The sequence below is a fragment of the Salvelinus namaycush genome, unplaced genomic scaffold, assembly GCF_016432855.1.
Source record: "Salvelinus namaycush isolate Seneca unplaced genomic scaffold, SaNama_1.0 Scaffold1011, whole genome shotgun sequence".
NCBI lineage: Eukaryota > Metazoa > Chordata > Actinopteri > Salmoniformes > Salmonidae > Salvelinus > Salvelinus namaycush.
In genome coordinates this window covers 16,366-88,454 of record NW_024057689.1, presented here as the reverse complement: position 1 = coordinate 88,454, position 72,089 = coordinate 16,366, and the positions used below count along the sequence as shown (strand labels likewise).

The following is a 72,089-nucleotide window of genomic DNA, read 5'->3' as shown; positions in this document are numbered from 1 at the left end:
GGGTGTTGTTCAGGGACATAGAGGTAGTAGAGGAGTATTAATACCTGGGTGTTGTTCAGGGACATAGAGGTAGTAGAGGAGTATTAACCTGGGTGTTGTTCAGGGACATAGAGGTAGTAGAGGAGTATTAACCTGGGTGTTGTTCAGGGACATAGAGGTAGTAGAGGAGTATTAATACCTGGGTGTTGTTCAGGGACATAGAGGTAGTAGAGGAGTATTAATACCTGGGTGTTGTTCAGGGACATAGAGGTAGTAGAGGAGTATTAACCTGGGTGTTGTTCAGGGACATAGAGGTAGTAGAGGAGTATTAACCTGGGTGTTGTTCAGGGACATAGAGGTAGTAGAGGAGTATTATACCTGGGTGTTGTTCAGGGACATAGAGGTAGTAGAGGAGTATTATACCTGGGTGTTGTTCAGGGACATAGAGGTAGTAGAGGAGTATTAACCTGGGTGTTGTTCAGGGACATAGAGGTAGTAGAGGAGTATTAACCTGGGTGTTGTTCAGGGACATAGAGGTAGTAGAGGAGTATTAACCTGGGTGTTGTTCAGGGACATAGAGGTAGTAGAGGAGTATTAATACCTGGGTGTTGTTCAGGGACATAGAGGTAGTAGAGGAGTATTAATACCTGGGTGTTGTTCAGGGACATAGAGGTAGTAGAGGAGTATTAACCTGGGTGTTGTTCAGGGACATAGAGGTAGTAGAGGAGTATTAACCTGGGTGTTGTTCAGGGACATAGAGGTAGTAGAGGAGTATTAACCTGGGTGTTGTTCAGGGACATAGAGGTAGTAGAGGAGTATAGTAGAGGAGTATTAACCTGGGTGTTGTTCAGGGACATAGAGGTAGTAGAGGAGTATTAACCTGGGTGTTGTTCAGGGACATAGAGGTAGTAGAGGAGTATTAACCTGGGTGTTGTTCAGGGACATAGAGGTAGTAGAGGAGTATTAACCTGGGTGTTGTTCAGGGACATAGAGGTAGTAGAGGAGTATTAATACCTGGGTGTTGTTCAGGGACATAGAGGTAGTAGAGGAGTATTAATACCTGGGTGTTGTTCAGGGACATAGAGGTAGTAGAGGAGTATTAACCTGGGTGTTGTTCAGGGACATAGAGGTAGTAGAGGAGTATTAACCTGGGTGTTGTTCAGGGACATAGAGGTAGTAGAGGAGTATTAACCTGGGTGTTGTTCAGGGACATAGAGGTAGTAGAGGAGTATTAACCTGGGTGTTGTTCAGGGACATAGAGGTAGTAGAGGAGTATTAACCTGGGTGTTGTTCAGGGACATAGAGGTAGTAGAGGAGTATTAACCTGGGTGTTGTTCAGGGACATAGAGGTAGTAGAGGAGTATTAACCTGGGTGTTGTTCAGGGACATAGAGGTAGTAGAGGAGTATTAACCTGGGTGTTGTTCAGGGACATAGAGGTAGTAGAGGAGTATTAACCTGGGTGTTGTTCAGGGACATAGAGGTAGTAGAGGAGTATTAATACCTGGGTGTTGTTCAGGGACATAGAGGTAGTAGAGGAGTATTAATACCTGGGTGTTGTTCAGGGACATAGAGGTAGTAGAGGAGTATTAATACCTGGGTGTTGTTCAGGGACATAGAGGTAGTAGAGGAGTATTAACCTGGGTGTTGTTCAGGGACATAGAGGTAGTAGAGGAGTATTAATACCTGGGTGTTGTTCAGGGACATAGAGGTAGTAGAGGAGTATTAACCTGGGTGTTGTTCAGGGACATAGAGGTAGTAGAGGAGTATTAATACCTGGGTGTTGTTCAGGGACATAGAGGTAGTAGAGGAGTATTAACCTGGGTGTTGTTCAGGGACATAGAGGTAGTAGAGGAGTATTAACCTGGGTGTTGTTCAGGGACATAGAGGTAGTAGAGGAGTATTAACCTGGGTGTTGTTCAGGGACATAGAGGTAGTAGAGGAGTATTAATACCTGGGTGTTGAACTTGACCACAAGCTACAGTGGGGAGAAATACACAGAGCACATCTATAAGAAAGGACAGCAGAGACTTTACTGTTTTTCAGAAAATAATCTGATAGGATCATAGGATCATTTTGATCCAGATGCCACAATATCAAGATCACAGAATCTGTATTTTCAGAGCTTTGGCCTCCACTTCTCCATCTACTGGACAGGTTGTGTTACTACTTCTCCACTGGAAACAGATGAGTAAACTACTCCGAGTGTACAAAACACGGTGTTTCCATAACATAGACTATCCAGGTGATATCACCAAATCCACTTTAATCAGTGTAGGTCAAGGAAACTGGTAAAATAAGGATTTTTATGCTTCGAGACAAATGAGACATGGATTGTGTATGTGTGCCATTCAGAGGGTGAATGATCAGGACAAAATATTTAAGTGCCTATGAACGGGGTATGGTAGTAGGTGCCAGGCGCACTGGTTTGAGTGTGTCAAGAACTGCAATGCTGCTGTGTTTTTCACGCTCAACAGTTTCCTGTGTGTATCAAGAATGGTCCACCACCCAAAGGACATCCAGCCAACTGGACAGAACTGTGGGAAGGATTGGAGTCGACATGAATTGAGTCTGAGGGCAAAGTGGGCTGCAACTCAATATTAGGAAGGTGTTCACTCGGTGTGCATGAATAAGATTGATTATAAATAATAGAGCCTACATATGATTCATAAGTAGATGCATTTATCTGACATTTCTCAATATAACAAATACCACATATCTATACATACCTACACATACCTCTACGTACCTGACCATATACCTCTACATACCTGACCACATACCTCTACATACCTGACCACATACCTCTATGTACCTGACCACATATCTAAACATACCTGACCATATATCTATACACACCTGACCATATACCTCTACATACCTGACCACATATCTATACATACCTGATCATATACCTCTACATACCTGACCACATATCTATACATACCTACACATACCTCTACGTAACTGACCACATATCTATATATACCTGACCATATATCTATACATACCTGACCACATATCTCTACATACCTGTCCACATACCTCTACGTACCTGACCACATATCTATACATACCTGACCATATACCTCTACATCCCTGACCACATATCTATACATACCTGACCATATACCTCTACATACCTGACCACATACCTCTACGTACCTGACCACATACCTCTACGTACCTGACCATATATCTATACATACCTGACCACATATCTATACATACCTGATCATATATCTATACATACCTGACCACATACCTCTACATACCTGACCACATACCTCTACGTACCTGACCACATACCTCTACATACCTGACCATATATCTAAACATACCTGATCACATACCTCTACATACCTGACCACATACCTCTACGTACCTGACCACATATCTATACATACCTGACCACATATCTATACATCCCTGACACCATACCTCTACATACCTGACCACATACCTCTACGTACCTGACCACATACCTCTACATACCTCTACATACCTGACCACATACCTCTACATACCTGACCACATACCTCTACATACCTCTACATACCTCTACATACCTGACCACATACCTCTACATACCTGACCACATACCTCTACGTACCTGACCACATACCTCTACATACCTCTACATACCTGACCACATACCTCTACATACCTCTACATACCTGACCACATACCTCTACATACCACTTCATACCTGACCACATACCTCTAAATACCTCTACATACCTGACCACATACCTCTACATACCACTACATACCTGACCACATACCTCTACATACCTGACCACATACCTCTACATACCTCTACATACCTCTACATACCTGACCACATACCTCTACATACCTCTACATACCTCTACATACCTGACCACATACCTCTACATACCTCTACATACCTGACCATATACCTCTACATACCACTACATACCTGACCACATACCTATACATTCCTGACCATATACCTCTACATACCTGACCACATACCTCTACATACCACTACATACCTGACCACATACCTCTACATACCTGACCACATACCTCTACATACCACTACATACCTGACCACATACCTCTGCATACCTGACCACATACCTCTACATACCCGACCACATACCTCTACATACCTCTACATACCTGACCACATACCTCTACATACCACTACATACCTGACCACATACCTCTACATACCTGACCACATACCTCTACATACCTCTACATACCTCTACATACCTGACCACATACCTCTACATACCTGACCACATACCTCTACATACCTCTACATACCTGACCACATACCTCTACATACATCTACATACCTGACCACATACCTCTACATACCACTACATACCTGACCACATACCTCTACATACCTGACCACATACCTCTACATACCTCTACATACCTCTACATACCTCTACATACCTGACCACATACCTCTACATACCTCTACATACCTCTACATACCTGACCACATACCTCTACATACCACTACATACCTGACCACATACCTCTACATACCTGACCACATACCTCTACATACCTGACCACATACCTCTACATACCTCTACATACCTGACCACAAACCTCTACATACCTCTACATACCTGACCACATACCTCTATGTACCTGACCACATACCTCTACATACCTGACCATATACCTCTACATACCTCTACATACCTCTACATACCTGACCACATACCTCTACATACCTCTACATACCTCTACATACCTGACCACATACCTCTATATACCACTACATACCTGACCACATACCTCTACATACCTGACCACATACCACTACATACCTGACCACATACCGCTACATACCTGACCACATACCTCTACATACCTCTACATACCTGACCACAAACCTCTACATACCTCTACATACCTGACCACATACCTCTATGTACCTGACCACATACCTCGAAATACTTGACAACATACCTCTACGTACCTGACCACATACCTCTACGTACCTGACCACATACCTCTACATACCTGACCACATATTTATACATCCCTGACCACATTTCTCTATGTACCTGACCACATACCTCTACATACCTGACCACATACCTCTACATACCTGACCACATATCTATACATACCTACACATATCTCTACGTACCTGACCATTTACCTCTACGTACCTGACCACATACCTCTACATACCTGACCATATACCTCTACGTACCTGACCACATACCTCTACATACTTGACCACATACCCTCTACGTACCTGACCACATACCTCTACGTACCTGACCACATACCTCTACGTACCTGACCACATACCTCTACATACCTGACCACATATTTATACATACCTGACCACATACCTCTACGTACTTGACCACATATCTATACATACCTCTACATACCTGACCACATACCTATACATACCTGACCACATACCTCTACATACCTGACCACATACCCTCTACGTACCTGACCACATATCTATACATACCTGACCACATACCTCTACATACCTGACCACATATTTATACTTACCTGACCACATACCTCTACATACCTGACCACATACCTCTACAAACCTGACCATATACCTCTACATACCTGACCACATACCTCTACATACCTGACCACATACCTCTACGTACCTGACCACATATCTCTACATACCTGACCACATATTTATACATACCTGACCACATACCTCTACGTACCTGACCACATATCTATACATACCTCTACATACCTGACCACATACCTCTACATACCTGACCACATACCTCTACATACCTGACCACATACCCTCTACGTTCCTGACCACATATCTATACATACCTGACCACATACCTCTACATACCTGACCACATATCTATACATACCTGACCACATACCTCTACATACCTGACCACATATCTATACATACCTGACCACATACCTCTACATACCTGACCACATACCTCTACATACCTGACCATATACCTCTACATACCTGACCACATACCTCTAAATACCTGACCATATACCTCTACATACCTGACTATATACCTCTACATACCTGACCACATACCTCTACATACCTGACCACATACCTCTACATACCTGACCACATACCTCTACATACCTGACCATATACCTCTACATACCTGACCATATACCTCTACATACCTGACCATATACATCTACATACCTCTACATACCTGACAACATACCTCTACATACCACTTCATACCTGACCACATATCTATACATACCTGACCACATACCTCTACATACCTGACCACATACCTCTACATACCTCTACATACCTGACCACATACCTCTACATACCCGACCACATATCTATTCATACCTCTACATACCTGACCACATACCTCTACATACCACTACATACCTGACCACATACCTATACATTCCTGACAATATACCTCTACATACCTGACCACATACCTCTACATACCACTACATACCTGACCACATACCTCTACATACCTGACCACATACCTCTACATACCACTACATACCTGACCACATACCTCTGCATACCTGACCACATACCTCTACATACCTCTACATACCTGACCACATACCTCTACATACCTCTACATACCTGACCACATACCTCTACATACCACTACATACCTGACCACATACCTCTACATACCTCTACATACCTCTACATACCTGACCACATACCTCTACATACCTGACCACATACCTCTACATACCACTACATACCTGACCACATATCTATACATACCTCTACATACCTGACCACATACCTCTACATACCTCTACATACCTGACCACATACCTCTACATACCTCTACATACCTGACCACATACCTCTACATACCACTACATACCTGACCACATACCTCTACATACCTGACCACATACCTCTACATACCTCTACATACCTCTACATACCTGACCACATACCTCTACATACCTCTACATACCTCTACATACCTGACCACATACCTCGACATACCACTACATACCTGACCACATACCTCTACATACCTGACCACATACCACTACATACCTGACCACATACCTCTACATACCTGACCACATACCTCTACATACCTCTACATACCTGACCACAAACCTCTACATACCTCTACATACCTGACCACATACCTCTATGTACCTGACCACATACCTCTACATACCTGACCATATACCTCTACATACCTGACCACATACCTCTACATACTTGACAACATACCTCTACGTACCTGACCACATACCTCTACATACCTGACCACATATTTATACATACCTGACCACATACCTCTATGTACCTGACCACATAGCTCTACATACCTGACCACATACCTCTACATACCTGACCACATATCTATACATACCTACACATACCTCTACGTACCTGACCATATACCTCTACGTACCTGACCACATACCTCTACATACCTGACCATATACCTCTACGTACCTGACGACATACCTTTACATACTTGACCACATACCCTCTACGTACCTGACCACATACCTCTACGTACCTGACCACATACCTCTACGTACCTGACCACATACCTCTACATACCTGACCACATATTTATACATACCTGACCACATACCTCTACGTACTTGACCACATATCTATACATACCTCTACATACCTGACCACATACCTATACATACCTGACCACATACCTCTACATACCTGACCACAAACCCTCTACGTACCTGACCACATATCTATACATACCTGACCACATACCTCTACATACCTGACCACATATCTATACATACCTGACCACATACCTCTACATACCTGACCACATATCTATACATACCTGACCACATACCTCTACATACCTGACCATATACCTCTACATACCTGACCACATACCTCTACATACCTGACCATATACTTCTACATACCTGACTATAGACCTCTACATACCTGACCACATACCTCTACATACCTGACCATATACCTCTACATACCTGACCATATACCTCTACATACCTGACCATATACATCTACATACTAGACCACATACCTCTACATAACTGACCACATACCTATACATACCTGACCACATATCTATACATACCTGACCACATACCTCTCCATACCTGACCACATATCTATACATACCTGACCATATACCTCTATGTACCTGACCACATACCTCTACATACCTGACCATAAACATCTACATACCAGACCACATACCTCTACATAACTGACCACATACCTATACATACCTGACCACATACCTCTATGTACCTGACCACATACCTCTACATACCTGACCACATATCTATACGTACCTGACCACATATCTATACATACCTGACCACATATCTATACATACCTGACCACATACCTCTACATACCTGACCACATACCTCTACATACCTGACCACATATCTATACATACCTGACCACATACCTCTACATACCTGACCACATATCTCTACATATCTGACCACATACCTCTACATACCTGACCATATACCTCTACATACCTGACCACATACCTCTACATACCTGACCACATATCTCTACATATCTGACCACATACCTCTACATACCTGACCATATACCTCTACATACCTGACCACATATCTCTACATATCTGACCACATACCTCTACATACCTGACCATATACCTCTACATACCTAACCACATACCTCTACATACCTGACCACATACCTCTACTGGAGTCAATTTAACACAGTGAACCTTTGGTTTTCAGATGTAAGAACGTTTTCTAAACCTCCTCAATTTAGTTACATTGAAATGTACTGGTATCTGACCGTCCGACTGGTCCCATCTGGTTGGCTGGCCGACTGGACCCATCTGACTGGCCGGCTGGACCTACCAGTCTTGCAGTGGGATCAAGATTATCCTAATAAAGTGTCTTTGAGTTTTGTAAAACGCAAAAAAAACAAAAAACATTTAATCCTGATTAAAGGTGAGATTGGATGACCAAATCCTTATCCCTATCCAGAGGACCAGAATCTCATTTTTCAGTTTTGAAAACATTTAATCCTATCTGATAGGGGAAATCCTAGCAGATAACTTTAGAAAAATTAGGCCAGGATATAACAGGAACACAACCAAACAATCCTTTATCCCAGTGGCAATAAGGCTGAATGATAATCACTCGTGGGTCCAGCAGCACAATAAGGCTGAATGATAATCACTAGTGGGTCCAGCAGCACAATAAGGCTGAATGATAATCACTCGTGGGTCCAGCAGCACAATAAGGCTGAATAATAATCACTAGTGGGTCCAGCAGCACAATAAGGCTGAATGATAATCACTAGTGGGTCCAGCAGCACAATAAGGCTGAATGATAATCATTAGTGGGTCCAGCAACACAATAAGGCTGAATGATAATCACTAGTGAGTCCAGCAGCACAATAAGGCTGAATGATAATCACTAGTGGGTCCAGCAGCACAATAAGGCTGAATGATAATCACTAGTGGGTCCAGCAGCACAATAAGGCTGAATGATAATCACTCGTGGGTCCAGCAGCACAATAAGGCTGAATGATAATCACTAGTGGGTCAGCAGCACTATAAGGCTGAATGATAATCACTAGTGGGTCCAGCATCACAATAAGGCTGAATGATAATCACTAGTGGGTCCAGCAGGCTTGTCTACACTGGACAGTCAAATTAAATCAAAGTTTATTTGTCAGGTGCACAGAATACAACAGGTGTAGACCTTACAGCAAAATGCTTACTTACAGGCTCTAACCAACAGTGCAAAATAGGTATTAGGTGAACAATAGGTAAGTATAGAAATAAAAACAACATTAAAAAAGACAGTGAAAAAAACCCAGTAGAGAGGCTCTATACAGTAGAGAGGCTATAACAGTAGAGGCTATATACAGTAGAGAGGCTATATACAGTAGAGAGGCTATATACAGTAGAGAGGCTAGGCTATATACAGTAGAGAGGCTATATACAGTAGCGAGGCTATATACAGTAGAGAGGCTATATACAGTAGAGGCTATATACAGTAGAGAGGCTATATACAGTAGAGAGGCTATATACAGTAGAGAGGCTATAACAGTAGAGAGGCTATATACAGTAGAGAGGCTATATACAGTAGAGAGGCTATATACAGTAGAGAGGCTATATACAGTAGAGAGGCTATAACAGTAGAGAGGCTATATACAGTAGAGAGGCTATAACAGTAGAGAGGCTATATACAGTAGAGAGGCTATATACAGTAGAGAGGCTATAAACAGTAGAGAGGCTATATACAGTAGAAAGGCTATATACAGTAGCGAGGCTATAACAGTAGCGAGGCTATATACAGTAGAGAGGCTATATACAGTAGAAAGGCTATATACAGTAGAGAGGCTATATACAGTAGAAAGGCTATATACAGTAGCGAGGCTATAACAGTAGCGAGGCTATATACAGTAGAGAGGCTATATACAGTAGAAAGGCTATATACAGTAGCGAGGCTATATCAGTAGCGAGGCTATAAACAGGCACCGGTTAGTCGGGCTGACTGAGGTAGTATGTACATGTAGATGTGGTTAAAGTGACTATGCATATATGATGAACAGAGAGTAGCAGTAGCGTAAAAGAGGGGTTGGCGGGTGGTGGGTGGCGGGACACAATGCAGATAGCCCAGTTAGCCACTGGTTGGTCGGGCCAATTGAGGTAGTATGTACATGAATGTATAGTTAAAGTGACTATGCGTATATGATAATATTTATTGTCTGTAGTTGTATTGATGTCATTTGTATGCTTGTTATGTGTTTTATGTACATAGAGCCGCATACAGAATTTCCCAGTGGGCATGATAAAGTCATGATCTTATCTTGTGTAGAGAAAAGTCTTGGCTGTAAGAGGTAAGAGAAAACGTATTTGTTCATTTTTCAAATTATTTGTTATGGTTTTCTTTTCTCCAGAATAAACACTGTAGTGAATAACGGCGTTACCAACTCCAGTCCACAGACTGCGATATAAGAATTTCAGATGACGCTTCTTGTGTGACGTCTAATCTAGTGGACGGAACGCTTCTTCAACAACAACTCCCCTACTGATGCAGCCAGTTCCGTATCTTGCTAGTCGACATAAAACCGACAAATTGAAGCTGCTTTGTCCATATTTGTGTATATTAATCTGTGTTTTTCACGCAATTTGTTTTGCATGTCTCTTAGTTAAGTTGTAAAATAGCTTGTTAGATGTACTAATTCGTTAAGGTTGATGCTGAGCCTAGTACTAGGCTAGTCGCTAATTCTAACTAGCTAGCTAGCTATCATCCCCGACCTAGGAGTGAAGTTTAGTCCGCTATCCTCGCTCGACCATGAGCTCACTAAGCTACTCCCTCCCTGCTAAAGAAGAAGAAGAGGTCTGCTGGACGGAGAAGGAAGATCTGAACATTGTCGTGAAAGAAGACGAGGAAGTGAAAGACGAGAAAGAACCTTTTGGAGTGAAACACGAAGAGGGGATAGAGGCTGTCACAGTGGAAGAGGAGGAGGTAGAAGCTTTCAGAATCAAAAAGGAGGAAGAGGCGGATGTTACAGTAAAATACGAGAAAGAGCTTTTAGGAGTGAAACGCGAAGAAGGGATAGAGGCTGTCACAGTGGAAGATGAGGAGGAAGAAGCTTTCAGAATGATAAAGGAGGAAATCACATTGAAAGAAGAAGATGAGGATTTTATAGTGAAAGAAGAGAAAGGACCTTTTGGAGAGGAAGAGGAGACTGGAGATCTGATTAACACTAGTGAGTACTGTCTTAAAAACAGGACCACAAACTCTGCCATTGTTCAACTAATGTATGATTTTTAAGAGGCATTCTACTGAGGTTTTACACTTGAATATGTTATTCAGGGATGTGTTCAGTACGAGATAACAGTGTTCAGCGTTTAATTAAACAGTGTGATTGGTGGCCCAGAGATTGTGTTTTCAAATGGTCACACCCATATTAAAGGAGAATTGTGCTTTAAAATTATTTATTTTTTTACAACCAAATGTATATTTTTGATGTAAATGCCATGTTATAGAAGGGTCCAGACACTTGTTCTTGAGAAACTTACCCCAACCATTGATTAGGGATGGACACAGTTATTTGAATATTCTTTACATCAGATAACCTTACATTCTCTGTGACATTTCAAGATACAAGGATAGACCACGACAGTTTTATGACAGTTTTTTTTAGTTTTTATGAGTGCACCTGTAAAAAATACATACCGGTAGCCGACACACTTCATACGTGTAGCTTCTTGTTGTCAGCCAATCAAAGCAGCTTTACAGTCAGAGACTCCATGTGTATTACAATTACGGAATGAAGTTGGTTAAATGACAAGGAGTCGGCTACAATTATCAACCAACAGGTGGGCTGTTGTTTAATCCGAATGGAGTTGTTGTAGACATGGACAGGTAATGCAGCAAAATAGCCTCTATTAGCCTTGCTAGCTAGCTAGCTTCTTTACACTGATTTGATGTAGTCAAGACAGGCACTACCAGATGAGATGATAGATAACTTGTTGCGGCAGGTTACCTAGTGGTTAGAGCGTTGGGCCAGTAACCGAAAGGTTGCTGGATCAAATCCCCGCGCTGACAAGGTGAAATCTTTCGTTCTGCCCCTGAACAAGGCAGTTAACCCAATGTTCCCCAGTAGGCCGTCATTGTAAATAAGAATTTGTTCTAAACTGACTTGTCCAGTTAAATAAAGGTTATATGAAAAAACAAGTTTGCTCAAGTTGGTTTGGCTACTCTCTCTCTCCGTGTCAGACAGACTGGTCCTCTGCTCCTCCTCATCCATCTCTACTCTCTCTCTCTCTCTCTCCGTGTCAGACAGACCGGTCCCTCTGCTCCTCCTCATCCATCTCTACTCTCTCTCTCTCCGTGTCAGACAGACCGGTCCTCTGCTCCTCCTCATCCATCTCTACTCTCTCTCTCTCTCTCTCTCCGTGTCAGACAGACTGGTCCTCTGCTCCTCCTCATCCATCTCTACTCTCTCTCTCTCTCTCTCTCCGTGTCAGACAGACTGGTCCTCTGCTCCTCCTCATCCATCTCTACTCTCTCTCTCTCTCCGTGTCAGACAGACTGGTCCCTCTGCTCCTCCTCATCCATCTCTACTCTCTCTCTCTCTCTCTCTGTGTCAGACAGACCGGTCCCTCTGCTCCTCCTCATCCATCTCTACTCTCTCTCTCTCCGTGTCAGACAGACTGGTCCCTCTGCTCCTCCTCATCCATCTCTACTCTCTCTCTCTCTCTCTCCGTGTCAGACAGACCGGTCCCTCTGCTCCTCCTCATCCATCTCTTCTCTCTCTCTCCGTGTCAGACAGACCGGTCCTCTGCTCCTCCTCATCCATCTCTTCTCTCTCTCTCTCCGTGTCAGACAGACCGGTCCTCTGCTCCTCCTCATCCATCTCTACTCTCTCTCTCTCTCCGTGTCAGACAGACCGGTCCTCTGCTCCTCCTCATCCATCTCTACTCTCTCTCTCTCTCTCCGTGTCAGACAGACCGGTCCTCTGCTCCTCCCCATCCTTCTCTGCTGAAACAGCAAGCAGAGTGCAACTACATTGAAGTACAACATAAATAAGTTGCTCTTTAAAACGCATGTATTTCCAATATCCTGATATCCCAGAATAATCTGGATATTAGTCCAATAGTGAAATCATTTCAAATGCCCATCAATTCATTTCCTCCTCCTTGTTGTGCATTATGGGGACTCTGAACAAACATGGACAACGGCTCCAAAAACACCCAAATACGTCTTTTTAGAAACTGAAAAGATCTCAGTATCGTGATGCAAGTCTTTAGATGTTGGACACAAACTTTATCCACAATGTTATTATTCCATTTTGTTGCGACTCGAGCGATACCTCTCCGTCCATTCTACAGGTAACTGCCAAAATATAGGAAACACTTAAGTAAATGAGGAATACAAACTACACTATATATACAAAAGTATGTGGACACCCCTTCAAATTGTGGATTTGGCTATTTCAGCCACACCCGTTGCTGACAGGTTTATACAATCCAGCACACAGCCATGCAATTTCCATAGACAAACATTGGCAGTAGAATGGCCTTACTGAAGAGCTTAGTGACTTTCAACGTGGCACCTTTCTAACAAGTCAGTTCATCAATGTTCTGCCCTGTTAGAGCTGCCCCGGTCCACTGTAAGTTCTGTTATTGTGATGTGGAAACGTCTAGGAGCAACAACGGCTCAGCCGCGAAGTAGCAGGCCACACAAGCTCACAGAACGGGACTACCGAGTGTTGTAGCGTGTAAAAATCAACTGTCCTCGGTTCCAACACTCAATACAGAGTTCCAAACTGCCCCTGGAAGCAACGGCAGCACAAGAACTGTTCGTCGGGAGCTTCATGAAATGGGTTTCCATGGCCGAGCAGCTGCTCACAAGCCTAAGATCACCATGCGCAATGCCAAGCCAAGGCTGGAGTGCTGTAAAGCTTGTCGTCATGGGACTCTGGAGCAGTGGAAACACGTTCTCTGGAGTGATGAATCGCGCTTCACCATCTGGCAGTCCAACGGACAAATCATGGGTTTGGCAGATGCCAGGAGAACGCTACCTGCCCTAATACATAGTGCCAACTGTACATTTTGGTGGAGGAGGAATAATGGTCTAGAGCTGTTTTTCATGGTTTGGGCCCCTTAGTTCCAGTGACGGTAAATCTTAACGCTACAGCATACAATGACATTCTAGATTATTCTGTGCTTCCAACTTTGTGGCAACAGTTTGGGAAGGCCCTTTCCTGTTTTCAGCATGACAATGCCCCTGTGTGAAGTCCATACAGAAATGGTTTGTTGAGATCGGTGTGGAAGATCTTGACTGGCCTGCAGAGAGCCCTGACCTCAACCCCATCGAACACCTTTGGGATGAATTGGAAAGCCGACTGCGAGCCATGCCTAATCGCCCAACATCAGTACCCGACCTCACTAATGTTCTTGTCGCTGAATGGAAGCAAGTCCCTGTAGCAATGTTCCAACATCTTATGGGAAACTCTTCCACTAGATGGAAGGCTTTGCAAGAGGCTGTTATAGCAGCAAAGGGGGGACCAACTCCATATTAATGCCCCTGTTTTTGGAATGATGTTGGATGAGCAGGTGTCCTCATACTTTTGGCCATGTAGTGTATCTATTTAGTTGCTGGTGGTCTGTGTATTTACACATCTGAATGGTGGGACTCAAAAGATACCTCAATTGGTGGGTCACGATGCAAAAAAAAAGGTTTATTTAAGCATTAACAAACACACTCTGTGTGACAGACAGACAGACACTTTGTCTGGATCAGAGTACCCCAAAGGGAAGGTTCCTTCGTGGCTAGATTATTAGAACCATAATCTACAGGTAAAGTTACAAGGTAAGGAAAAATGCTACCTCATATATTCTGACTCCATTCCATCAAACCTCATATATTCTGACTCCATTCCATCAAACCTCATATATTCTGACTCCATTCCATCAAACCTCATATATTCTGACTCCATTCCATCAAACCTCATATATTCTGACTCCATTCCATCAAACCTCATATATTCTGACTCCATTCCATCAAACCTCATATATTCTCACTCCATTCCATTCCATCAAACCTCATATATTCTCACTCCTAAAATCCCCCAGGTGTGCTATTCCATCAAACCTCATATATTCTCACTCCATTCCATCAAACCACATATATTCTCACTCCATTCCATTCCATCAAACCTCATATATTCTCACTCCTAAAGTCCCCCAGGTGTGCTATTCTATCAAACCTCATTATACATATTTGTTAATACGGTCCTCCTGACTACCAAATAAGATTGAGGTCAGAGAAGAGTTGAAATCGCAAATGTTTTTCAATCCAATGAAACTTGATTTTCCCAAAACAGTTTTTTGTAGCAGAAAATGTGTGTAGGTGCTCTCACTTGCCTCGGAATTGATGCACCTGTTAATATATGTTTAGATATACAGTGGGGTCCGAAACGATTGACTCTTGATAGAGATGAGTAAAAAAAGATTGTAACATAAATAATACAGATATTGAGCTATATTTTATGCAAAAAAACAAAATAGGGAAATGATATGTTATACTAATACAATTGTTTGGAGAAAGATACATTACTGAATCCCATGTTTTCAGCACCTTTCATCACCTTGTGAGGAAAACAGCACTGAGACTTTTTCAAAAATGTTTTATGTGATAGTCGAAGATCCTTTCCAATGTGTTCAACAGTCTTTCTAGCTTCAGTTTGAAGGGATCGTGTTGGCTGTGTTGGCTGTGTTGGCTGTGTTGGCTGTGTTGGCTGTGTTGGCCGCGTTGGCCGTGTTGGCCGCGTTGGCCGTGTTAGCCGTGTTGGCCGTGTTGGCTGTGTTATCCGTGTTGGCTGTGTTATCCGTGTTGGCTGTGTTGGCCGTGTTGGCTGTGTTGGCTGTGTTATCCGTGCTGGCTGTGTTGGCTGTGTTGGCTGTGTTATCCGTGCTGGCTGTGTTGGCTGTGTTATCCGTGCTGGCTGTGTTGGCTGTGTTGGCTGTGTTATCCGTGCTGGCTGTGTTGGCTGTGTTATCCGTGCTGGCTGTGTTGGCTGTGTTATCCGTGCTGGCTGTGTTGGCCGTGTTGGCCGTGTTGGCCGTGCTGGCCGTGCTGGCCGTGTTGGCCGTGTTGGCCGTGCTGGCCGTGCTGGCCGTGCTGGCCGTGTTGGCCGTGTTATCCGTGTTGGCCGTGTTGGCCGTGTTATCCGTGTTGGCCGTGTTATCCGTGTTGGCTGTGTTGGCCGTGTTATCCGTGTTGGCCGTGTTATCCGTGTTGGCAGTGTTGGCAGTGTTGGCCGTGTTACCCGTGTTGGCTGTGTTACCCGTGTTGGCCGTGTTGGCAGTGTTGGCTGTGTTGGCAGTGTTGGCAGTGTTGGCAGTGTTGGCTGTGTTGGCAGTGTTGGCTGTGTTGGCTGTGTTGGCTGTGTTGGCAGTGTTGGCTGTTATCCGTGTTACCCGTGTTGGCTGTGTTATCCGTGTTGGCTGTGTTATCCGTGTTGGCTGTGTTATCCGTGTTGGCCGTGTTGGCTGTGTTATCCGTGTTGGCTGTGTTATCCGTGCTGGCTGTGTTGGCCGTGTTGGCCGTGTTGGCTGTGTTATCCGTGTTGGCTGTGTTATCCGTGCTGGCTGTGTTGGCCGTGTTGGCTGTGTTATCCGTGCTGGCTGTGTTATCCGTGTTGGCAGTGTTGGCTGTGTTGGCAGTGTTGGCTGTGTTGGCTGTTACCCGTGTTGGCTGTTATCCGTGTTATCCGTGTTGGCTGTGTTGACTAGCTCCTCTGAACAGTGTCCTGACGAGAGAGCACATTTTCTACGCCAGGCAAAATCACGCATCATTAGCTCATTGTTATGGATGTATCCAAATAAATGTCACTAGAAAACCTCTTAAACAAACGCAAATGCAGCTACTTTGCTGCCATTCTGTTTGACGTGACTGTGTTAGCCATAGTTGGCTAGCTCGCAAGCAAGGGATAAGAACGTTGCCAGGCAGCATGGCAACGGAAACATTTCAAATGAACGACTGGGTTGCATCCATAGATATACAACTAAAAGACTTCAGAAGTGGGTCGCGTCTCCGGCAACTTAACCGATAGAATGAATGACCATTCGGCTTGTCTAGCAGCCATAGATTTGTGTCGGGATTATATCTCATGGAAAGATGAAACAGAATGAATAAATTCATTAAAATAAATATTTTAATGGGTTGGGATGTTAAGAACACTATTCTGATGATAATCCCCTATTAGAATTTGGCCTCCAGGTCGGAGGTCACCATATAGCAGGTCTTAGTGATTGGTACATCAACCCATGGGTGTCCTGAAGTGATTCAAATATAAAGTCTATTCAACCCCCCCAAGGCAGCCTTGATGTAATGTTTTAACCCAGGGAAGGATGAAACAAGGAACTGTTAAGGCCAGAGTCTTTAGGTCTCCTCTCAGGAGGGTGGCACAGTGTTACCACCTTGTAGAAGAGGCATTTCAGTCTCTCTGCAGTCTTCCTGTTTAGGTCTCTCCTCCCCTCAGGAGGGTGGCACAGTGTTACAACCTTGTAGAAGAGGCATTTCAGTCTCTCTGCAGTCTTCCTGTGCACATCTTTGTTTAATAAAAACGATACAGAAGTTGTTCAGCTAATCTCTTGCATCCATCAGAGCCTGAAGGAAGGGAGGGGCAGTTCCCCCTGCTGCTCCGTAACCAAGCACCAGGGTCTCGAACATTATGCATTTTATTGAGGGATCCTGTCTAGATTAAACCTTGTAGAAAGACAGTTGTATCATGTAGAAGTTTCATTTAGATCTCTCTGTTTAAGCAAATACTCTGTTTGTCTTTTTAGCAGGCGAGAGACCAGACTCTCACCCTGACCGTGGGAAGAGTCCAGACCCAGAGACGACCAAACCAGCAAGACCATACCACTGTTCCCAGTGTGGAAAGCCTTTTCATGAAAGAACACACACTGGAGAGAAGCCATATCAATGCTCCCAGTGTAAAAATAAATGTTTCTCATCAGGGGACCTGAAATCACATGAGAGAACACACTTAGTAGAGAGGCCTTTCCAATGCTCTCGGTGTGGAAAGAGATTTACAAATGTAGGGAACCTGAAAACGCATGAGATGACACACACAGGAGAGAAGCCTTTCCACTGCTCCCAGTGTGGGAAAAGGTTTACCCAGTTAGGGAATTTGAAAACACATGAGATGACACACACAGGCGAGAAGCCTTATCACTGCTCCCATTGTGGAAAGAGTTTCAGACACTCAGGGCATCTAAAAGTGCATGAAAGAACACACACTGGAGAGAAGCCATATCAATGCTCCCAGTGTGGAAAGGGTTTTGGACACTCATGGCATCTAAAAGTGCATGAAAGAACACACACTGGAGAGAAGCCGTATCAATGCTCTCAGTGTGGAAAGGGTTTTGGACACTCAGGGCATCTAAAAGTGCATGAAAGAACACACACTGGAGAAAAGCCGTATCAATGCTCTCACTGTGGAAAGAGATTTATTCAGTCATTGCACCTGAAAGAGCATAAGAGAAAACACACAGGAGAGAAGCCTTTCCAATGTTCTCAGTGTGGAAAGAGTTTTATCCAGTCATCGCATCTGAAAGAGCATAAGAGGATACACACAGGAGAGAAGCCATTCCAATGCTCTCAGTGTGGAAAGACTTTTAGCCAGATAGGGCAGCTGAAATATCATGAAAGAAAACATACAGGGGAGAAGCCTTATCACTGTTCCCAGTGTGGAAAGGGTTTCAGATACTCAGGGCATCTAAAAGTGCATGAAAGAACACACACTGGAGAGAAGCCGTATCAATGCTCCCAGTGTGGAAAGGATTTTAGACACTCAGGGCATCTTAAAGATCATGAGAAAATACACACAGGAGAACAACCATTCCAATGCTCTTTGTGTGTAAAGAGTTTTACCCATTTAGGGAACCTGAAAATGCATGAGATGACACACACAGGAGAGAAGCCTTTTCACTGCTCCCAGTGTGTAAAAAGTTTTACCCAGTTAGGGAACTTGAAAACGCATGAGATGACACACACAGGAGAGAAGCCTTTCCACTGCTCCAAGTGTGAAAAGGGTTTTAGAACCTCGGGGAACCTGAAAACGCATGAAATGTCACACACAGGAGAGAAGCCTTTCCAATGCTCCCAATGTGGAAAGAGTTTTACCCAGTTAGCGAGCCTGAAAAGGCATGAAGCAACACACACAGGATAGAATCCTTTACAGTGTTCTCAGTGTGGAAAGACATTTTCCGAGTCAGAAAGACCTGAAAATCACATGAGAGAAGAGAGACACTGTTGTGGGTGGCAGAATTTGGGGTGAGCTGTTGTAACTTCTCCAGGTTGATGCTCTGTTCTGTGATGAACTGCATTTCATAGACTACTACGCATATTACCTGTCTGCACACATTGTTGCCATTGTTGTCTGTAATTGTTGCATTAATTAAGTGCTATTATCACCTTCCTCTATATGAGGGGACATGCAACTATCTGCATTTTTGTTGTTGTTGAGTTCTTCCCTGACTATGATCAGTGAGACAGATCTCGCTTGCTTGTATTTAAGATGTACTATTATCACACCTTAAATAGTCTCTGATCTTTAGGATCGAGTGTGTTCTGACTTACCATTTTTTTTGCTATGGGTTTCTTTGGTTTATGGCCACATGAAATCAAATTGTATGAAAGCTTAATCAAAAAACAGGCCTACTTTGTTAGCCGGACCTTTACGTCTCCGAGCAAAAAAATAAATAAAAACGAAACATATTTAAAATGTATTTTACTTTGATTCATTTAGTCATTGTATTTAATTTAGTTAATTTGTGTAGAAGTTATCAAGCTAAACATGTATGAAAATGTCACGACGTTGTTATGATAACAGTTGTTGCCTGGGAAACCCAGCCGCGAGCTGCCCAGTGACGAGAGCCTACCAGACGAGCTAAATGCCTTTTTATGCTCGCTTCGAGGCAAGCAACATTGAAGCATGCACGTCAGCACCAGCTGTTCTGGATGACTCAGTGATTACGCTCTCGGTAGCCGATGTGAGCAAGACCTGTAAACAGGTCAATATTCACAAAGCCACAGGGCTAGACGGATTACCAGGACGTGTACTCAAAGCATGTGCGGACCAACTTGCAAGTGTCTTCACTGACATTTTCAACCTCTCCCTGACCGAGTCTGTAATACCTACATGTTTCAAGCAGACCACCATAGTCTCTGTGCCCAAGGAAGCGAAGGTAACCTTCCTAAAAAATTACTGCCTGTAGCACTCACGTTGGTAGCCTTGAAGTGCTTTGAAAGGCTGGTCATGGCTCACATCAACAGCATCCTCCCGGATACCCTAGATCCACTCCAATTCGCATATCACCCCAACAGATCCACAGATAATGCAATCTCAATCGCCCTCCACACTGCCCTTTCCCACCTGGACAAAAGGAACACTTATGTGAGAATGCTGTTCATTGACTATAGCTCAGCATTCAACATTCAACACCATAGTGCCCACAAAGCTCATCACTAAGCTAAGGACCCTGGGATTAAAATCCTCCCTCTGCAACTGGATCCTGGATTTTCTGACGGGCCGCCCACAGGTGGTAAGGGTAGGCAGCAACACGTCTGCCACGCTGATCCTCAACACGAGGCCCCTCAGGGGTGTGAGCTTAGTCCCCTCCTGTACTCCCTGTTCACCCACAACTGCATGGCCAAACACGACTCCAACACCATCATTAAGTTAGCTGATGACACAACAGTGGTAGGCCTGATCACCGACAACGATGAGACATCCTATAAGGAGGTCAGTGATGTGCCAGGACAACAACCTCTCCCTCAATGTGAGCAAGACAAAGGAGTGAAACGTAGACTACAGGAAAAGGTGGGCTGAAAACAGGCCTCCATTAACATCGACGGGGCTGTAGTGGAGCGGGTCGAGAGTTTCACCTACATGTACAAATTACCTCTACTAACCTGTACCCCCGCACATTGACTCTGTACCGGTACCCCCTGTATATAGCCTTGCTATTGTTACTTTATTGTGTTACTTTAAAAAAAATGTTTTACTTTAGTTTATCTGGTAAATATTTTCTTAACTCTATCTTAAAACTGCACTGTTGGTTAAAGGACTTGTAAGTCAGCATTTCACGGTAAAGTCTACTACACTTGTTGTATTCACTGCTGGTTAAAGGACCTGTAAGTCAGCATTTCACGGTAAAGTCTACTACACTTGTTGTGTTCACTGCTGGTTAAAGGACCTGTAAGTCAGCATTTCACGGTAAAGTCTACTACACTTGTTGTGTTCACTGCTGGTTAAAGGATCTGTAAGTAAAGCATTTCACGGTAAAGTCTACTACACTTGTTGTATTCACTGCTGGTTAAAGGATCTGTAAGTAAAGCATTTCACGGTAAAGTCTACTACACTTGTTGTGTTCACTGCTGGTTAAAGGATCTGTAAGTAAAGCATTTCACGGTAAAGTCTACTACACTTGTTGTATTCACTGCTGGTTAAAGGACCTGTAAGTCAACATTTCACGGTAAAGTCTACTACACTTGTTGTATTTGGCGCATGTGACTATTAAAGTTTGATCACTACCCCATGAATGTTTCCATCAGTATTATATTCCAACCATGTCAGAGAAAACACAGGTCCTGATTGTAAAAAGGGATTTGATTAATTAGCCAAAAACACTGGAGCTCTTTAGACGCTTTCGGTGTATTTTAACCACTGTTTTTTAAACACACTTCCATCGTATCTACTAGTTAACCCACTTCATTTCAGAAAAAACTAAAGGAGGTTGGTTAGTCGGGGTGGATGGGTGGGCGTTTTAACGTGACAATTTTAGCTAATTAGCTACTTTGCGACTACTTAGCATGTTAGCTAACCCTTCCTTGGATTTATGTACAGAATAATATTAATGCCGTGAAGAAGATGCTGAAATTATAAAACATAAGAGGAGGTCTGCTGAACGGAGGAAGAAACTCTTGTGAAATAGGAGGAAGAGGAGGCTGTCAATGTCAACGCCACATGAAATGATATTGTATGAAAGCTCAAAAATAGGCTTGTTTTTGTGTTTTCAACTCAAATCAGACAAAAACTTGTTTTTTTAAACTTCTTCGGGATCAGTGTCGGATTGATTTAACGCAGGCTAATGCGACCTATCACCTCAAATGCATATTAACTTCAGGATTGGTGGGTACCCTGCGGGACGGTTGATTTAACATAGGCTAATGCGATTAGCATGAGGTTGTAAGTAACAAGAACATTTCCCAGGACATAGACATATCTGATATTGGCAGAAAGCTTAAATTAATTTACAGTAGCTATTAGAGTGAAATAATACCATGCTATTGTTTGAGGAGAGTGCACAGTTTTGAACATGAAAAATTATTAATAAACAAATTAGGCACATTTGGGCAGTCCTGATACAATTTTACAGAAATGCAATGGTTCATTGGATCAGTCTAAAACTTCGCACATACAGTGCTACCATCTAGTGGCCAAAACCTAAATTGCACCTGGCCTGGAATAATACATTATGGCCTTTCTCTTGCATTTCAAAGATGATGGTACAAAAAGAATGCAAAATAAAGGTTTTTTTTTCTTCTTTGTATTATCTTTTACCAGATGTTATGTGTTATGTCCACATTTCCACAAACTTTAAAGTGTTTCCTTTCAAATGGTACCAAGAATATGCATATCCTTGCTTCAGGGCCTGAGTTACAGGCAGTTAGATTTGGGTATGTCATGTTAGGCAAAAAAAATAGAAAAGGGGCGGATCCTTAAGAGGTTTAATTATTACCTTTGATCTGATACATGTATAAACCCTCAGATATTAAGAGGTGAATTATTATCTTTGATCTGATACATGTATAAACCCTCAGATATTAATTATTATCTTTGATCTGATACATGTATAAACCCTCAGATACTAAGAGGTGAATTATTATCTTTGGTCTGATACATGTATAAACCCTCAGATATGAATTATTATCTTTGATCTGATACATGTACAGTGGGGCAAAAAAGTATTTAGTCAGCCACCAATTGTGCAAGTTCTCCCACTTAAAAAGATGAGAGAGGCCTGTAATTTTCATCATAGGTACACTTCAACTATGACAGACAAAATTAGATTTTTTTTCTCCAGAAAATCACATTGTAGGATTTTTTATGAATTTATTTGCAAATTATGGTGGAAAATAAGTATTTGGTCACCTACAAACAAGCAAGATTTCTGGCTCTCACAGACCTGTAACTTCTTCTTTAAGAGGCTCCTCTGTCCTCCACTCGTTACCTGTATTAATGGCACCTGTTTGAACTTGTTATCAGTATAAAAGACACCTGTCCACAACCTCAAACAGTCACACTCCAAACTCCACTATGGCCAAGACCAAAGAGCTGTGAAAGGACACCAGAAACAAACTTGTAGACCTGCACCAGGCTGGGAAGACTGAATCTGCAATAGGTAACCAGCTTGGTTTGAAGAAATCAACTGTGGGAGCAATTATTAGGAAATGGAAGACATACAAGACCACTGATAATCTCCCTCGATCTGGGGCTCCACGCAAGATCTCACCCCGTGGGGTCAAAATGATCACAAGAACGGTGAGCAAAAATCCCAGAACCACACGGGGGGACCTAGTGAATGACCTGCAGAGAGCTGGGACCAAAGTAACAAAGCCTACCATCAGTAACACACTACGCCGCCAGGGACTCAAATCCTGCAGTGCCAGACGTGTCCCCTGCTTAAGCCAGTACATGTCCAGGCCCGTCTGAAGTTTGCTAGAGAGCATTTGGATGATCCAGAAGAAGATTGGGAGAATGTCATATGGTCAGATGAAACCAAAATATAACTTTTTGGTAAAAACTCAACTCGTCATGTTTGGAGGACAAAGAATGCTGAGTTGCTTCCAAAGAACACCATACCTACTGTGAAGCATCATGCTTTGGGGCTGTTTTTCTGCAAAGGGACCAGGACGACTGATCCGTGTAAAGGAAAGAATGAATGGGGCCATGTATCGTGAGATTTTGAGTGAAACCCTCCTTCCATCAGCAAGGGCATTGAAGATGAAACGTGGCTGGGTTTTTCAGCATGACAATGATCCCAAACACACTGCCCGGGCAACGAAGGAGTGGCTTCGTAAGAAGCATTTCAAGGTCCTGGAGTGGCCTAGCCAGTCTCCAGATCTCAACCCCATAGAAAATCTTTGGATGGAGTTGAAAGTCCGTGCTGCCCAGCAACAGCCCCAAAACATCACTGCTCTAGAGGAGATCTGCATGGAGGAATGGGCCAAAATACCAGCAACAGTGTGTGAAAACCTTGTGAAGACTTACAGAAAACGTTTGACCTCTGTCATTGCCAACAAAGGGTATATAACAAAGTATTGAGAAACTTTTGTTATTGACCAAATACTTATTTTCCACCATAATTTGCAAATAAATTCATTAAAAATCCTACAATGTGATTTTCTGGATTTTTCTTCTCATTTTGTCTGTCATAGTTGAAGTGTACGTATGATGAAAATTACAGGCCTCTCTCATCTTTTTAAGTGGGAGAACTTGCACAATTGGTGGCTGACTAAATACTTTTTTGCCCCACTGTATAAACCCTCAGATATTGCACCATATGAAGGTGAAGTGAATTGGAAAGTCAATTTGGAAAGTAAGAAATTCCCATTTGAAATGGTTTGGAGGGTGGATCATATAACTGTGCCTGTCTGTTGTTTTAGTCATTGATTTTGCGGCTCATCCTCATGTTGAAGTTTTTCTGCAATATGTGTTTAAAACTGGTTAAAAAATTCAAGGTCACGTGTAATGTTAACTGTTGCCATGACGAGGGCCAGAAAGCAGGATGTGACGGGAGAGCTACCTTTCACTGCTGAAGACAGTGATGTTTGACCTGTTGCAGACTTAGACATGCGTCTGTTGCAGACAGAGGTTTGTTCTCACCAGGTCGGGTCAGTGGGGATATTGGCTGAGCGTCCAGACTCAGGTGTTCTCTCCTACACTGAGAGCACTTTGCTGAGAAAGGATCCACTTGGCTATCATCAGCAGACACTGGCAGTTAGAACTGTATATGGGTATGTGTAGAAGGTCAACGGTTTTAAACTCAGTGGCACAAGAGAAGCCATTTTACAAAGACAACGCACTAGTGTGAGGAAGCCCTCTCCTACAGTGTTTCATATTTTGCGTGTTTGAAGTTCTGCTTAGATTATGACATAATCGGCTTTACATGATGACCTTCCATGTATTCTATGTTAAATGTTTGCTTGTTGATGTCTATGAAGAGACAGCCTTGAATGGTGTAAACTGTGTGTATCCTTGGGTTGTGCAGGTAACTGGGTATCATGACCTCCTCCTTCTCAGACCAATTGTCAGAACGCCCAGAATATGTTTTAGAGGAGACGGTGCTCAGTTTCTCTGGAGGCTAAGCACGATACCGACCAATCACAATGCAGGAACCCATTGAATTACTGTCTTTATGCTTCTTGCTTAGTGACCTGCATTGTTCATTATGTGGAGATAAAGACTTCAATAACCCAAAGGAAGGTTATTTACTAAGGAAGAGACGTAATGGCGTCTGGACATTTTTCTATTGTGACCTTTTACATATGGTGTGAATTTGTCATATTATTTTATAGAAGTTTGAATCTTCTAAGAGGGGAATGGTTCGTCTCTTCCACATTCACTCCCCGCAGATGGTCTGGACGTGTAGTCAAGGACATGGGCTAGAGATCAGCTGGACGTGTAGTCAAGGACATGGGATAGAGATCAGCTGGTCTGGACGTGTAGTCAAGGACATGGGATAGAGATCAGCTGGTCTGGACGTGTAGTCAAGGACATGGGATAGAGATCAGCTGGTCTGGACGTGTAGTCAAGGACATGGGATAGAGATCAGCTGGTCTGGACGTGTAGTCAAGGACATGGGCTAGAGATCAGCTGGTCTGGACGTGTAGTCAAGGACATGGACTAGAGATCAGCTGGTCTGGACGTGTAGTCAAGGACATGGGATAGAGATCAGCTGGTCTGGACGTGTAGTCAAGGACATGGGACAGAGATCAGCTGGTCTGGACGTGTAGTCAAGGACATGGGATAGAGATCAGCTGGTCTGGACGTGTAGTCAAGGACATGGGACAGAGATCAGCTGGTCTGGACGTGTAGTCAAGGACATGGGCTAGAGATCAGCTAGTCTGGACGTGTAGTCAAGGACATGGGCTAGAGATCAGCTGGTCTGGACGTGTAGTCAAGGACATGGGCTAGAGATCAGCTGGTCTGGACGTGTAGTCAAGGACATGGGCTAGAGATCAGCTGGTCTGGACGTGTAGTCAAGGACATGGGATAGAGATCAGCTGGTCTGGATGTGTAGTCAAGGACATGGGATAGAGATCAGCTGGTCTGTGTCTCTGTATTATTTGCGCTCGCGTTCCATTCACTCTGTGTGCATGTAGTGGCCCTTTGCTCCCGTTATTAATAAGTGAATAAATATTTAGTTTAAGTATTACTCTGACTTGTGTGATAAGTTTATCTCTCCTCATTTGATAATACAAACATAACCACCACACGTTACCCACTCCAGTCAGCAGATGGCGATGAGAGTCTTTCAGGTGACGTTTCTTGCGTGACGTATAATCTAGTGGACGGGCGGGAGGCTTCTTTAACAGCGACAAAAGGCTTCTGATTCAACCAACGCGGTGGTTTGCTAGCGAACATTAAACTGAATCATTGAAGCTCTTTAGACCAATCTTGTGTATATTACTCTTCGTGTTTTAAACATAATTATGTTTACGTATCTACTAGTTCATTTAAACGTAATTTGCTTGTTAAATTAGAAAATGTGTTAAATTGATACTGCACTAGGCTAATCGCCCGGGGCATGAGGTCACTAAGCTCGACGGAGAAAGAAGCTCTGATGAAAGGAGAGGAAGAAGCTTTCAGAATGAAAAAGGAGGAAGAGGAGGCTATCGCATTGAAAGAAGAGAATGGATTGAAAGAAGAGGAAGAACCGTTTGGAGTGAAAGAGGAAGAGGAGGCTATCCCAATAAAGGAGAAGGAGGAAGACGTTTTGGGAGTGAAAGAGGAGGAGACTGAAGATCTGATTACCACCAGTGAGTACTGTCTTAAAAACGGACACAAACTATGCAGTTGTTGAACTAATGTGGGGATTTTAAGGGGCATTCTACTGAAGTTCTACACTTGAATATGTTGTTCAGTACTGTATAAGTTGTTAGTTTCAATCTGCCATTGATACATATATTTTTGGGACTTTTCAATTAGATGTATTGAATTCTCCATGTGGTCTATATTAAAGTTCCCCTCATCTAATATAACAGGCTTTAAAAATTCAATATTGGTGCATATTTTCTACTTAAAATATCAAAGGGACGCAAAAGGTACCCATTTCGAGGAAATGACCCTTTACATTTACATCACAAACATTATTTTACAAAATCATGATGAACGTGGTCATTTTAGGCCCTTTTTAGACATTCATGCCTCTTGTAAGACTCTGTGATTGTAATAGAAGATCATAAGTTGACTGTCTGTCTGATGTTGTCATTCACACAGGAGAGAGACATGACTATTGTGGATCCTCTGGGGAGCCTCAACAACATCCTGATGCTGATGAGTCAGAGAAGAGTCTCTCCAGATCAGAACACCAGATGGTACAGCATGGTCTGGTCTAGCATACAGCTTGCTCTATCGGGGTCTGGGCTGGGTTTCTGTAAAGCACTTTATGACAACAGTGGCATCAGCATCCATAATGATATGTGTCTGTGTCCCCTCTTTATGGTTACCAGGACAACGCTAGTCCTTCCTCTCTCCCGGAGTCCCTGTGTCGTGCCTCTCCCGGTAGCACCTTACTGCTGGGTATGAAGAGGTTGTCTGTGCTGCTGGTGGACTGCAGGAAAACAACGGGGCTGAGTGGAACTGTGAGAGGAGGAGAAGAGAAGAAAGGATCAGATTTGACACATCAAAGTAAGTGCTGTAGTTTAGTTTGAACAAATACAATAGATCTGCCCACTGGTATCTGTTACCAGGACAACCAGCAGAGTTCTGTTAGTTGACAGGAAGATAGACTGGTATCTGTTACCAGGACAACCAGCAGAGTTCTGTTAATTGACAGGAAGATAGACTGGTATCTGTTACCAGGACAACCAGCAGAGTTTTGTTAGTTGACAGGTAGATAGACTGGTGGATATGGATGTTATGAATATCATAACACTGAAAAAGGATTCTGCCAATGAAAAGAGAGAAACCAATAGACCATATAAAACCTTGATGAAAGTTAGATTTAGAGCAAAAGTTTCAAAATGATCCGATGTTTTACAAAAACGTTTCCTAAAATCGTTATGGATGTTACATTGCCTGTCCCAGTCAACCCCCCCCCCCATCTTTACAAGACTCTAGAACAGGAAAACTAAACTCAAGACACTTCAACCGATTTAAGTTATACAAAAGGTACCAGTTGGATAGCTCCATCTGTGACGTTTCAAGCTAGCTGTGGAGTGAGCTGGTGGGCCTGGGTGGACATAGGCCCACCCACTGGGGAGCCAGGCCCATTAGTTTTTCCCCACAAAAGAGCTTTATTACAGAGAGAAATACTCCTCAGTTTCATCATCTGTCCGGGTGGTAGGTCAGACAATGTGGAGGTCCTGGGCTGGCGTCGTTATACGTGGTCTGCGGTCGTGAGGCCAGTTGGATGTACTTCCAAATCCTCGAAAACAACGTTGGAGGCTTTTGACTGGTTCTGTACATTAAATTCCCTGGCAACAGCTCCAGTGGACATTCCTGCAGTCAGCATGCCAATTGCCCGCTCCCTCTGAGACATCTGTGGCATCGTGTTGTGTGACAACTGCACATTTTAGTGGCCTTTTATTGTCCCCAGCACAAGGTGCACCTGTGTAATGATAATGCTGTTTAATCAGATTCTTGATATGCCACAACTGTCAGGTGGATGGATTATTTTGGCAAAGAATAAATGTTCACTAACAGGGACAGAAACAACATTGTGCACAAAATTCTGCAATCTTTTATTTCAGCTCATGAAACATGGGACCAACACTTTACATGTTGCGTTTATATTTTTGTTCAGTATAATATCAGTATAGTTACTATCAGTTTTAGAAACATATGATGATGTCATATGGAATTCATGACATGTGAATGAACAAGCCTTTTCATATTTTGTAATATGGCTATATAGACATGGTTACTATCAGTTTTAGGAACATCTACCCAAAATATTTCACCTTATTTTTTGTTTTAGGAACATATGTTGTCATGGTGAATTCATGAGGATGAACAGGCCTTTTCAGACTTTTATAATATGGCTATATATATACACTTAATATATATAGGTACTATCAGTTTTAGGAACATGTACCCAAAATGTCATGACATTAGTGATAGACAAAATGTTGAAAATTTGTGAACGTCACAAAAAAATGAACCCTTTCGACAACGGGGAGATGTTACTGATGTGCTTTTGTGTCTGTTTTCGACGTAAAAACAGGTTTTAGGGAAGTGTGTAGGTCACATTCTGTATCATACAACTATGAAAGTTATATATTTAGAACCACCTGCTCGATTGAAATCCAGCGATGTCTGTGTTTTGAGTGTCGTAGAACTGTTTAGTGTTCTGACTTATAAAACAGAATTACGATTGTTAAAGCTGGCCTCAGATTATTGAACATAATGAATAAAATAGGTCATGTAAACATATCAGTAATTACCAGTAAGCTTTACAAGATCATTTGTTATAAAATCACACCAAGATTGTTAAAACTGGTAACAGGTTGTTGAGGGATCTGATTTAAACCTCCTAGCAAGAGTTGTGGAGGTTTCATTCAGGTCTGTATTTAAATAAACACTGTCTTTGGCAGGAGATAGACCAGACTCAGAGGAACCAGAGACGTCCAAACCGGCAAAACAACACGACTGCTCCCGCTGTGGAAAGAGTTTTACAGAGTTAGGCAACATGAAAAGGCATGAAAGGACACACACAGGTGAGAAGCCTCATCAATGCTCTCACTGTGGAAAGACTTTTACCGAGTTATGGAGCCTGAAAACACATGAGAGAATACACACAGGGGAGAAGCTGTACTACTGTTCCCAGTGTGGAAAGAGTTTTACCCGGTCAGGGCACATGAAAGAACATAAGAGAACACACACAGGGGAGAAGCCTTACCTCTGTTCCCAGTGTGGAAAGAGTTTTACCTACTTATGTAACCTGAAAACACATGAGCGATTACACACAGGGGAAAAGCCTTACCACTGCTCCCAGTGTGGAAAGAATTTTACCCGGTCAGGGCACATGAAAGAACATAAGAGAATGCACACATTGGAGAAGCCTTACCTCTGTTCCCAATGTGGAAAGAGTTTTACCCACTTATGTAACCTGAAAACACATGAGAGGTTACACACCGGGGAGAAGCCTTATGAATGCTCTCCGTGTGGATTGAATTTTACCACGTTAGGGTACCTGAAATCACATGAGCGAACACACAAAAGAGAGAAGCCTTTCCACTGCTCACAGTGCAGAGAGATTTTCACCCAGTTAGGGAGCCTGAAAAGGCATGAAAGGACACACACAATTGAGAAGCCTCATCATTGCTCTCACTGTGGAAAGACTTTTACCCAGTTAGGGAGCCTGAAAAGACATAAGAGAATACACACAGGGGAAAAGCCTCATCACTGCACTCACTGTGGGAAGACTTTTACCCAGTTAGGGGGCCTGAAAACACATGAGCGAATACACACAGGGGAGAAGCCTTACTGCTGCTCCCAGTGTGGAAAGAGTTTTGCCCGGTCAGGGCACATGAAAGAACATAAGAGAACACACACAGGGGAGAAGCCTTATTGCTGCTTCCAGTGTGGAAAGAGTTTTACCTACTTATGTAACCTGAAAACACATGAGAGAATACACACAGGGGAGAAGCCTTACCACTGCTCCCAGTGTGGAAAGGGTTTTAACCAGTTAGGGGTCCTGAAACGACATGAGAGAAAACACACAGGAGATAAGAATGTAGGATGTTGAACTGTAGAACATTGGATGGATATAGGACAGATGCTGGCTGAACAGTAGGATATAGGACAGATATAGGCCTCTGAACAGTGTGTTTTCCGTACTGCATGTATTATAGTGGATTGTGTTTGTGGATTTGTATGCTGACTTCACAAAATGAATTTTCATTTAAATGGGCTAAGTATATTGTATATCGTACAATAAAATCCAGTTAGAGCAGGGTTTCCCAACTCAGTAACTCAGATCAGCTTTAACTTCTTGAGCCTATGAGCCATTTCAACTTTGTAAAATATCGTTCTCAAATTAAACTGCCTCGTACTCAATTCTTGCTCGTACAATATGCATATTATTATTACTATTGGATAGAAAACACTCTCTAGTTTCTAAAACCGTTTGAATTATTTCTCTGAGTGAAACAGAACTCATTCTGCAGCACATTTCCTGTCAGGGAGTGAGATTTCAGAAATCGAGGTCCCTGTTCTGAGGTCAGTTTATAAGTCCCCATGTAAGCCATCGGGCTACATGCACTGCATACGTCTTCCTCTAGATGTCAGTAAGCGGGGAGAATTTGAATGGAGTGGATTGCGCAATCTGGGACCTTATATAAGACCGTGGAACGGAAGGACCGTCCTTTTCAACGGTGCGCCTGACGCATGAAGACATCACAATGGCTTCCTGCAAACGCTTTCGTTTTAGTAGTTCTATATCTCCGGTCATGTTTTTATTCGTTATAGGTGTTAAAGACATCATAAGGTAGTTAATTTAAACCGACTTAGCAGTTTATTGCGATTTTCTGGGATTTCTTTGCCATGCGCTTTCACGAGTTGGACACCTCTCCAGTTGGCGGCTAACATTAGCGGCTATTTCGACCGGACAAGAGGACATCTTTCAACCCAAAGACGATTGTTCTGGAGAAAGGACACCTTGCCCAAGATTCTGATGGAAGCTCAGCTAATAGTAAGCAGTCTTTATGCTGATAATTCATTGTTCTGTTGAAAAAAGTCAAATGCATAAGACGCCATTACTTGCAGTGTAGCCTTGCTTTATCGCACCCTGTATTGCGCAGTAACGTTAATTTTAAAAATGTAATTCAGCGATTGCATTAAGAACTAATTTGTCTTTTAATTGCTGTCCAACCTGTATTTTTTTAGTCAAGTTTATGAAAATTTTTCGATAAGAATAGGTGCCTTTCCAAGATGGCGCCGGACAGATTGCTTGAGTATTTGGACACTATTTTCATTGTATAAGCACGATTTGTGCCGCTAAATATGCACATTTTCGAACAAACTCTATATGCATTGTGTAATATGATGTTACAGGACGGTCGTCTGAAGAATTCTGAGAAGGTTAGTGAAAAAATTAATATATTTTGGTGGTTTATACGTTATCGCTCTTTTTGCCTTGAATCAATGCTGGGGTGATGTTTGCACATGTGGTAAGCTAATATAACGCTATATTGTGTTTTCGCTGTAAAACACTTAGAAAATCTGAAATATTGGCTGGATTCACAAGATCTGTGTCTTTCAATTGCTGTACGCTGTGTATTTTTAAGAAATGTTTTATGATTAGTAATTAGGTAATACACGTTGCTCTCTGTAGTTATTCTAGTCGCTTTGGTGAGATTTGTGATGGTGGCTGCAATGGTAAACTATGATTTTATACCTGAAATATGCACATTTTTCTAACAAAACATATGCTATACAATAAATATGTTATCAGACTGTCATCTGATGAAGTTGTTTCTTGGTTAGTGGCTATTTATATTTTTATTTGGTCGAATTTGTGATAGCTACTGATGGAGTAAAAAACTGTTGGGGTAAAAAAAGTGGTGTCTTTTGCTAACGTGGTTAGCTAATAGATTTACATATTGTGTCTTCCCTGTAAAACATTTAAAAATCAGAAATGATGTCTGGATTCACAAGATGTGTATCTTTCATCTGGTGTCTTGGACTTGTGATTTAATGATATTTAGATGCTAGTATTTACTTGTGACGCTATGCTAGGCTATGCTAGTAGCTTTTCTACTGATGGGGGTGCTCCCGGATCCGGGTTTGGGAGGTGTTAGAGGTTAATATCGAACATAGATTGTAGATTCCATCAATGTAATTGTCTGCATCATTTCCAATTGTCTGCATCATTTCCAATTGTCTGCATCATTTCCAATTGTCTGCATCATTTCCAATTGTCTGCATCATTTCCAATTGTCTGCATCATTTCCAATTGTCTGCATCATTTCAATTTTGTAAATGAACAAAAATATAAACACAAAATGCATTAATTTCTAAGATTTGACTGATTTGCAGAAAACAATGTAAATAAATTCTTTAGGGCATAATCTATGGTTTTCACATGACTGGGAATAATGCTATGCATCTGTTGGTCAACGATACCTTAAGAAAAAGGTAGGGGTATGGATCAGAAAACCAGTCAGTATTTGATGTGACCACCATTTGCCTAGAGTTGATCAGGCTTTTGATTGTGGCCTGTGGAAGGTTGTCCCACTCCTCTTCAATGGCTGTGCAAAGTTGCTGCATATTAGCGGGAACTGGAACATGCTGTCGTACACGTCGATCCAGAGCATCCCAAACATGCTCAATGGGTGACATGTCTGGTGAGTATGCAGGCCATGGAAGAACTGAGACATTTTCAGCTTCCAGGAATTGTGTACAGATCATTGCGACATGGGGCTGTGCATTATCATGCTGAAATATGAGGTGATGGCGGCAGATGAATGGCACGACAATGGGCCTCAGGATCTCGTCACAGTATCTCTCTGCGTTCAAATTGCCAACGATCAGATCCAATTGTGTTCGTTGTCCGTAGCTTATACCTTAACCCCACCACCACCATGGGACACTCTGTTCACAACGTTGACATCAGCAAACCGCTCGCTCACACAACACCATACATGTGAGGCCAGTTGGACGTACTAACAAATTCTCTAAAACAACGTAGCTTATGGTAGAGAAATTAACATTAAATTCTCTGGCAACAGCTCTGGTGGACATTCATGTAGTCAGCATGCCAATTGCACATATAGGTACTATCAGTTTTAGGAACATGTACCCAAAATGTCATGACATTAGTGATAGACAAAATGTTGAAAATTTGTGAACGTCACAAAAAAATTAACCCTTTCGACAACGGGGAGATGTTACTGATGTGCTTTTGTGTCTGTTTTCGACGTAAAAACAGACATATATATGTCTCACTTTGAGACATCTGTGTCATTGTGTGACAAAACTGCACATTTTAGTGGCCTTTTATTGTCCCCAGCACAAGGTGCACCTGTGTAATGATCACGTGATAAAATAATGTATATGTTGAAAGATAATGATAAAATAATTCCACTCTGAAACCTTATAACTGTGTGAAATTGATTAGAATCAATAAGTTAGAATTTGATGATGTGTGTAGTTTGTCAGAATTAGGTTAAGCAATGTATCTGTGTAGTGTAAAAACACAGACTGTCTGAGCAAGAAGTAGCTTAGGATTTGAACTTGTGTGTGTGGGTGCCTAGGAAAATGCCGAAGAACAATTAAACCTGTGTTTGAACCGACCTGGCTAGGCCTCTGAGGAACCTATGAGAGTACAGGAAGTACCTCTCAAGGTTTCCCTAATCTCGGGGAATGGAACTGTCGGCTGGGCAGTGATACACAGTGGTGAGAACTATAGAGATAAAACTCACCTACTGTTTGTGTGGAAGTATGTGTGTAAGATACCTACTGTTTGTGTGTATGTATGTGTGTAGGATACCTACTGTTTGTGAGGAAGTATGTGTGTAGGATACCTACTGTTCGTGTGGAAGTATGTGTGTAGGATACCTACTGTTTGTGTGGCAGTATGTGTGTAGGATACCTACTGTTTGTGTGGCAGTATGTGTGTAGGATACCTACTGTTTGTGAGGAAGTATGTGTGTAGGATACCTACTGTTTGTGTGGAAGTATGTGTGTAGGATACCTACTGTTTGTGTGGAAGTATGTGTGTAGGATACCTACTGTTTGTGTGGAAGTATGTGTGTAGGATACCTACTGTTTGTGTGGAAGTATGTGTGTAGGATACCTACTGTTTGTGTGGAAGTATGTGTGTAGGATACCTACTGTTTGTGTGGAAGGAAGTATGTGTGTAGGATACCTACTGTTTGTGTGGAAGTATGTGTGTAGGATACCTACTGTTTGTGTGGAAGTATGTGTGTAGGATACCTACTGTTTGTGAGGAAGTATGTGTGTAGGATACCTACTGTTTGTGAGGAAGTATGTGTGTAGGATACCTACTGTTGGTGTGGCAGTATATGTGTAGGATACCTACTGTTTGTGTGGAAGTATGTGTGTAGGATACCTACTGTTTGTGTAACAGGGATGTAAACAAATTTGAGCTAAATAATATTTTTTGTGCTTTATGGAATATTTCTGGGATCTTGTATTTCAGCTCATGAAACATGGGACCAACGCTTTACATGTTGCATTTATATTTTTGTTTTAGTGTACATACAGTGCATTCTGAAAGTATTCAGACCCCTAGACATTTCCAGTTTGTTACGTTACAGCCTAATTCTAAAATTGGGGAAAAAATCAGTCTGATCAATCTACACACAATATCCAATAATGACAAAGCACTCATTCAAGGGTTTTTCTTTATTTTTACTATTTTCTATATTGTAGAATAATAGTGAAGACATCACAACTATGAAAATAGACATATGGAATCATGTAGTAACCCAAAAATATATTTTAGATTCTTCAAAGTAGCCACCCTTTGCCTTGATGACAGCTTTGCACACTCTTGGCGTTCTCTCAACCATCTTCACCTGGAATGCTTTTCCAACAGTCTTGAAGGAGTTCCCATATGCTGAGCACTTGTTGGCTGCTTTTCCTTCACTCTGCGGTCCGACTCATCCCAAACCATCTCAATTTGGTTGAAGTCAGGGGATTGTGGAGGCCAAGTCATCTGATGCAGTACTCCATCACTCTCCTTCTTGGTATAATAGCCCTTACGTGACACTTGGCATTCAGGCCAAAGAGTTCAGTCTTGGTTTCACTGGACCAGAGAATCTTGTTTCTCATGGTCTGATAGTCTTTAGATGCCTTTTGGCAAACTCCAAGCTGGCTGTCATGTGCTTTTTACTGAGGAGTGGCTTCCGTCTGGCCACTCTACCATAAAGGCCTGATTGGTGGAGTGCTGCAGAGATGGTTGTCCTCCTGGAAGGTTCTCCCATCTCCACAGAGGAACTCTAGAGCTCTGTCAGAGTGACCATTGGGTTATTGGTCACCTCCCTGACCAAGGCCATTCTCCCCCTATTTCTCAGTCTGGCCAGGCGGCCAGCTCTAGGAAGTCTTGGTGGTTCCAAACTTCTCCATTTAAGAATGATGGAGGACACTGTGTTCTTTGGGACCTTCAATGCTGCGGGAATGTTTTGGTCCACTTCCCCAGATCTGTGACGTGACACAATCCTGTCTCGAAAGGAATATATCACATCAAATATAGGCTACTTAAAGTTCATGAGAGAACACACATACTGCTTCTACACTTGTCTAATTTTTTTACATAACTTGAATTGTGCTTTTGGTCATTAAGCCTCGTTGTTGTTATTTTGTGTTACTTTTTTTCCTTTAGTTAGGAAATATTTTCTTAACTCTTATTTTTCTTAAAACTACATTGTTGGTTAAGGTCTTGTAAGTAAGCATTTAACAGTAAGGTCTACACCTGTTGTATTCATGTGACAAATAACATTTGATTTTAACTAAATATGGAGTATGTCAGTTTCAATGTTTCTTTGATTAAATTAGATGTTTCAAACTCAGGCTGTGTGTGTGTTTATCTCCATCATTCCTTGATCATTCCTTGTGGTCGTGTAGCTCAGTTGGTAAAGTATAGTGCTTGTAAAACCAGGGTTGTGGGTTTGATTCCTGGGACCATCCATATGTAAAGTGTTTGCACACATGACTGCAAATCGCTTTGGATAAAAGTGTCTGCTAAATGGCAGATATACACGTTCCTAATATGGAGTTGCACCTTCCCCTTTTTCCCTCAGAACAGACTCAATTCATTGAGTTATGGACTCTTCAAGGTGTCGAAAGCGTTCCACAGGGATGCTGGCCCATGTTGACTCCAATGCTTCCCACAATTGTGTCAAGTTGGCTGGGTGTTCATTGGGTGCAGTGGAGGCTCCTCAGAGGAGGAAGGGGAGGACCATCCTCCTCAGTGATTTTCATAAAAATAAAAATGGTAAAATATTTAAAAAGTTATCGATTTTTAGATGTAATTATATTTAGTATACTTTTACAACCAAATAATAATTGATTAAAACATACTACTTTGCATCCTCCTTTGGGTACATTGAATTCAATACAAAACCTAGGAGGCTCGTGGTTCTCAAGCCCTTCCATAGACTTACACAGTAATTATGACAACTTCCAGAGGACGTCCTCGAACCTATCAGAGCTCTTGCAGCATGAACTGACATGTTGTCCATCCAATGAAAGGATCAGAGAATGAATCTAGTACTGAAAGCATAAGCTACAGCTAGCTAGCACTGCAGTGCATAACATGTGGTGAGTAGTTGACTCAAAGAGAGAAAAAGACAATAGTTGAACAGTTTTGAACAAATTATTTTATTCCAAAACGAAGGAGAAGTGAGAGAGATTTCGTCACTTATTTTCCACTTTCAGATTCACTTACATAGCTAGCAAATGCAGCTAGCTAGTTTAGCCTACTCAAACACCCGGCTCAAACAAAGGGATGCTATGTTAGCTAGCTGGCTATGACTTTCCAACACAACACTGGAATTCTTCCAAGTCAAGGTAAGCTTTTGGTTTTACTTATTTATTGCCACCGGGGCCCGCCAATGTAAATGCTAAACTACTTACTGACTGTACACTGTAACATTACTGCATGATTGTAGCAGGTTTACTAACGCGTTAGTTCTATTAGCTGTGTTGACTATGATGTTATGTTAGCTAATATGGTGACAACGATGTAGGCTGTGTGTAGCAGTTATGATATGGTTTGGCTTGGAAGGGTTTTTTCTCCTGGTCACATACAGCTGATCTGTTGTGCAGTGAAGTACAGAAACAAAGGGAGAAGGTGATAAAGAGGTGAGCGCATAGATGTGAGAAGAAATACAACGTGGCTGTAATGAAAGTGAAAAGAAATACAACGTGGCTGTAATGAAAGTGAACTGTGTTTATGCCTGATCAGGGTTGTATTCATTCCACCGATTCTGTTGACAAACGTTACATAAACGGAACAAAACGGTAATAAACATACCTGAATTTGTCCAATAGAATCTCTATGTCAGCTAGATGCAGGCGAGAGTGTGCAAGGCGATATTGAATGTGTCACTGTCTGTCCATGTGTCACTGTCTGTCACCTCAAATGTTTCTCTTGACCTGTGTGCACCTACATTGTAAACTTTCATTCATAGGCAGGTTGTAGCAACCTCATGATAGGTATAGGGGAAATGTTAGTATCGTGTAGTAGCCTAAACCTATCGCTGTTACATTGAACAGGGTGAATGGAATATGAATGACAGTCATCCAATATGCTGTAATAGAAATAAGGCCATGCTCATGAAAAAACCAATCGTCCTGCCTCATCTTAAATGGCACTGACCACCTCTGTTTGGGTGGTGGACCATTCTTGGCACACATGGGAAACTGTTGAGCTGAAAAACCCAGCAGCGTTGCAGTTCTTGACACAAACCGGCGCTTGGCACCTACTACCATACCCCTTTCAAAGACACTTAACTATTTTGTCTTCCCAACTCACCATATGAATGATACACATACACAATCCATGCCTCAATTGTCTCAAGGCTTAAAAATCCTTATTTAACCTGACTCTCCCACCTTCATCTACACGGATTGAAGTGGATTTAACTAGTGACATCAGTAAGGGATCATAGCTTTAGCCTGGATTCACCTGGTCAGTCTATGTCATGGAAGGAGCAGGTGTTCTTAATGTTTTGTATACTCAGTGTTTAGCACTACAGATATTCAAGTGCTATTTGCATGTGATGCATTTGCTCTGTTGTTTACAGGATGATTTGTATCTTATAGAGCGTGGCTTTAAGGGAATGGTAAGGTCACATGTAGATAAAAACGAATGTGAAAAATGAACAGAGAAAATGTGTATTAACAACACACTACCTATTCATATAAGTATTTATTAACCATCTACATATTCATATTACGTTTCTACGTCTGTGTACAGGAACGTATTATTTGTAAGACGTAAGAGAAAATATATCAGTTTATTGTTAAATTATTATGACGTTCTTTCCAATACAGAAAGTGTAGTAACTGTTGTTTCCAAACTGCGTTACCCACTCCAGCCAGCAGATGGCGCATTGCGTCTTTCAGGTGATGTTTCTTGCGTGACGTATAATGGACTGGACGGGACGCTTCTTCAGGAACAACAACACGGCTACTCTTTCAACCGCCTCGGTAGCTTGCTAGCCAACATAAAACTGAAAGATTGACGCTTTAGACCACGTTTATGCACATTAGCCCTTTTTCAGTGGTTTAAACACAGTTCTGTTGACGTATCTTCTTGTTAACTTTAACCTAATTTGCTTGTTCAATTTGCAAATTTGTCAAAGATTGGTACTGAGCCTAGCACTAGGCTAGTCGCTAATGCTAACTAGCTAGTTAACTAGCTAACATCCCTGACCATGAGCTCACTCAGCAACTCGTCCCTTGCTAAAGAAGAATATGTCTACTGGACGGAGAAAGAATCTCTGGGGTTGAACATTGTCGTGAAAGAAGAAGAGGAGGGTATTACAATGAAAGGAGAGAGAGAAGCTTTCATAATTAAAAAGGAGGAAGAGGAGGCTGTTATACTGAAAGAAGAGAAAGAACATTTTGGAGAGGAAGAGGGGATAGAGGCTGTCGCAGTGGAAAAGGAGGAGGTAGAAGCTTTCAGAATGAAAAAGGAGGAAGAGGAAGATATCACATTGAAAGAAGAGGAGGAAGATGTTAAAGTGAAAAAAGATAAAGAACCTTTAGGAGTGGGAGAGGATGCTATCTCAATAAAGGTGAAGGAGGAAGTCGTTTTGGGAGTGAAAGAGGAGACAGAAGATCAGATTAACACCAGTGAGTACTTTCTTAAAAACAGAGTCATACACTATGCCGTTGTTGAACTAATGTGGGGATTTTTAAGGGGCATTCTACTGACGTTCTACACTTGAATATGTTGTTCAGTACTGTAGGAATTGTTAAAGTTTGAATTTGCCATTGGTACATATATTGTGGGGTCTTTTATATTAGGTTTATTGAATTCTCCATGTGGTTTACATTAAAGTGCACCTCATCTAATATAACAGGCTTTTAAAATTCAATATTGGTGCATAATTTACACTAATTTACACTTAAAATATCAAAGATAAAGGGAACGCAAAAGTCACCCAATTTGTGAAACTACCCTTTTAAACAACACAAACAATATTTTACAAAATCATGATGAAAGTGGCTATTTTAGGCCCTTTTTAGACATTTTCATGCCTTTTGTAAGACTGTGATCGCAATAGAAGTTCATAAGTTTACCATCTGTTTGATGTTCTCATTCACACAGGAGAGAGACACGACTATCATGGATCCTCTGGGGAACCTCAACAACATCCTGATGCTGACGAGGCAGAGAAGTGTCTCTCCAGATCAGAACACCAGATGGTACAGCTTGGTCTGGTCTAGCATACAGCTTGCTCTATTGGGGTCTGGGCTGGGTTTCTGTAAAGCACTTCATGACAACAGTGACATCAGCATCCATAATGATATGTGTCTGTGTCCCCTCTTTATGGTTACCAGGACAACGCTAGCCCTTCCTCCCTCCCGGAGTCCCCGTGTCATGCCTCTCCCGGTAGCACCTTACTGCTGGATATGAAGAGGTTGTCTGTGCTGCTGGTGGACTGCAGGAAAACAACGGGGCTGAGTGGAACTGTGAGAGGAGGAGAAGAGAAGAAAGGATCAGATTTGACTCATCAAAGTAAGTGCTGTAGTTCAGTTTGAACAAATAAAATAGATCTGCCCACTGGTATCTGTTACCAGGACAACCAGCAGAGTTCTGTTAGTTCTGGGATCGAACCCGGGTCTGGAGTGACACCTAAAGCACTGCGATGCAGTGCCTTAGACCACTGTGCCACTCGGGTGGCAGCTCCTTTGTTTGGCTGACGTTGAGGGACAGATTGTTTAGCACGTTGTCCTCCACGGCATCTGAGTCTTTATGCTCGAAGTGGGAGAAAATGTATTTTCGCTCATCCGGTAGGGTAGCGTTGGTGTCTGCGACATGACTAGTTGTTTTAGTGGTTTTTTAAATTCTGTGACCGTTAGAAACATATTATGCCTCGTGACTAAATAAGTCTTCAACATTTCTATGACTAGTACCACATGGACAGACTGACTAGTACCACATGGACAGACTGACTAGTACCACATGGACAGACTGACTAGTACCACATGGACAGACTGACTAGTACCACATGGACAGACTGACTAGTACCACATGGACAGACTGACTAGTACCACATGGACAGACTGACTAGTACCACATGGACAGACTGACTAGTACCACATGGACAGACTGACTAGTACCACATGGACAGACTGACTACTACCACATGGACAGACTGACTAGTACCACATGGACAGACTGACTAGTACCACATGGACAGACTGACTAGTACCACATGGACAGACTGACTACTACCACAGACTGACTACTACCACATGGACAGACTGACTACTACCACATGGACAGACTGACTACTACCACATGGACAGACTGACTAGTACCACATGGACAGACTGACTAGTACCACATGGACAGACTGACTAGTACCACATGGACAGACTGACTAGTACCACATGGACAGACTGACTAGTACCACATGGACAGACTGACTAGTACCACATGGACAGACTGACTAGTACCACATGGACAGACTGACTAGTACAACATGGACAGACTGACTAGTACCAACCACATGGACAGACTGACTAGTACCAACCACATGGACAGACTGACTAGTACCACATGGACAGACTGACTACTACCACAGACTGACTACTACCACAGACTGACTACTACCACATGGACAGACTGACTAGTACCACATGGACAGACTCACTACTACCACATGGACAGACTGACTAGTACCACATGGACAGACTCACTAGTACCACATGGACAGACTGACTAGTACCACATGGACAGACTGACTAGTACCACATGGACAGACTGACTAGTACCACATGGACAGACTGACTAGTACCACATGGACAGACTGACTAGTACCACATGGACAGACTGACTAGTACCACATGGACAGACTGACTAGTACCACATGGACAGACTGACTAGTACCACATGGACAGACTGACTAGTACCACATGGACAGACTGACTAGTACCACATGGACAGACTGACTACTACCACAGACTGACTAGTACCACATGGACAGACTGACTAGTACCACATGGACAGACTGACTACTACCACAGACTGACTACTACCACAGACTGACTACTACCACGTGGACAGACTGACTACTACCATGTGGACAGACTGACTACTACCACATGGACAGACTGACTACTACCACGTGGACAGACTGACTACTACCACATGGACAGACTGACTAGTACCACATGGACAGACTGACTAGTACCACATGGACAGACTGACTACTACCACAGACTGACTAGTACCACATGGACAGACTGACTAGTACCACATGGACAGACTGACTACTACCACAGACTGACTACTACCACAGACTGACTACTACCACGTGGACAGACTGACTACTACCATGTGGACAGACTGACTACTACCACATGGACAGACTGACTACTACCACGTGGACAGACTGACTAGTACCACATGGACAGACTGACTACTACCACATGGACAGACTGACTACTACCACATGGACAGACTGACTACTACCACGTGGACAGACTGACTAGTACCACATGGACAGACTGACTAGTACCACATGGACAGACTGACTAGTACCACATGGACAGACTGACTAGTACCACATGGACAGACTGACTAGTACCACATGGACAGACTGACTAGTACCACATGGACAGACTGACTAGTACCACATGGACAGACTGACTAGTACCACATGGACAGACTGACTAGTACCACATGGACAGACTGACTAGTACCACATGGACAGACTGACTAGTACCACAGACTGACTAGTACCACATGGACAGACTGACTAGTACCACAGACTGACTAGTACCACATGGACAGACTGACTACTACCACAGACTGACTAGTACCACATGGACAGACTGACTAGTACCACATGGACAGACTGACTAGTACCACATGGACAGACTGACTAGTACCACATGGACAGACTGACTAGTACCACATGGACAGACTGACTAGTACCACATGGACAGACTGACTAGTACCACATGGACAGACTGACTAGTACCAACCACATGGACAGACTGACTAGTACCAACCACATGGACAGACTGACTAGTACCTACCACATGGACAGACTGACTAGTACCACATGGACAGACTGACTAGTACCACATGGACAGACTGACTAGTACCACATGGACAGACTGACTACTACCACAGACTGACTAGTACCACATGGACAGACTGACTAGTACCACATGGACAGACTGACTAGTACCACATGGACAGACTGACTAGTACCACATGGACAGACTGACTAGTACCACATGGACAGACTGACTAGTACCAACCACATGGACAGACTGACTAGTACCAACCACATGGACAGACTGACTAGTACCAACCACATGGACAGACTGACTAGTACCACATGGACAGACTGACTAGTACCACATGGACAGACTGACTAGTACCACATGGACAGACTGACTAGTACCACATGGACAGACTGACTAGTACCACATGGACAGACTGACTAGTACCACATGGACAGACTGACTAGTACCACATGGACAGACTGACTAGTACCACATGGACAGACTGACTACTACCACATGGACAGACTGACTACTACCACATGGACAGACTGACTACTACCACATGGACAGACTGACTAGTACCACATGGACAGACTGACTAGTACCACATGGACAGACTGACTAGTACCACATGGACAGACTGACTAGTACCACATGGACAGACTGACTAGTACCACATGGACAGACTGACTAGTACCACATGGACAGACTGACTAGTACCACATGGACAGACTGACTAGTACCACATGGACAGACTGACTAGTACCACATGGACAGACTGACTAGTACCACATGGACAGACTGACTACTACCACAGACTGACTACTATCACGTGGACAGACTGACTAGTACCACATGGACAGACTGACTAGTACCACATGGACAGACTGACTAGTACCAACCACATGGACAGACTGACTAGTACCAACCACATGGACAGACTGACTAGTACCAACCACATGGACAGACTGACTAGTACCTACCACATGGACAGACTGACTAGTACCACATGGACAGACTGACTAGTACCACATGGACAGACTGACTAGTACCACATGGACAGACTGACTAGTACCACATGGACAGACTGACTAGTACCACATGGACAGACTGACTAGTACCACATGGACAGACTGACTAGTACCACATGGACAGACTGACTAGTACCACATGGACAGACTGACTAGTACCACATGGACAGACTGACTAGTACCAACCACATGGACAGACTGACTAGTACCAACCACATGGACAGACTGACTAGTACCACATGGACAGACTGACTAGTACCACATGGACAGACTGACTAGTACCACATGGACAGACTGACTAGTACCACATGGACAGACTGACTAGTACCACATGGACAGACTGACTAGTACCACATGGACAGACTGACTAGTACCACATGGACAGACTGACTAGTACCACATGGACAGACTGACTACTACCACATGGACAGACTGACTAGTACCACATGGACAGACTGACTAGTACCACATGGACAGACTGACTAGTACCACATGGACAGACTGACTAGTACCACATGGACAGACTGACTAGTACCACATGGACAGACTGACTAGTACCACATGGACAGACTGACTAGTACCACATGGACAGACTGACTAGTACCACATGGACAGACTGACTACTACCACAGACTGACTACTATCACGTGGACAGACTGACTAGTTCCACATGGACAGACTGACTAGTACCACATGGACAGACTGACTAGTACCACATGGACAGACTGACTAGTACCACATGGACAGACTGACTAGTACCACATGGACAGACTGACTAGTACCACATGGACAGACTGACTAGTACCACATGGACAGACTGACTAGTACCACATGGACAGACTGACTACTACCACATGGACAGACTGACTAGTACCACATGGACAGACTGACTAGTACCACATGGACAGACTGACTAGTACCACATGGACAGACTGACTAGTACCACATGGACAGACTGACTAGTACCACATGGACAGACTGACTAGTACCACATGGACAGACTGACTACTACCACATGGACAGACTGACTACCACCACATGGACAGACTGACTAGTACCACATGGACAGACTGACTAGTACCACATGGACAGACTGACTAGTACCACATGGACAGACTGACTAGTACCACATGGACAGACTGACTAGTACCACATGGACAGACTGACTAGTACCACATGGACAGACTGACTACTACCACATGGACAGACTGACTACCACCACATGGACAGACTTCATTAGTGTGTTTGTGGGAGCATGCTGTTTATTTAGTCAGGCGATGCCCACATTATTCAGACATATTTTAGAATGTTAATTATGTGAACTTCATAATGCCATTTGGTAGGCAAATAATAAGAATAAACATTATTGTTAAAGTGGTAGGCTAATGCATATGTTTTTAGCATACATTTTGGGGAGAGTTTTTATCCTATAGGCTATTACAACAATTAAACTTAAAACGTCGGTCCTTGAAAATTACAATGAAGTGCTTGAAAAAGTCCGTAGGTCCTTGAATTTGACTTGCCAATGTCTATATGAATTCCTGAGACTTGCTCAGCCAGCAAATTAAAGATAAAATAATCTGCTATTTATATTATGCACGCATCATTAACTTTCCTGTCATATCGTCAGATCTTGTCCCCCCGGACAGTAAAGTTCAGTTGGCGCTGAACCCAGTCTGCCGCTGGTAAATGTACCTGATTGTTGAACCCTGTGTGTGCGGTGTAGGGTTTATATGTCTACCACTCCGTATAGCCGTTAGCGATGCTAATGTCTTCGGGTAGACGTATAGCCGTTAGCGATGCTAATGTCTTCGGGTAGACGTATAGCCGTTAGCGATGCTAATGTCTTCGGGTAGACGTATAGCCGTTAGCGATGCTAATGTCTTCGGGTAGACGTATAGCCGTTAGCGATGCTAATGTCTTCGGGTAGACGTATAGCCGTTAGCGATGCTAATGTCTTCGGGTAGACGTATAGCCGTTAGCGATGCTAATGTCTTCGGGTAGACGTATAGCCGTTAGCGATGCTAATGTCTTCGGGTAGACGTATAGCCGTTAGCGATGCTAATGTCTTCGGGTAGACGTATAGCCGTTAGCGATGCTAATGTCTTCGGGTAGACGTATAGCCGTTAGCGACGCTAATGTCTTCGGGTAGACGTATAGCCGTTAGCGATGCTAATGTCTTCGGGTAGACGTATAGCCGTTAGCGATGCTAATGTCTTCGGGTAGACGTATAGCCGTTAGCGATGCTAATGTCTTCGGGTAGACGTATAGCCGTTAGCGATGCTAATGTCTTCGGGTAGACGTATAGCCGTTAGCGATGCTAATGTCTTCGGGTAGACGTATAGCCGTTAGCGATGCTAATGTCTTCGGGGGGACGTATAGCCGTTAGCGATGCTAATGTCTTCGTGGGGACGTATAGCCGTTAGCGATGCTTATGTCTTCGGGTAGACGGAAAGACAATTAAAAAGTATCATATGCCTACCTGGCAGAATCGTGATTATTTGTATTGGCCATTTTGTTTTGAAAACTCCCCATCACAACTGCGCTATAGAAACACTGCTCGACAAACAAGGTTGTCTGGCTGGTGCCAACAAGGCTGTCTGGCTGGTGCCACTTGAATTAAAGGGTAACTACACACAAACATTCAGATTTTCCCAGATTTCCCCTCATGTGTTTTAAGCATTGTTGTGGAATTAGAACATTCATTTATGTTTTTCTGTTGAAAAGTGTGATTTTCAGAGAACCTGAAAAAAATGGGGGAAATCAGTCCTCGCGTTTTTGTTCTGTTGTCGTGGTTTCTCGTTTCTTTGCTGTTACAGTAAATACATCTAAATCAATGTAAGAACACAGGGGAATGCTAATTTAACAGATGGCTAGTCATTATTAGCCTGGTTCTATTATGGGACACAGGCCAGGTCATTATAAATTAGCACATTTAATTGAGGGAAAATGTGGTTGCTATCACTGTTGTCGTTGTCTCACCTAGCTACCTTAAGATGGATGCACTAACTGAGGGAAACTGTATTTACTATCACTGTTGTGGTTGTCTCACCAAGCTACCTTAAGATGGATGCACTAACTGAGGGAAACTGTATTTACTATCACTGTTGTGGTTGTCTCACCTAGCTACCTTAAGATGGATGCACTAACAAGTTGCTCTGGATAGTGACCATACTATTCCCTTAAAGCCACACAGTGTAAAATACATGGGTCATGTAAACAATGGAGCACATGCATCACATGCTAAGAGCACTTGACTGTAAGTCTCTCTGGATAAGAGCGTCTGCTAAATGACTAAAATGACAAATGTATGTGGAGATTTCATTCAGGTCTCCCTGTTTTAATCACTCTGTTTGTCTTTGGCAGAAGAGAGACCAGACTCAGAGGAACCAGAGACGTCTGAACCAGCGAGACGACATCACTGTTCACAGTGTGGGAAGAGTTATACCCGTTTATGGAGCCTGAAAAACCATAAGAGAACACATGCAGGGAAGAAGCCGTATCATTGCTCTCAGTGTGGAAAGAGTTTTACACGGTTAGGGAGCCTTGAAATACATAAGAGAATACACACAGGAGACAAGCCTTACCAATGCTTCCAGTGTGGAAAGAGATTTATCCAGTCAACACACCTGAACGAGCATAAGAGAATACACACAGGGGAAAAACCATTCCAATGCTCTCAGTGTGGAAGGACATTTTCACGATCAGGGGACCTCAAATCTCATGAGAGAATACACACAGGGGAAAAGCCTTATCACTGCTCCCATTGTAAAAGTAGTTTTAGCTGGTCAGGGCAACTGAACGAGCATGAGAGAACACACACATGGGTGAAGCCTTACCACTGCTCCCAGTGTGGAAAGAGTTTTACACGGTTGGGGTCCCTTAAATCACATAAGATATATACACACACACAGAAGACAAGCCCTATCACTACTCCCAGTGTGAAAATAAGTATTTGTCATTAGGGGACATGAAAAAGCATGAGAGAAAACACTGTAGAGAAGCCTTTCCACTGCTCTCTGTGTAGAATGGGATTTACCCAGTCATGGCATCTGAAAGCGCATAAGAGAATACACACGAGATAAGCCATTCCAATGCTTGCAGTGTGGAAAGAGTTATATCCGGTAAGGGAATTTAGAAACGCATGAGATGACACACATGAAATAACGAGAGAAAATGGCCAAATGTAGATTTCCGCCTAAATAGACATGCAAAAGTAACAGCTATTCATGTGTAATTACGTGATTCTGACATGCAAAAACTTGGTATATTTGGAAAGAAGACATCTGGGAGATAATGCTGGAAATTATCAGAAGATAGAAGTTACATAGTTCAGAATACACAAGATCAAGCACACACAAAATACACTTAAAAAATATATATATATTTTGGCCCCTGTGTTACTTCACCAGTTCTCCTACCATGTATTACTATTATGTGATTAGCCTAGTTGGTGTTGTAATGTTAATTCCCATGAGAGGAATTATGGTGTTTTTTTCCTATCATTGTAAATTGTGTATAGAGATTGAGCTGACATGTATTATTTAATGTATATTGTTTATTGGATTTACATTGAAATAATGCTCTCTTTCTTCCTGTTTCCCTCTGTACACAGACCACTTATATACTCTGGTTCATCATTAAAACTCCTACTGACAGACTGAGCTTCTGTGCCTGTTATCACTCTTTGACCGGGTGCTCAAAGCACATGGCTACTTAAAAACCTCTTAAGGATCAGACCTTTTTCTTCTTCAATTTTCGACCTAAAATGACATACCCAAATCTAACTGCCTGCAGCTCAGGCCCTGAAGTAAGGATATGCATTTTCTTGGTACCATTTGAAAGGAAACACTTTGAAGTTTGTGGAAATGTGAAAGGAATGTAGGAGAATATAACACAATAGATCTGGTAAAAGATAATGTAAAGAAAAAAAAAAACTTTTTTGTACCATCATCTTTGAAATGCAAGAGAAAGGCCATTCCAGCCCAGGTGGAATTTAGATATTGGCGACTAGATGGCAGCAGCGTATGTGCAAAGTGTTAGACTGATCCAATGAACCATTGCATTTCTGTAAAAAAAATTGTTTGAAGACTGCCAAAATGTGCTTCGTTTGTTTATTAATAACTTTTCATGTTCAAAACTGTGCACTCTCCTCAAACAATAGTATTCTTTCACTGTAATAGCTACTGTAAATTAGACGGTGCAGTTAGATTAAAAATAATAATAATAAAAAATAGTTCTTGTTACTTACAACCTCATGCTAATCGCATTAGCCTATGTTAAATCAACCGTCCCGCAGGGTACCCACCCATCCTGAAGTTAATATGTATTTGCGGTGATAGGGCGCCTGCAGCATTGATTGATTGGCGTTACACCATCAAGAGCAGTTTGAAGAAAGTGCGTCTGGGCCACTGACCTGTGGACAGAAATGTCTATACTTGCAAAAGGTAAGCTATTCATGCCTTATATTGTTTTACCTATATAACAGCTATCTGAGCAGCTAACCGATCACTGCAGCTGTACACAGTCCATCTGTAAATAGCCCACCCAATCTACCTACCTCATCCCCATACTGTTTTTATTTACTTTTCTGCTCTTTTGCACACCAGTATCTCTACTTGCACATTCTCATCTGCTCATTTATCACTCCAGTGTTAACCTGTTATGGCTGAAGGAGCAGTATTGAGTAACCTGGAAAGAGGTGCCCATTTCAAACGGCCTCGTACTCAATTCTTGCTCATACAATATGCATATTATTATTACTATTGGATAGAAAACACTCTCTAGTTTCTAAAACCGTTTGAATTATTTCTCTAAGTGAAACAGAACTCTTTCTGCAGCCCATTTCCTATCCGGAAGTGAGATTTCCAAAAGCGAGGTCTTTGTTCAAGAGCTTGTCTATAAAAGGGCATGTCACTTGGGACTATAGAAACACGTCATACACCTTCCCCTGGGTGTAATGCGGAAGTGAGAGCAGAAATTAGTTGATTATCTTGTTCTGAGATTGAATACATCCTCTTGGAATGAGAGGTCCGCCATTAATTTTTTTTTCGAAGGCGCGAAGTTGGACCTGGAATCGCCTTCTGGAAACCCGTCGTTATGGGCGAATATGATCTCCGGCTTAGATTTTATTTGATACATGTCACAATATCATCCTAAAGTATGTTTTTTCAATATAGTTTTATTATATTATTGAAATTTATTCGGGACTTTAGGCGTGATGCGTTGTATGAATTTGTTCAAGAAGGAGAGGTTAGCGCCGCATGGCCAGTGTGCTTGCTAATTCAAGAGGGAAAGAGTTCGTTCTGGATCCAAATAAAGACGGTTCTGGACAAAGGACCCCATGTACAACATTCTGATGGAAGATCAACAAAGGTAGGACCCAATTTGGGATGCTATTTCATATATCTGTCGAACTGTGCTATCGCTACCGATTACTTGGAATCAATGCTGTTGTGTGTTAGCTATTGCAGTAAGCTAATATAACGCTATATTGTGTTTTCGCTGTAAAACACTTAAAAAATCGGAAATATTGGCTGTATTCACAAGATCTTTGTCTTTCATTTGCTATACACCATATATTTTTCTGAAATGTTTTATGATGAGTAATTAGGTAGTTGACGTTGGTGTCTGTATTTACTCTGGCTACTCCCGTGCTATTTCTGACTGTAGCTATGATGGTAGCAGTAATGTAAAACTGATTTATAGCTCAAATATGCACATTTTTCGAACAAAACATAGATTTATTGTGTAACATGTTATAGGACTGTCATCTGAGGAAGTTGTTTCTAGGTTTGTTTGGTTGGATCTTGGTTAGTTAGGTTGGCTTTGTGCATGCTACCTGTGCTGTGAAAAATGTCTGTCCGCTTTTGTATTTGGTGGTGAACTAACATAAATATACGTGGTGTTTTCGCTGTAAAACATTTTAAAAATCGGACATGTTGGCTGGATTCACAAGATGTTTATCTTTCAAATGCTGTATTGGACTTGTTAATGTGTGAAAGTAAAATATTTAAAAAAAATAGATTTTGAATTTCGCGCCCTGCACTTGAGCTGGATGTTGTCATAAGTGTACCGACCTCGGGCTTGCAGCCCCAACAGGTTTAATCTGCTGAATTGTAATTCTTCGCTACTATGGCGTATTTATTGCCATGCCTTTTGCACACAATGTATATAGACTTTATTTTTTTCTACTGTGTCATTGACTTGTTTATTGTGTTATTGGCTTGTTTATTCCATGTTATTCCATGTGTAACTCTGTGTTGTTGTCTGTGTCTCACTGCTTTGCTTTATCTTGGCCAGTTCGCAGTTGTAAATGAGAACTTGTTCTCAACTAGCCTACCTGGTTAAATAAAGGTGAAAAAAAATAAAATAATTTTAACTGCTGTTGAAAAAAAACATTAGCTCTAACAAGAAGTTGAGTTTTCAATGGATATATTGATAAATCATGTTTGATTTGTACATGTATATTTTAATGTCTATTAATTTTTTTAACAGGTTCGTCACGAACCTGTCTGTCTTTGCTATACAGTCTTCTTATTGAACTATGTAAATAAAATGTTCATGTGCTCATAAAACGTGCATTTTGTTTGGGAACAGACCGACATTAGTCTGGTGTCTCTCCTCAGAACTGCCTACCATGGTTACCATGGGTTACCATGGGGTTACCATGGGTTACCCTACCAGTGGTCTTATAGACTACAGACAATATAGTTCCTCAGAACCGCCTACCATGGGGTTACCCTACCAGTAGTCTTATAGACTACAGACAATATAGCTCCTCAGAACCGCCTACCATGGGGTTACCCTACCAGTAGTCTTATAGACTACAGACAATATAGTTCCTCAGAACCGCCTACCATGGGGTTACCCTACCAGTAGTCTTATAGACTACAGACAATATAGTTCCTCAGAACTGCCTACCATGGGGTTACCCTACCAGTAGTCTTATAGACTACAGACAATATAGTTTCTCAGAACCGCCTACCATGGGTTACCCTACCAGTAGTCTTATAGACTACAGACAATATAGTTCCTCAGAACTGCCTACCATGGGTTACCCTACCAGTAGTCTTATAGACTACAGACAATATAGTTCCTCAGAACTGCCTACCATGGGTTACCCTACCAGTAGTCTTATAGACTACAGACAATATAGCTCCTCAGAACCGCCTACCATGGGGTTACCCTACCAGTAGTCTTATAGACTACAGACAATATAGTTCCTCAGAACTGCCTACCATGGGTTACCCTACCAGTAGTCTTATAGACTACAGACAATATAGTTCCTCAGAACTGCCTACCATGGGGTTACCCTACCAGTAGTCTTATAGACTACAGACAATATAGTTCCTCAGAACCGCCTACCATGGGGTTACCATGGGTTACCCTACCAGTAGTCTTATAGACTACAGACAATATAGCTCCTCAGACTCAAATTGCTGGCTGAGAGAAGCTCAGTCTACAGTAGAATGACGAGCAAATTCATGAAGCGTTCCTTATTTTGAATTGGGGAGTGAGACAAGGTTGCAGTCTGAGACCAACTTTATTCAACATTTTGAAAATTAATTGGGGAGTTAGGCACGGTTGCAGGCTGAGTTCAACTTTATTCAAAGTTTAGAAATTAATTGGCGAGTGAGACAAGGTTGCACTCTGAGTCCAACTTTATTCAATATATACAAATGAATTGGAGAGAGAGACAGGGTTTAAATTTTAGTCCAGCTGTATTAAACATAACAAACTTGAATGTCACAACATTTAAACAGACATCAAAGTCAGACTCAGACTCTCTCTCTCTCCCTCTACTAATTGGGGAGTTAGTTATACGTATCTTTGGCCAGGCCATGTTGCAGAAAACGGGGGAAGGGTGGGAAGTGGTCGGGGCAGGGGAACAAAGACTTGGGGAGGAGCAACTAAAAGCAGCAGGTGAGGGGTTAGAGACCAAGAGCCCTGTGAATCATAAAAGGCTTTGTTTTTAAACTACATTTTAGTCTGAGATCATTCTTAAAAAAATCAAAAGTCAATTCTATTTCAAGTTCTACATGGACAAATAAAGTTTAAACATCACAGCAATATTCTAGGGGTGGTTTTTGAGGGTCTGAAGGTCAGTTTGAACCCTGTTTGACCCCAACCATGACCAGAACCATCAGAGGGCTTGTGTCCTATATATGAGGGCCTCTCCTAGGTCTGTATTGTGCTCGCTTCGGCAGCACATATACTAAAATTGGATCGATACAGAGAAGATTAGCATGGCCCCTGCGAAAGGATGACACGCAAATCCGTGAAGCGCTCCTCATTTTCCTCACACGTCGAGAAACTGGAACCAAACAGAGAAGATTGGCCGGTAGTGACCGGAGAAATAAATTTCCCATCCTAGTCTAAGGAGGAGGGGAATTGTTGGCTGAGAGAAGCTCAGTCTACAGTGGAATGAAGCGTTCCTTATTTTGAATTGGGGAGTGAAACAAGGTTGCAGTCTGAGACCAACTTTATTCAACATTTTGAAAATTAATTGGGGAGTTAGGCACGGTTGCAGGCTGAGTTCAACTTTATTCAAAGTTTAGAAATTAATTGGCGAGTGAGACAAGGTTGCACTCTGAGTCCAACTTTATTCAATATATACAAATGAATTGGAGAGAGAGACAGGGTTTAAATTTTAGTCCAGCTGTATTAAACATAACAAACTTGAATGTCACAACATTTAAACAGACATCAAAGTCAGACTCAGACTCTCTCTCTCTCCCTCTACTAATTGGGGAGTTAGTTATACGTATCTTTGGCCAGGCCATGTTGCAGAAAACGGGGGAAGGGTGGGAAGTGGTCGGGGCAGGGGAACAAAGACTTGGGGAGGAGCAACTAAAAGCAGCAGGTGAGGGGTTAGAGACCAAGAGCCCTGTGAATCATAAAAGGCTTTGTTTTTAAACTACATTTTAGTCTGAGATCATTCTTAAAAAAATCAAAAGTCAATTCTATTTCAAGTTCTACATGGACAAATAAAGTTTAAACATCACAGCAATATTCTAGGGGTGGTTTTTGAGGGTCTGAAGGTCAGTTTGAACCCTGTTTGACCCCAACCATGACCAGAACCATCAGAGGTCAGATTTCTCAAGGTAATTATGACGCAAAGGCCTATTGATAGAACGTGCACGAGAGAAACTATCTTTCTGATCCATCCACGACTAGGGCAACACATCAACAATACATAGGCCTATATCTAACTACATCCCCCTCATTACATCCCCCTCACTACATTTATGGGCAACACATCAACAATACATAGGCCTATATCTAACTACATCCCCCTCACTACATCCCCCTCAAATGACTTAAATGTAAATTGCAAACGAGACTCGTTATAAATGGGAGTGATACAAAATGATACAAAATGATACAAAATGATACAAAATAAAAGTGTAATTTAGCTGACAAATGCGTGTCGTATCAAATCAGATCAAATTTATTTGTCACATACACGTGGTTAGCAGATGTTAATGTGAGTGTAGCGAAATGCTTGTGCTTCTAGTTCCGACAATGCAGTAATATCCAACGATTAATCTAACCTAACAATTTCATAATAATTACCTTATACACACAAGTGTAAATGAATGAAGAATATGTACATAAAAAAATATATGACTGAGTGATGGTATAGAACGGTATAGGCAAGATGCAGTAGATGGTATCGAGTACAGTATATACATATGAGATGAGTAATGTAGGGTATGTAAACATATAAAAGTGGCATTGTTTAATTAAAGTGGCTTGTGATACATTACATCAAGATTTTTTATTTTACCTTTATTTAACTAGACAAGTCAGTTAAGAACAAATTCTTATTTTCAATGACGGCCTAGGAACAAACATATAAAAGTGTAATTGTTTAAAGTGGCTAGTGATACATTACATCAAGATGCAGTAGATGGTATACAGTACAGTATATACATATGAGATGAGTAATGTAGGGTATGTAAACATTATGTGAAGTGGCATTGTTTAAAGTGGCTAGTGATACATTTTTTACATCCATTTTTTCCATTATTAAAGTGGCTGGAGTTGAGTCAGTATGTTGGCAGCAGCCACTCAATGTTAGTGATGGCTGTTTAACAGTCTGATGTTCTTGAGATAGAAGCTGTTTTTCAGTCTCTCGGTCCCTGCTTTGATGCACCTGTACTGACCTCACCTTCTGGATGATAGCGGGGTGAACAGGCAGTGGCTCGGGTGGTTGTTGTCCTTGATGATCTTTTTTGGCCTTCCTGTGACATTGGGTGGTGTAGGTGTCCTGGAGGGCAGGTAGTTTGCCCCCGGTGATGCGTTGTGCAGACCTCACTACCCTCTGGAGAGCCTTACGGTTATGGGCGGAGCAGTTGCCGTACCAGGCGGTGATACAGCCCGACAGGATGCTCTCGATTGTGCATCTGTAAAAGTTTGTGAGTGTCTTTGGTGACAAGCCAAATTTCTTCAGCCTCCTGAGGTTGAAGAGGCGCTGCTGCGCCGTCTTCACAACGCTGTCTGTGTGGTGACCATTTCAGTTTGTCCGTGATGTGTACGCCTGTCACGCCCTGGCCTTAGTATTCTTTGTTTTCTTTATTATTTTAGTTAGGTCAGGGTGTGACATGGGTAATTTATGTGGGTTTTGTAGTGTCCAGGGTGATTGTAAGGTTTAGGGGGTTTATTTAGAGTAGTTGGGTTTATGTTTAGTATAGTTGTCTAGCTGTGTCTATGTTGTGAGTAGTTGTCTAGGAAAGTCTATGGTTGCCTGAATGGGTTCCCAATTAGAGACAGCTGGTTTCTGTTGTCTCTGATTGGGAGCCATATTTAAGGTAGCCATGGGCTTTAGTGTGTTGTGGGGAATTGTCTATGTCTGAACGTTTGTAGCCTGTGTGTGTGCACTACGTTTATTAGCTTCACGGTCGTTTATTGTTTTGGTAGTTTGTAAGTGTTTTGTTTCGTTTTGCCTTCTTCTATAATAAAAGAAGATGGCTTATTTTCCACATGCTGCGTCTTGGTCCGTCTCTCCTCCACACGATCGTGACAACGCCGAGGACCTTATAACTTTCTACCCTCTCCACTACTGTCCCGTCGATGTGGATAGGGGAGTACTCCCTCTTAGAGGTCGACCGATTAATGGGAATGGCCGATTAATTAGGGCCGATTTCAAGTTTTCATAACAATCGGAAATCGGTCGTTTTGGACGCCGATTTAGCCCTTTTTATTTATTTATTTATTTATTTATTTATTTACACCTTTATTTAACTTCTCTGAGATAGGTGGGACGCTTGCGTCCCACTTGGGGAGCACCCCCCACCCACCCCCCACTGATTAGCATCGCTAGCATAGCGTCACAATTAAATAGTAGCATCTAAATATCATTAAATCACAAGTCCAAGACACCAAATGAAAGATACAGATCTTGTGAATAAAGCCACCATTTCTGATTTTTAAAATGTTTTACAGGGAAGACAAAATATGTAAATCTATTAGCTAACCACGTTAGCAAAAGACACCACTTTTCTAACTCCATCAGTTTCTTACTCCATCAGGTGCTATCACCAATAAAGATACAAATAAAGATATAAATAGCCACTAACCAAGAAAAAACTTCATCAGATGACAGTCTGATAACATATTTATTGTATAGCATAGGTTTTGTTAGAAAAATGTGCATATTTCAGGTATAAATCATAGTTTGCCATTGCAGCCACCATCACAAGTCTCACCAAAGAGACTAGAATTACTACAGAGAGCAACGTGTATTACCAATTTACTCATCATAAAACATTTCTTAAAAATACACAGCGCATAGCAATGGAAAGACACAGATCTTGTGAATTCAGACAATATTTCAGATGTTCTAAGTGTTTTACAGCGAAAACACAATAAATCGTTATATTAGCATACCACATGTGCAAACGTTACCCGAGCATTGATTCAAGCCAAACAGAGCGATAACGTTATCATCGCCAAAATATATTAATTTTTTCACTAACCTTCTCAGAATTCTTCCGATGACACTCCTGTAACATCATATTACAACATACATATAGAGTTTGTTCGAAAATGTGCATATTTAGCCACAAAAAAACGTGGTTATACAATGAGAATAGTAGCCAACCTGGCACAAAAATGTCGGGCGCCATCTTGAAAAGTGATCTAGTCTAATGAATAACTAATCATAAACTTTACTAAAAAATACAGGGTGGACATCAATCGAAAGACAAATTAGTTCTTAATGCAATCGCTGAATTACATTTCTAAAATTATCCTTACTGTGCAATACAGGGTTCGCCAAAGCGAAGCTACCCCCAAAAAAATGGCGGCTTATGCGTTTAACATTTTTCAACAGAACGATTTATCATCATAAATAGTTCTTACTATGAGCTGATCTTCCATCAGAATCTTGGGCAATGTATCCTTTCTCCGGTCTAATCGTCTTTTGGTCGAAAGATGTCCTCTTGTCCTGTCGAAATGGCCACTAACGTTCGGCATCTACAGGAAAAGTGTCCAGCTCTTCAAAGTGCGTCACAAAGAAATGCCTCAAAATCGCACTAAACGGATATAAATTGCTATAAAACGGTTTAAATTAACTACCTTATGATGTCTTTAACACCTATAACGAATAAAAATATGACCGGGGATATAGAAGTGCCTAAACCAAAGCTTGGAAGGAGGCCAGTCCGACGACCACTCTGCGTCGAGCGCACTGTTGAAAAGGACGGTCTTTCCGCTCCAGGGTCTATTTATAGAGCCCAGATTGCGCAATCCACTCCATTCAAAATCTCCCCGCTTACTGACATCTAGAGGAAGGCGTAGGCAGTGTTTGTAGCATCATAGCATTCACAGGGACTTATGAACTGACCTGGGAGCAGGGGCCAAGATTTCTGAAATCTCACTCCCTGGCAGGAAAAGTGCTGTAGAATGAGTTCTGTTTCACTCAGAGACAAAATTCCAACTGTTTTAGAAACTAGAGAGTGTTTTCTATCCAATAATAACAATAATATGCATATTGTACGAGCAAGAATTGAGTACTAGGCAGTTTAATTTGGAGACCAATTTTCGCTAAGTCGAAACAGCACCCCCTATATCGACAAGAAGTTAACTAGGCAAGTCAGTTAAGAACACATTCTTATTTTCAATGACGGCCTAGGAACGGTGGGTTAACTGCCTTGTTCAGGGGCAGAACAACAGATTTTTACCTTGTCAGCTCAGGGATCCAATCTTGCAACCTTACGGTTAACTAGTCCAACGCTCTAACCACCTGCCTCACGAGGAGCCCGCCTGTTACGCGAATGCAGTAAGAAGCCAAGGTAAGTTGCTAGCTAGCATTAAATTGATCTTATAAAAAACAATCAATCAATCAATCATAATCACTAGTTATAACTACACATGGTTGATGATATTACTAGTTTATCTAGCGTGTCCTGCGTTGCATATAATCGATGCAGTGCGTATTTGCGAAAAAAGACTGTCGTTGCTCCAACGTGTACCTAACCATAAACATCAATGCCTTTCTTAAAATCAATACACAGAAGTTTATATTTTCAAACCGGCATATTTAGCTAAAAGAAGTCCAGGTTAGTAGGCAATATTAACTTCTAGTTCCTCCCAAACCCGGATCCGGGAGCACCCCCCACAGTAAAAAAGCTGACTAGCATAGCCTAGCATAGCGTCACAAGTAAATACTAGCATCTAAATATCATTAAATCACAAGTCCAAGACACCAGATGAAAGATACACTTCTTGTGAATCCAGCCATCATTTCTGATTTTTAAAATGTTTTACAGGGAAGACACAATATGTAAATCTATTAGCTAACCACGTTAGCAAAAGACACCACTTTTTTTACTCCACCAGTTTTTTACTCCATCAGTAGCTATCACTAATTCGACTAAATAAAGATATATATAGCCACTAACCAAGAAACAACTTCATAAGATGACAGTCTGATAACATATTTATGGTATAGCATATGTTTTTTTAGAAAAATGTGCATTTTTCAGGTATAAATCATAGTTTACCATTGCAGCCACCATCACAAAACTCACCAAAGCGACTAGAATAACTACAGAGAGCAACGTGTATTACCTAATTACTCATCATAAAACATTTCTTAAAAATACACAGCGTACAGCAATTGAAAGACACAGATCTTGTGAATCCAGACAATATCTCAGATTTTCTAAGTGTTTTACAGCGAAAACACAATATATCGTTATATTAGCATACCACATGAGCTAACATCACCCCAGCATTGATTCAAGGCAAAAAGAACGATAACGTTATCACCACCAAAATATATTAATTTTTTCACTAACCTTCTCAGAATTCTTCAGATGACAGTCCTGTAACATCATATTACACAATGCATATAGAGTTTGTTCGAAAATGTGCATATTTAGCATCACAAATCGTGGTTATGCAATGTAATCTGTCAAAACATGGCATGCATTCTGGCCGGCGCCATCTTGGAAAGGCACCTAAGTTTACGATTATTTATCGATTAGATTGACTAAAAAAATACAGGTTGGACAGCTAATGAAAGATGCATTAGTTATTAATGCAACCGCTGAGTTAGATTTTAAAATTAACGTTACTAGACATACTAGTGCCGCAACAATGGCCGACAAATGCGTTTACATTTTTCCACATAAATACGGAATAAAATCATAAATAGCTCTTACTTTTGGACGAGCTTCCATCAGTATCTTGGGCAAGGTGTCCTTTGTCCAAAAGAATCGTTGCTTTGTTGTAAAACGTCCTCTTCAACTTCGGAACTAGCAGCTAACAATAGCTACGTGGCACACACATGTCCAAATCCTCAAAGCGCAATACTACGAAAATTCCGAAAATAGCAATATACTCGCATAAACTGATATAAATCGGTTTAAAATAACTTCGTTATGATGTTTCTAACACCTATATCGAATTAAATCACAGACGGATATATCTTAGCCCGATAACGAGAGCTTTTGAGCATGCCATTCTGATGTCCTCTCTTGCGCCTTGACGAGCGTCCAAAAGAACGTACATGTCACTCCATGGCGTTTTATAAACTCTGAGAAATACGTAGAGACTCCATTCCACTTCTCATTGGTTACTAACATCCAGGGGAAGGCGGGTGCAGTTCATTTCGACCCATAGGGCACATACAGAGTTTTAAACTGATCTCAGAACAGAGCCTAGTTTTCAGACCTTCGCATGTCCTGTCATGATTTTCGCTGTAGAAAGAGTTCTGGTTCACCCACAGACATAATTCAAACGGTTTTAGAAACTAGAGATTGTTTTCTATCCAATAGTAATAATAATATGCATATTGTACGAGCAAGAATTGAGTATGAGGCAGTTTAATTTGGAGACGATATTTTCCAAAGTGGAAACAGCACCCCCTGTATTGAGAAAAGGTTAACCAGGTGAAATTGTGTCACTTCTCTTGCGTTCATTGCACGCAGTCAGGGTATATGCAACAGTTTGGGCCGCCTGGCTCATTGCGAACTAATTTGCCAGAATTTTACGTAATTATGACATAACATTGAAGGTTGTGCAATGTAACAGGAATATTTAGACTTATGGATGCCACGTTAGATAAAATACGTAACGGTTCCGTATTTCACTGAAAGAATAAACGTTTTGTTTTGGAGATGATAGTTTCCGGATTCGACCATGTTAATGACCTAAGGCTCGTATTTCTGTGTGTTATTATGTTATAATTAAGTCTATGATTTGATAGAGCAGTCTGACTGAGCGATGGTAGGCACCAGCAGGCACCAGCAGGCTCGTAAGCATTCATTCCAACAGCACTTTCGTGGGTTTTGCCAGCAGCTCTTCGCAATGCTTCAAGCATTGCGCTGTTTATGACTTCAAGCCTATCAACTCCCGAGATTAGGCTGGTGTAACCGATGTGAAATGGCTAGCTAGTTAGCGGGGTGCGCGCTAATAGCGTTTCAAACGTCACTCGCTCTGAGACTTGGAGTAGTTGTTCCCCTTGCTCTGCATGGGTAACGCTGCTTCGAGGGTGGCTGTTGTCGTTGTGTTCCTGGTTCGAGCCCAGGTAGTGGCGAGGAGAGGGATGGAAGCTATACTGTTACACTGGCAATACTAAAGGGCCTATAAGAACATCCAATAGTCAAAGGTATATGAAATACAAATCGTATAGAGAGAAATAGTCCTATAATTCCTATAATAACTAAAACCTAAAACTTCTTACCTGGGAATATTGAAGAGTCATGTTAAAAGGAACCACCAGCTTTCATATGTTCTCATGTTCTGAGCAAGGAACTTAAACGTTAGCTTTCTTACATGGCACATATTGCACTTTTACTTTCTTCTCCAACACTTTGTTTTTGCATTATTTAAACCAAATTGAACATGTTTCATTATTTATTTGAGGCTAAATTGATTTTATTGATGTATTATATTAATTGAAAATAAGTGTTAATTCAGGTATCGGTATCGGCGTTGAAAAATCATAATCGGTCGACCTCTACTCCCTCTGCTGTTTCCTGAAGTCGACGATCATCTCCTTTGTTTTGTTGACGTTGAGTGTGAGGTTATTTTCCTGACACCACACTCCGAGGGCCCTTACCTACTCCCTGTAGGCCGTATTGTCGTTGTTGATAATCAATCCTACCACTGTAGTGTCGTCTGCAAACTTGATGATTGAGTTGGAGGCGTGCATGGCCACGCAGTCGTGGGTGAACAGGGAGTACAGGAGAGGGCTGAGAACGCACCCTTGTGGGGCCCCAGTGTTGAGGATCAGCGGGGTGGAGATGTTGTTACCTACCCTCACCACCTGGGGGCGGTCCGTCAGGAAGTCCAGGACCCATTTGCACAGGGCGGGGTCTCGAGGTTGATGACGAGTTTGGAGGGTAGGGTACAATGGTGTTAAATGCTGAGCTGTAGTCGATGAACAGCGTTCTCACATAGGTATTCCTCTTGTCCAGATGGGTTAGGGCAATGTGCAGTGTGATTGCGATTGCGTCGTCTGTGGACCTATTGGGGTGGTAAGCAAATTGGAGTGGGTCTAGGGTGTCAGGTAGGGTGGAGGTGATATGGTCCTTGACTAGTCTCTCAAAGCACTTCATGATGACGGAAGTGAGTGCTACGGTGCGGTAGTCGTTTAGCTCAGTTACCTTAGCTTTCTTGGGAACAGGAACAATGGTGGCCCTCTTGAAGCATGTGGGAACAGCAGACTGGGATAAGGATTGATTGAATATGTCCGTAAACACACCAGCCAGCTGGTCTGCGCATGCTCTGAGGACGCGGCTGGGGATGCCGTCTGGGCCTGCAGCCCTGCGAGGGTTAACACGCTACGGGGCGATTGGCTCCTGGCTGTCAGTCCGTCTGTGCGACAACTCAATGCATATGAATGGTGTGAAGGGACAACTGGTGTACTCGGCGGGAAACTACAATATTCCGGTGGGTGTGTTTTTCAGTTATGGGCGATTCCAGTGTTATGGACATTGCCTTTGCACGTGTAGCATATAGAATGTCGTGTGACACTTACAGGGGTGATATATTTTGTTAACAATGCTTTTTCTGATTTAAAAAACTAGTTCATTGCATCCGCCGTAGAGCCCAGTTTCATAATATTACAATATTTTTTATTTTCTTGATTTAACTAGGCAAGTCAGTCAAGAACAAATTTGTATTTACAATTTCGGCCAAAAGGAAAAAGGCCTCCTGCGGGGATAAAACAAATAAACATCTAGCTGCTCGAGAGCACCCTTACCTGACGATCTATAAATGATGTCTCCGTAATCTAGCATGGGTAGGATGGTCATCTGAATCAGGGTTAGTTTGGCAGCTGGGGTGAAAGAGGTGCGATTACGATAGAGGAAACCAAGTCTAGATTTAACTTTAGCCTGCAGCTTTTATATGTGCTGATAGAAAGACAGTGTACCGTTTAACCATATCTCCAAGTACTTTCTGATGTGACTACCTCAAACTCTCAACCCTCAGAGGTAGTAATCACACCTGTGGGGAGAGAGGTATTCTTCTTACCAAACCACATGACCTTTGTTTTGGAGGTGTTCAGAACAAGGTTAAGGGTAGAGAAAGCTTGTTGGACACTAAGAAAGCTTTGTTGTAGAGTATTTAACACAAAATCCGGGGAGGGGCCAGCTGAGTATAAGACTGTATCATCTGCATATAAATGGGTGAGAGAGCTTCCTACTGCCTGAGCTATGTTGTTGATGTAAATTGAGAAGAGCGTGGGGCCCAGGATTGAGCCTTGGGGTACTCCCTTGGTGACAGGCAGTGGCTGAGACAGCAGATTTTCTGACTTTATACACTGCACTCTTTGAGTGAGGTAGTTAGCAAACCAGGCCATAGACCCCCCAGAGACACCAATACTCCTTAGCCGGCCCACAAGAATGGAATGGTCTACCGTATCAAAAGCTTTGGCCAAATCAATAAAAATAGCAGCACAATAATGCTTAGTGTCAAGGGCAATGGTGACATCATTTAGAACCTTTAAGTGACACATCCATAACCTGAGCGGAAAACAGATTCCATACCCGAGAGTAACTATAGACATCAAGAAACCAGTCAGTTGATTATTGACAAGTTTTTCCAACACTTTTGATTAACAGGCAAAATAGAAATAGGCTTATAAATAAAGCTTGATTTGTTTTGGGTTGAAGATCTGATAACATTCAGTGTAAAAAAAATATGCAAAAATAGAGAATCTGAACGGGGGCAATTACTTTTTCACGACACTGTAAAAAACCTTGATGAAAGTTAGCTTTACAGAGAAAGTGTCAAGATGAGCCGATGTAAGGTGCATGTTTAAAAAAAACATTTCCTAAAAATGTTATGGATGTTACCTGTAGAACACGCAAACAAAACTCAAGACACTTCCATTTGGTCTGTATTGCTTAAATAACATCTCATAACTAACACTGGGAGACAGCTGTGTGGAGAATCAAGCTCTGTGAGCCCTTTCAAAAAGCCATGAAATATGATTCTCAAGTGTTTCTTTAGATTTGGACTCCAACTCTGAAATGGGCAAAATTCATAAAATTTTCTCAAACCCCCCCCAAAAAACTAAACTAAAGCATGACCTCATATACGGATAAGTGTGAACATGGTTTCATTTGGAAATTCTTAACTTTATCTGGGCATGCTCAGCTTGACCATCCCACGGAATCGCCGCTATACAGATTAGGTCTAATTAATGTGTAACAACCGTCCAGTTCAATAGTGTTTTTATTAGCCTACAAAGCACTACAGCCACTCTATGATGACACGCTCTGTTCTTTTATTGAAGGATCTAGTCTGGATTAAACCTCATAGGAAGACTAATTATATCCTGTCTTTGGCAGGAGAGCGACCAGACTCTCAATCTGACAGCGGGAAGAGTTCCTCAGTGGAACCAGATCCAGAGACGTCCAAACCAGCAAGACAACACCACTGCTCCCAGTGTGGAAAGAGGTTTACCTTGTTGGGAAGCCTGAAAGTACACCAAAGAATACATACAAGGGAGAAGACTTACCACTGCTTTGTGTGTGGAAAGAGTTTTACCCATTTAAGGACCCTGAAAACACATAAGAGGAAATGTACAGGAGAGAAGCTTCACCAATGCTCTGAATGTGAAAAGAGTTTTAACCAGTTATGGAGCCTGAAAGAACATACAAGAGTACACACTGGGAAAAAGCCTCACCAATGCTCCCAGTGTGAAAAGAGATTTACCCAGCTAGGGAGCCTGAAAGAGCATGAAAGTACACACTCTGGAGAGAAGCTTTACTATTGCTCCCTGTGTGGAAAAACTTTTCCTCGTTTAGGGAACTTGAAAAGGCATGAAAGTACACACTCAGGAGATACGCCTTTCCAATGCTCCAAGTGTGGAAAGAGTTTTACCTGGTTAGGGAATCTGGAAAAACATGAAAGAATGCACACTGGAGAGAAGCAATACCAATGCTCCCAGTGTGAAAATAGTTTTAGCACGTTTGGGAACCTGAAACGACATGAGAGGACACACACAGGGGAGAGACCTTTCCAATGCTCCCTGTGTGGAAAGAGTTTTACTGTTTTAGGGACACTGAAAAATCATGAGATTACACACACAGGCGAGAAGCCTTTCCAATGCCCTCAATGTGAAAAGAGTTTTACCCAGTTAGCGAGCCTAAAAAGGCATGAAGGAATACACACAGGAGCGAAGCTTTTCCAATGTTCCCTGTGTGGAAAGAGTTTTACCCAGTTAGCAAGCCTGAAAAGACATGAAAGAATACACACAGGAGCAAGACCTTTCCAATGCTCCCTGTGTGGAAAGAGTTTTACTGTTTTAGGCCATCTGAAAGAACATAACAAAACCCACACAGGAGATAGGCCTTTCCAATGCCCCGAATGTGGAAAGAGTTTTACCCATTTAGCAAGCCTTAAAAGGCATGAAGGAACACACACTGGAGAGAGGCCTTTCCAATGCTCCCAGTGTGGAAAGAGTTTTACCCGGTTAGGGAGCCTGAAAACTCATGAGAGAACACACACAGGGGAGAAGCTATTCCACTGCTCAGACTGTGGAAAGAGATTTTACCATCTTTGGAACCTGAAATCACATGAGAGAACACACACAGGGGAGAAGCCTTACCATTGTTCTCAATGTGGAATGACATTTACCTGGTTAAGGCAACTGAAAGAACATGAAAGAATCCACACCTGAGAGAATGGTATCAATGCTCCCAGTGTAGAATGATATTTACCCAGTTTAGGCACCCGAATGACCACGAGGTAACTCACACAGAGGAGATTCTTTACCATTACTCCAAGGTTTAAAGAGATATTTCAAATCACATGGATTTAAATGTCTTGGGAGGGCAGGGAGCTCGCCCCCAGTGATGAATTGGGCCGTCCGCTCCACTCTCTGTAGAGCCCTGCAGTTGAGGGCGGTGCAGTTGCCATACCAGGCGGTGATGCAGCCGGTGAAGATGCTCTCAATGTCGCAGCTGTGGAACTTCTTGAGGATCTGGGGGCCCCGTGCTAAATGTATTCAGTCACCTGAGGCTGTGGAACTTCTTGAGGATCTGGGGGCCCCGTGCTAAATGTATTCAGTCACCTGAGGCTGTGGAACTTCTTGAGGATCTGGGGGCCCGTGCTAAATGTATTGAGTCACCTGAGGCTGTGGAACTTCTTGAGGATCTGGGGGCCCCGTGCTAAATGTATTCAGTCACCTGAGGCTGTGCTTTTTAAAAATGTTTTTTTTTTTTAAAACCCCTTTTTTCCCCCAATTCCATGGTATTCAATTGGTAGTTAGTCTTGTGCCACCGCTGCAACTCCTGTACGGACTCGGGAGAGGTTGAAGGTCGAGAGTCAAGCGTCCTCTGAAACACGACCCTGCCAAGCCGCACTGCTTCTTTACACACTGCTCGCTTAACCCGGGAGCCAGCCGCACCAATGTGTCAGAGGAAACACTGTACACCAGGCGACCGTGTCAGCACGCGTGCGCCTGGCCCGCCACAAGGAGTCGCTAGAGCCAGCCAAACCCTCTCCTAACTCGGGATAACGCTGGCCAATTGTGCGTCGCCTCATTGGTCTCCCGTTTGCGGCCGGCTGCGACACAGGCCTGGATCGAACCCGGATCTGTAGTGACACCTCAAGCACTGCAGTGCCTTAGACCGCTGCGCCACTTGGGAGGACTCTGCTGTGTGCTTTTTTCCTCTGCTGTGCATCTTGTACACCAATGATTGTCATCACTGTGCTATTCCATGTGTGAGAGATGGTACTATCAAGAGCAGTGTGCGGTTTCCTTTTTCCTTAATCACTGTGTGAGAAATGGTAAAAATTCCTAAGCGATCTCCACGTGTCATTATGAAAAGAAACTGGAAGCAGTTTGATATTCAAGTTTTTTTTTACATGATGTATTTATCATTGAATGGAATATAACTCATGTTCTTACTTCCACAACGCATTCCAGGATGTAATATGCCCCTTTTAAACAATTCAGGATTAATGGCAGAGAGAGACCCTGGTTTACTGATGAACTTACTAGAATCATAAGGGAACTAAATGCTATTTTTATTTATTTGTATTTTATTTTTTATTTTGTTAACCTTTATTTAACTTGGCAAATCAGTAAAGAACAAATTCTTACTTACAATGACGGCCTACCCCCGGCCAAACCCTAACGACGCTGGTCCAGTTGTGCGCCGCCCTATGGGACTCCCAATCACTGCCGGTTGTGATTGAGCCTGGAATCGAACCAGGGTCTGGTAGTGACGCAACCTCTGTTCTGAAAGCCTTAAAATCATAATTTTCTAGATGCAGTCAGTTTATTAGAAAAGGTTAAAGGTATAAATGAGCCCCCTGTAAATTGACCTGACACCCCTGTGCACTCCTTCACCAGGTTCTCCTTCTCATCCTTCTCTGTTTCTGAATTGACCTGACACCCCTGTGCACTCCTTCACCAGGTTCTCCTTCTCATCCTCCTCTGTTTCTGAATTGACCTGACACCCCTGTGCACTCCTTCACCAGGTTCTCCTTCTCATCCTCCTCTGTTTCTGAATTGACCTGACACCCCTGTGCACTCCTTCACCAGGTTCTCCTTCTCATCCTCCTCTGTTTCTGAATTGACCTGACACCCCTGTGCACTCCTTCACCAGGTTCTCCTTCTCATCCTTCTCTGTTTCTGAATTGACATGACACCCCTGTGCACTCCTTCACCAGGTTCTCCTTCTCATCCTTCTCTGTTTCTGAATTGACCTGACACCCCTGTGCACTCCTTCACCAGGTTCTCCTTCTCATCCTTCTCTGTTTCTGAATTGACATGACACCCCTATCCTTCACCAGGTTATCCTTCTCATCCTTCTCTGTTTCAGAAGTGTGTAAAGCCCTGAATTTTTTTTTAAATCCCCTGGTCCTGATGAACTAGACCCCCCCCTAAACCCTAACTAGACCCCCCCCCCCCCCCCCCCCCCTCACACTTGACGTTAAGGAAATACCCAATGTTATGTAAATCTGCTTTTGTACTGCCTCTCCTGAAAGGTGGAGATCCTTCGCTGCTTGACAACTATCGACCCACATCAAAATCATCTGTACTGTCAAAGGTCCTGGAGTCCTTAGTTAGTAGGCAGCTGAAGGCCTGCCTCCAACAAAACAACATCTTAAATGGAATGCAATCAGGTTTTAGGTCTGGCCACAGCACTGTTTCAGCAACATTGAAGGTTTTAAACGACATCCACTGTGCTCTTGACAAGAAGTTACATTGTGTGTCTTTATTGATTTGTCGAAGGCACCGTGGACCATGTGTGTCTTTATTGATTTGTCGAAGGCACCGTGGACCATGCTGTGTTAGTGCAAAGGTTAAAATGATATGGAATTGCTGGTCATTGGTTAATAAATTACCTATTGAATTGTACACAATGTGTAATTTTATCTTTATTTAACTAAGCAAGTCAGTTAAGAACAAATTCTTATTTTCAATGGCGGCCTAGGAACAGTGGGTTACCTTGTTCAGGGGCAGAACGACAGATTTGTACCTTTTCAGCTCGGGGATTCGATCTTGTAACCTTTCGGTTGCTAGTCCAATGATCTAACCACTAGGCTACGCTGCCGCCCCATTGGTGGATGGTTGTAAATCTGAGTCCATAGAGATATTCTCAGGTGTTCCGCTGGGTTCTATTTTGGGCCCACTGTTGTTCCTTTTGTATATCAACAACATTGGGGATCTTATTGAAACAGCGGATGATCATTTTTATGCAGATGATGCTGTTCTTTATTCAAGTGGTAGTTTATCTTTAAAATGCCCAAAGAGCTTTTGAAAATGCCCAAATAACATTTAAGACCATACAATATAATCTGTATGACTTGAATCTGGTTCTGAATTCGGGTAAAACAAAATGCATGGTATTTTCAAATGCCAGGCATGTTACTAATCATGTCATTGCTACATTGGATGGACCTACTATAGAGCAAGTCAGTGTACAAATATTTGGGTGTGTGGGTGGATGACAAGCTGAGCTTCACTGTGCATGTAGAGAACTTGATAAGGAAGCTCAAGATGAGAATAGGTTTTTATTACCGGCATAAGGCTTGTTTTTCTCTGGAGGCCAGGAAGGAGCTGGTACGATGTACATTACTGGCGGTTTTAGATTTTAGTGATGTTATATATATGCAGGCCTCAACCACTACCCTGAGAGCACTTGATTCAGTGTATCATGTGGCCCTCAGGTTCATTACCAATCAAAAACATCTAACATTGTAATCTCTACAGAGCCGTTGGCTGGTCGTCATTGACCTTGTGTAGGCTTAAACACTGGTATACACTGATTTATAAGGCCATATGGGGTAAAATGCCATTTCATCTCTGTTCTTTTTTAATCAGGTCAGTCAATATATATAAATCCCATTCTCATTTGCTTTTAACAGTACCAAGATTTAGAACAGATCATGGTAGAAATAGTTTGTTGCTCAGCTCCGTGGTCCTGGAAATTTCTCCTGAACATGTTAAAATTTAATGCTCTAGTCACGTTGGTGGAGTTTTAACACTTGGTCGACGTAAATATCATAGAAGAGTGTAATTGTCTTTAGCACAGCTGTTTTTTAGTTATGACATTTGTGTTTCTTTATGTAATATTTAATTGTTGTTCTGCATGTGTGTCTATAGTTTTGTTAAATGTTCTATTAGTGTATGTAAGTTGTTTTGTCTGAAACGTTGTTCCTCCTGCTGCTGTTGGACCAGGTCTCTCTTGAAAAAAAGAGATTTCTATCTCAATGAGAAAAGCCTGTATAAATAAAGGTTAAATACAAGAAATAAGGCTGTTGAATAACAATAACTAGCAGGTCCTGTAGGCCTGTCTACACTGGACAATGTGGTTGCTAATATACTGATGTATATAGTGTACAGATCATTATGAATCACCTACGATTTCACTTTTTCTATTCTCATATTTATTGTCTGCAGTTGTCTTGATGTCCTTTGTATGCTTGATGACAAGCATTTCGCTACATCTGCAATAACATCTAAATATGTGTTTGTGACAAATAAAATGTGATTTGTTATGTTTTTATCCACAGATAAACATTTCCCCATGGGCATAATAAAGTAATTGTCTTGTGTAGAGGAAACTCTTGGCTGTAAGAGAAAAAGTAGCTGCTCATTTTTATTTTTTATTATTTGTTGTAACGTTGTTTTCCAGAATAAACACTGTAGTGAATAACGGCGTTACCAACTCCAGTCAGCAGATGGCGATATAAGAATTTCAGTTGATGCTTCTTGCGTGACGTATAATTTAGTGGACGGGACGCTTCTTCAACAACCACTCGGCTACTGATGCAGCCAGTTCCGTAGTTTGCTAGTCATCATAAAACCGACACATTGAAGCGTAAGTTTTATTTATATTAATCTGTATTTTTAACACAATTATGTTTACGTATCTCCTAGTTAACTTAAACGTAAATTGCTTGTTAAATGTACTAATTCGTTTAGATTAATGTAAGATTTAGGCTAGTCGCTAATGCTAACTAGCTATCATCTCCGACCATGAGCTCACTAAGCTACTCGCCCCCTGCTAAAAAAGAGGTCTGCTGGACAGAGAAAGAAGCTCTGGGGCTGAACATTTTCGTGAAAGATGAAGAAGAGGAGGATATTACAGTGAAAGGAGAGGAAGAACCCTTAAGAATTAAAAAGGAGAAAGAGGGGGCTGTTATAATGAAAGAAGAGAAAGAGCTTTTTGGAGTGGAAGAGGAGATAGAGGCTGTAACAGTGAAAGAGGAGGAGGTAGAAGCTTTCCGAATAACAAAGGAGGAAGAGGAGGCTATCACATTGAAAGAGGAGAAAGAACCCTTTGGAGTGAAAGAGGAAGAGGAGGATATTTCAATAAAAGAGGAAGACATTTTGCGAGTGAAAGAGGTGGAGGAAGAAGAGGAGAAAAGAGATCTTAACACCGGTGAGTATTGTCTCAAAATTAGGGGCACAAACTCTGCAGTTGTTGAACTAACGTGTAATTTTTACGAGGCTTTCCTCGGAAGTTATAAACTTTTAATATGTTGTTCAGGGGTGCGCTCAGTACAAGAGAACGGTTTTCAACATCTAATTAAAAGGTGTGATTGGTGACCCAGAGATTTATTGTATGGTGTGTGCAGCCCAAGTTTTTGCGATTTC

At 42.2% G+C, this 72,089-nt stretch overlaps 1 long non-coding RNA gene and 1 other non-coding gene across 2 annotated transcripts; both read left to right on the top strand.

Moving 5' to 3' along the window:
- Positions 1-41,420: 41,420 nt before the first annotated feature.
- LOC120035283 lies at positions 41,421-49,668 on the top strand. Its single transcript, XR_005474140.1, has 2 exons — positions 41,421-41,466; positions 48,371-49,668. It is a non-coding gene; the product is annotated as an uncharacterized LOC120035283 (long non-coding RNA).
- Positions 49,669-54,197: 4,529 nt separating this feature from the next.
- Positions 54,198-54,304, top strand: LOC120035284. Its single transcript, XR_005474141.1, has one exon. It is a non-coding gene; the product is annotated as a U6 spliceosomal RNA (small nuclear RNA).
- The last annotated feature ends 17,785 nt before the right edge of the window (positions 54,305-72,089 follow it).